The 60,948-nt window shown below is 54.5% G+C and overlaps 2 protein-coding genes across 4 annotated transcripts; one reads left to right on the top strand and one right to left on the bottom strand.

Moving 5' to 3' along the window:
* Window positions 1-259: 259 nt before the first annotated feature.
* On the top strand, window positions 260-32,321 carry AHNAK2 (AHNAK nucleoprotein 2). The gene is made up of 7 exons (XM_030930432.1): window positions 260-366; window positions 11,056-11,114; window positions 11,220-11,318; window positions 12,018-12,119; window positions 13,076-13,226; window positions 13,563-13,747; window positions 13,905-32,321. Exons 4-7 carry the CDS (start codon window positions 12,105-12,107, stop codon window positions 31,509-31,511), a joined length of 17,958 nt encoding a protein of 5,985 aa, XP_030786292.1. The 5' UTR covers window positions 260-366; window positions 11,056-11,114; window positions 11,220-11,318; window positions 12,018-12,104; the 3' UTR covers window positions 31,512-32,321.
* PLD4 (phospholipase D family member 4) lies at window positions 31,782-46,535 on the bottom strand. 3 transcript variants are annotated; one of them, XR_004057281.1, is made up of 12 exons: window positions 46,071-46,217; window positions 43,850-43,939; window positions 43,198-43,391; window positions 42,133-42,316; window positions 41,637-41,757; window positions 40,634-40,761; window positions 39,799-39,999; window positions 38,852-38,991; window positions 38,560-38,725; window positions 38,383-38,479; window positions 37,182-38,012; window positions 31,782-34,727 (listed from the first exon to the last, which is right to left on the bottom strand). XR_004057281.1 is itself a non-coding variant. In XM_010376931.2 (11 exons), exons 1-11 carry the CDS (start codon window positions 46,095-46,097, stop codon window positions 37,888-37,890), a joined length of 1,473 nt encoding a protein of 490 aa, XP_010375233.2. In that variant the 5' UTR covers window positions 46,098-46,535; the 3' UTR covers window positions 37,545-37,887. The 3 variants fall into 3 exon arrangements, 1 of the variants encoding a protein (XP_010375233.2); XR_004057282.1 differs by having other exon boundaries at window positions 31,782-32,486; XM_010376931.2 differs by lacking the exon at window positions 31,782-34,727 and having other exon boundaries at window positions 37,545-38,012; window positions 46,071-46,535.
* Between the last annotated feature and the right edge of the window lie 14,413 nt (window positions 46,536-60,948).

Here is a 60,948-nt window from a genome sequence, read left to right as displayed (position 1 = left end):
TCCTGAGGCCCTGCCTGCTCAGGCCCTGCCCCAAAATAGTCCCGTTCTTGGGGAGGCAGCTTTTCTGGGCCAGGGTGGGTGTCCTCTGTGCCTTTCACTGTGGTACCACCCCCACCTGCCCTGGTGTGCAAGGGACTGGCCTCGGTCCTGGGGTCCCTCCCCAAGGTTCAAGTTTGCACCCACAGGAATGTTAATGGTAGTGTTGAGGCCAGGGCGCTGGGGGCCCGGGGAGTGGGGGAAGGGCACTGGGGAAGGAACCAGGTGCCAAAGCCTGACCAGCTGGGCCTGGCTCAGGCGAGTCACCTCCACATTCTCCTCTGTGAAGTGAAGCTTTGGTGACTGTCAACAACCAGCGTCATGATTCAGGTGATGGGGCCACTTGCAGAGCCTGTTTGGGAGAACCAGAGACGGGGCGGGGCAAAGGCAGCCTCCTCCGCACTCTGGGGCCGAGGCACGGCTTCCTTAGGACCTCGGGCCTGGGAGGAAGTGCTCTTGGTGGGGGACTGGGATACTGGGGGCCTTCCTCTCTCTCCCCACTGGTGTGGGTCCGAGGCCGGTAGCCTGGCTGGGCAGCCTTATCCCAAGGCGGGCAGGATTTCCCCCTTCCTGTTTGTGTTCCTGGGCCGGGTTCCTGCCAGCCCAGTGGCACAGGGGTCCCCATTCCACAGCTGTGTGGTCAGAGGCGGGTCTGCTGCTCCGTGAACCTCTGTGCTCCATCCCCACCACAGGCAGTGCAGGAACAGCTACTCCCAGTGTGGTTGCTGAGGGTGGGACCAGGGACTGTCCCGCGTGGGCCAGTGCCAGGACCAGGCATGAGGGCCAGCAGGAGCAGAACTGGTCACGCCTCCTGCTCCTTCCCCACGCAAGTTCCCAGCACAGGGTGTGCCCAGGGCTTGCTGTCGACACCCTCCCTCACCGGCCCCAACACCCACAAGACTACCCTGGAGAGATCTGAAAGTGCAGCCGGCTGTGCCCAGCTCAGGGGCCCTTGACCGTTGTGCCCACCCCCAGCCCAGCAGACCTGTGCTCCCCTGCCTGGCGAGTCCCTTCTCCAAGGAGTTGCCCTCCTGACCCTTTCTTGGGCCTCACGGGCAGCTGCCGCCCACCCCCAACCTAACCAGGCTCCTGCCTGCCGGGTGGAGTTTTTTGGCTCGGGAGGCTGCGGAGGGAGGAGGAGGCTGCTGGGTTTCTGGGCAGCCTCAGAACACCTGCCCCACCCTGAGTGCTGGGTAGGGCCTGGAACACCTGGTCTCAGAGGCAGTGGAGCCCCTCCCCACTCATGACCCCAACTCCAACCGCTGGCAGGGGAGCGGCTGTGGGCCAGGTGACCCAGGGACCTCCTCTGCCCCCAGCCCTGCTAAGTAAGGGCGGGCTGGGGCAGTTGCCCCAGCTCCACACCTACTGGCTGGGTCCCCTTGGGTAAGTGGCTCCCCTCCCCCAGCCTCAGTTTTCACATCTGTTACCCACCTTGGGGATTGAGGGGCAGGGTCTGGGCAGAACAGGAAGGGAAACTGAGGCCAGAGAGTGGCTTACCTGCGTTGCCCTTGGCTTAGCGGTGCGCAGGCTCTGGCCAGATTCCTGTCCCCTTCCTTGGCACGACCCCGTCCCACGAGTTTGCTGTGGGTCTGGTGTGGCTGTAGCTCCAGGCAGCTCCAGAGCGGCCGGGGTAGCCCCGGCTGGTGGTCCCTTAGGGTTGTGGGGTGCACTGGGGACCCCTGGCAGGGCCACATGGAAGGAGTGGGAGGGGGCAGGTGGGCAAGGAGTGGAGGGTTTGGCAGCCATCTGGAAGGCAGAGCGGTGGGGCTGGCCAAGTTCTGTCTGTGCAGGTTGGGGGTGCGTCCAGGTGGGAGCAGCAAGGGCCCTGTCAGGTGGTGGGGCAGTGTCTGAGTGCCAAGGTGAGTGAGATGGGCCCAGGTGGCCAGGACAGAGCTGTGCAGAAGAGAGACAGGGCCTTGCCTCTTCGCTGCCTGGTTAGGGAGAAGGGGCCTGTGGAAGAGATCGTGTCATGGGGTTGCCAGGGGTACAATTCTTGGGCTGACACCTTGCGCAAGGCTGGTTTGGCAGGGGAAGGAAACGGAGGTTGTGGCTCTGCTGGGGGGTCATGGAGGCCAGGGGTCTGGGCCTGGCCACCTGAGCAGTAGGAAGGTGGCGGGGGTGGGATGATGTGAGGGTGAGTGTTGATGCCTCCTGGCACTGACCCAGCCTTGCCTGCCCTCACCTCCTGCCCTTCTCTTCCCTCACTTGAGAGAACCTCCTCCAGGAGACACCACCCCCGGGCCCTGCCAGGCCTGAGACCAGAGCCAGGGGGACGTGGGCTGTGCGCCATCTTGCAGAAGGGCAAGGAAAGGCCCATGAAGCAGCGAGGGGGTGGTGGGGCCTGTGCAGGCAGAGGTGCTCTTGGGATGAGCAGGCATGGCCCTGGGGGTGCCTCTGGGGGAGCAGTGGCTATGGCCCAGCAACCTACACTCAGGGCAGGCAGGGTGGCCCCTGAATCCACGAGGGAATGAAAGCTCAGAGAGGGCATGAGCTTGCTCAGGGCCACAAAGCACATTGGCCAGAGCTAGACTACTGCCGAGACTGGGCCTCCCTATCTCCCTTCATGGGACAGTCCCCAAGGCCAGGACACCTACCGCAGGGGACAGGGAGCAGCTGGTCCCCGAGGCTAGCACACCACCCCAAAGGATAGCGATATGCTCCTTCCCAATCAGTGTCCTACCAGCAACTGGGTCTGGGGCAGGGTTGGGGGCCTTAGGTCTGAGACCCTCCTTGTCACTGCCAGAGGGAGGCCCTGGAGCCCAGGCCAGGGCGCCAGAGTTGGTGTGAGATTGGTATTGTTTCTTCTTGGAATATTTAGAGTATAATTCGGAGTGGGAGTTGGGCCTGGAGTTCTTTTTGTGGGACGGTTTTAAATAAGGGATTTGATTTTTTTCTTTTTCTTTTTTCTTTTTTTTTTTTTTTTTTTTTTTTTTTTGAGACGGAGTCTCGCTCTGCCACCCAGGCTGGAGTGCAGTGGCCGGATCTCAGCTCACTGCAAGCTCTGCCTCCCGGGTTCACGCCATTCTCCTGCCTCAGCCTCCCAAGTAGCTGGGACTACAGGCGCCCGCCACGTCGCCCGGCTAGTTTTTTGTATTTTTAGTAGAGACGGGGTTTCACCATGTTAGCCAGGATGGTCTCCATCTCCTGACCTCGTGATCCGCCCGTCTCGGCCTCCCAAAGTGCTGGGATTACAGGCTTGAGCCACCGCGCCCGGCCGATTTTTTCTTTTTCTTTTCTTTTTTTTTTTTTTTGAGACAGCGTTTGCTCTGGTTGCCTAGGCTGGAATGCAGTGGTGCGATCTCGGCTCACTGCAACCTCCTCCTCCTGGGTTCAAGCGATTCTCCTGCCTCTGCCTCCGGAGTAGCTGGGATTACAGGCGTCCGCCACCACACCCAGTTAATTTTTGTATTTTTAGTAGAGACGGAGTTTCAACATATTGATTTTTAAATTGTTATAAAACTGCTTGGATTATCCATCGGGGCATCCTATCTTTTGGCCTCCCCGGGCCACATTGGAAGAAGAATTGCCTTGGGTCACACATAAGATACACTAATGATAGCTGATGAGCTAAAAGAAACAATTGCAAAAGAATATCCTAATGTTTTAGGAAGTTTACGAATTTGTGTTACACCACATTCAAAGCTGTCCTGGGCCGCACGTGGCCTGTGGGCCGTGGGCTGGACACGTTTGGTTCTTCTTGTGGGTTTTCTAGGAATATATCCAATTGATCCAAAGTTTCAGATTTATTAGTGTAAAGGTTATAATTATGTTTGATTTTATGTAGAATTCTAAAATTTTTTATGGAGAAAGGATACAAACCGTGGCACACCCAAGTAACTAGTCCTCTGGTTGGGAAGTAGACCCCTACCACCACCAGGAGACCCTGTCGGCCCGCTCCCCGTGGTGACTTCAGCCCTAGTTGGCCTGAGCCTGACTGTGAACTGGATGTGATGGGCTCCCCTGGTATGAGTGCTTTTTATATCTAGCTTCTTTATCTCAACCTTTCGTTTGTGAACTTCATCCATGTTGCACGTAGGTATAGTTTATGCCATACACTGTTCCATTGGACAGATACCTCAGTTTGTTTTTATTCTACTGTTGATGGACATTTGAATCTCTGGTTTCTGGGGGCCACAAATTATACTGAGATGGACGTTCCTGCACCCATCTTTTGAGGGACATACGTGTGCATATTTCTTGGCCCTGCCCCTGGCTATAAGTTGCTGAGCCACAGGGTAAGGCATGTCAGGCTCTGATAGACTCTACCAGGCTGTTTCCAAGTGGTTGTGCCAGCTCACCCCCAACCCACACCAGGACGGAGTTCCGGCTGCCCCAGGCCTTGTCCTCAGGTGGTCCGCCTCGCCTAAATCTCGACTTTGAGATTTCAGCCATTCTCCTGGGAGCATATGGCACCTCGTGGTTTTGTTGGCATTGCGCAGATGACCAGAAATGCTGGCCATCTTTCCACATTCTCATCGGCTGGTTGAACATCCTCTTCTATGAGCTACCTTTCCAGTGTTTTCTTGCCCATGTTTCTATCGGGTTGTCTTTTGGTTTGCAAGAATTCTTTGTGCTTTCTGGGTTGGAGGACTTTGCTTGGTAAATGTATTGCAGCTATCTGTGCCCAGTCTGTGTTTTGGGCAAAGATAGCTGCAACTCTTCGATTTCATTTCCTTTGGATATATAACCCAGTAGTGGGATTGCTAGACCAAATGGTAGTTCTATTTTTTGAGGAACCATCCATAGTGTTTTCTATCATGGCTGTACTAATTTACATTTCATGCCCCTAGTGGTGTTTTTTGATGAACTTAATTCTTTTTTTTTTTTTTTTTTTTTTTGAGACAGTCTCACTCCATCGCCCAGGCTTGAGTACAGTGGAGTGATCTCTGCTCACTGCAAGCTCTGCCTCCCGGGTTCACGCCATTCTCCTGCCTCAGCCTCCCGAGTAGCTGGGACTACAGGCCCCCGCCACCTCGTCTGGCTAGTTTTTTGTATTTTTAGTAGAGATGGGGTTTCACTGTGTTAGCCAGGAAGGTCTCGATCTCCTGACCTCATGATCCACATGCCTTCGCCTCCCAAAGTGCTGGGATTACAGGCGTGAGCCATTGCGCCCGGCCAGAAGTTCTTAATTCTAATATAGACCAATATCTGTCATTTTTTGTGTGTTCTGTTTGAGAATTTTTCCCCTACTCCAAAAGTACTTTCTATTTATTTTCTAGAAATTTTATTGGTAAGCTTTAAGTTTGGATCTATAATCCACATGAAATTAATTTTCTGTGGCTGAGATGGGGCGAAGATTAATGTTTTTCCATATGGATATCCAGTGGATCCCAGGCCATTTATTGAACAGATGATCACAGCTTTATGTATGTGTGTCTGTTTCTGGGATCTCTGTTCTGTTCCGTTGGTCTTGATTTGCATTTCCCTGATGATGGAAAATGTTGAGCATCTTTTCTTGTGCTTATTGAACACTCGCACATCTTCTTTTGTGAAATGTCTGTTCAAATCTTCTGCCCATTTTTAATTGACTGTTTTGTCTTCTATTGAGTTGTACACGGGCTCCATGCAAGTCCTTTGCCAGATACATTCGTTGCCTTTTCATTTTCTGAGGAAAATGAAAGCTCTTAAGGCCAGTGTTTTAAATTATGAGAACTTAAATTTATCAGTTTTCCTTCTACTATCCCTACCTTCTGTATCCTAAGAAAACTTTGCTGCCTTCAAGGTGGTAAATAATTTCTCCTACATTTTCTTCTAGAAGTTTTATAGTTTTCAGTTTTACATTTACCGCTATGATTCATTTTGAATTCATTTTCATGAGTGATGGGATGGAAGGGTCCAGGTTTATTGGTTTCCCAGTAAATACCCAGCTGTTCCAGGACCATTTGGTGAAAAGATTTTGTTTTCTATTGGAATAACTGGGCTGCTTTGACAAGAATTTGGCCGGGCACGCACAGATTGCTGTCAGGAGTGTTCTCACACAGGTTCACACCTGCACTTTGGGAGGCCAAGGCAGGTGGATCACTTGAGGCCAGGAGTTCAAGACCAGCCTGGGCAACATAGTGAAACCTCATCTTTACTAAAAGTACCAAAAAAAAAAAAAAAAAAAAAAAAATTAGCGAGGCAAAATGGGGCATGCCTGTAATCCCAGCTACTTGGGAGGATGAGGCACGAGAAACGCTTGAACCCAGGAGGCAAAAGTTGCAGTGAGCAGAGATTGTGCCACTGCATTCCAGCTTGAGTGACAGAGTGAGATCCTGTCTCAAAACAAAATAAGCGGCCGGGCGCGGTGGCTCAAGCCTGTAATCCCAGCACTTTGGGAGGCCGAGACGGGCGGATCACGAGGTCAGGAGATCGAGCCCATCCTGGCTAACACAGTGAAACCCCGTCTCTACTAAAAAAATACAAAAAACTAGCCAGGCGAGGTGGCGGGCGCCTGTAGTCCCAGCTACTCGGGAGGCTGAGGCAGGAGAATGGCGGGAACCCGGGAGGCGGAGCTTGCAGTGAGCTGAGATCCGGCCACTGCACTCCAGCCTGGGCGACAGAGCGAGACTCCATCTCAAAAAAAAATAATAATAATAAACAAACAAACAAACAAACAAACAAGAATTAATTGGCCATGTAAGTGTGGGGCTGCTCTGGACTCTGTTTTCTGTTCACTGGTTTGTGTTTCTGCCACACTGTCTTGATTCCACTGGGGGTCAGAGAAGAGACCTAGGATGACTGAAGTGATTTTAAATTTGTTGAGGCAGGTTTCTGAGCCAGCATGGGGGCTGTCTCAGTGGCTGTCCCCTGTGCACCTGAGCTCCGTGCCCCGGCTGCTGTCTGGAGTGTCCTCCCGGTGCCAGTTTGGTCTCGTTGGTTGACGGGTGCTTCAGGTGTCTTGTATCTTCCCCTGTTCTACTTTGTAAGGTTATCATTTCCTAAGAGTGTGAAAATATCCTATTGTATAATAATTATGGATTTATTTCTCCTTGCAGTTTTGCCGGTGTTTACTTCAGTGTTTTAAAAAGGAGATCTAGGTGTTTTTTTATTTGTTTTTTGAGATAGGGTCTTGCTCTGTCACCCCGGCTGGAGGGCAGTGGCACGATCTCGGCTCACTGTAGCCTCAACCTCCTGGGCTCAAGTGATCTTCCCACCTCAACCTCCTGAGTAGCTGGGACTACAGATGTGCACCACTATGCGTGGCTAACTTTTTAATATTTTCTAGAGATAAGGTCTCACGGTGTTGCCCAGGCTAGTCTCAAATTCCTGGCCTCAAGTGATCCTCCTTCCTCGGTCTCTTAAAGTGCTGGGATTATGGCGCAAGCCATTGTGCCCAGCCTACTATTCCATCTTAGTTCCACTATTGGTTTATTACCTATACATCTTTTTTTTTAATGGTTGCATTATGGCTTATACTCTGAATATTTAACTTATTGCAGTATAATTTCATGTAAGATTGTCCTACTTCAAGTATAATGTAAGATCTTCACAATAGCAACTTCTGCATTCCATCCCCATTCTGTCATATGCTTTACTTCTATATTTGTAAAATTCTAAGATACATTTCATTTTATTTGTTATTATTTTTTTGGAGACAGAGTCTTGGTCTGTTACTGAGGCTGGAGTGCAGTGGAAGGATCTCAGTTCACTGCAACCTCTGCCTCCTGGGTTCAAGTGATTCTCCTGCCTCTGCTTCTTGAGTAGCTGGGATTACAGACGTGCACCACCATGCCCAGCTAATTTTTGCATTTTTAGTAGAGACAGCGTTTCACCATGTTGACCAGGCTGGTCTCGAACTCCTGGACTTAAGTGATCTACCCTCCTAGGCCTCCCAAAGTGCTGGGATTACAGGTGTGAGCCACCGTGCTGACTTGTTTTTGTTTTATACAGTTAATTACCTTTTTCTTTTACAGTTTCATTGAGGTGTAGTTTAGAAACCATAGAACCCACCCATTGTAAATGTACAATTCAATCATTTTACTAACCTTATAGAGTTGTGCAAACATTACCACAATCCAGTTCTGGAACACCTCCATCACCTTCCAAATTTTCTCAACCCCACTTACAATCAATCTCCCTCCCCACTCCCAGCCCCAGGCAATGCCAGCTTAATTCTGGTAAATTATGGAAACTTTAGTCCAAGGTACACTTGTCCCTCAGCATCCATGGGGGATTGCTGCTAGGAACTCCCTCGGATACCAAAATTCAAGGATGCTCAAGTACCTTCTATAAAGCATTGTAGTATTTGCAAATAACCTACATACATCTTCCCTCCCCAATACTTTAAATCATCTCTAGATTACTTATAATACCTAATGTAATGTAAATGCTATGTAAATAGCTGGTTTACTCTATTGGTGAGGGAATAATGACAAGAAAAAAAGTCTGTACATGTTCAGTATAGATGCAATTTTTGGGAGAACATTTTTGACCCAAGTTTCATTGAACTCGGGACACAGAAACCACTGATATGAAAGGCTAACTGTATCCCCCCCTCCCGCTCCTTTTTGCTATTATTGCCACATATATGCTGCGTCTATATATGTTATAATCCTAACAATATGGTGTTCGAATTGTTGCCTCATATTAGTGCTTCACAGACTGTTGCCTGTCTTCTAAATCCAGCCTCCTTTTTGTTTTACAAGTCAAGTTTTGTTGAAACAGTCATGCTCATTTATTTACATATTATCTATACTCTATAGCTGCTTCTGTATTATAGCTGCAGAGATGCAACAGAGATCATGTGGCCTGTTAAGCTTAAAATATTTACTATATTGCCTTTTTCAAGAAAAGTTTGTCAATCCTTGCTGTATACAATGCTCTGTTTTTGAAAGAAGTTAAGAAATAAAATGAGGACAATATATATTCAGAGTCTTTTATATTTGCCTATATATTTACCATTTTTTGCATCTTCATTTCTTCCTGTGCATTTGACTTACTGTCTGGTATTAGTTCCTTTCAGTCTGAAGAGCTTCTTTAGTGTATCTTGTAAGGCAGATTTGCTAGCAATGAGATGCCCAAGTCTTTGTTCATTTGGGAATGCCTTTATTTTGCCTTTTTTAAAATTTAAATTTTTATTTCTTTGAGACAGAGTCTTGCTCTGCCTGACTGGAGTGAAGTGGTGCAATCACAGCTCACTGCAGCCTCAACCTCTCAGGCTTAAGCTATCCTCCCGCCTCAGCCTTCTGAGCAGCTGGGACTATAGGCATGCACCACCATGACCCGCTAATTTTTAAAAAAATTTTTGGGCTGGACGCGGTAGCTCACGCCTGTAATCCCAGCACTTTGGGAGGCCGAGGCAGGCGGATCATGAGGTCAAGAGTTTGAGATCAGCCTGGCCACCATGGTGAAACCCCATTTCTACTAAAAATACAAAAATTAGCAGGGCATGGTAGCGCGTGCCTGTAGTCCTAGCTACTCAGGAGTCTGAGGCAGAAGAATTACTTGAACCCGGAAGGCGGAGGTTGCAGTGAGTCAAGATCGTGCTACTGCACTTCACCCTGGGTGACAGAGTGAGACTCCATCTCAAAAAAAAAAAAAAATTGTAGAGATGAGATCTTACTATATTGCTCAGGCTGGCCTTGAATTTCTGGGCTTGAGCTATCGTCCCACCTCAGCCTCCCAAAGTGCTGGGATTACAGGCATAAGCCATCATGCCCAGACTATTTTGCCTTTATTTTTGAAGGATAGGTTGCTTAATATCACATTCTTTGTTGACAACATTTTCTTTCAGCCCTTTGAATATATTGCTCCACTTTCTTGTGGCCTCTACGGTTTTGATGTGATTCAGATGTTAGTTGTATTTTTATGCCCTTATTATGTGATAGGTCCCTTTCTCTTGAGCATTTTGACTGTCATGTGTCCAGGTGTGGATCTCTGTGTTTCTCCTGCTTAGGTTTTGTCGAGCTTCTTGGATTCTGCAGATTGTTTTCAGCCACCACTTCTTCAACTCTCTCTTCTGTCTCTTTATCTTATGGTTAATGCTCTGAGGCTCTGTTTTTCTTCAGTCTTCCTCCTGACCCCCTTCTTCAAATTGGTTAATTTATATTAATCTACAAGTTGATAATTCTTCTGGTGTCTCAAATCTATTGGTGAACCCCAGTAGTAAATTTTCAATTCCAGAATTTTTGCTTGCCTTTTAAAAAATAAGTTTTATTACTTTATGAGATTCTTCATTGAGTTATTGTTAACATATTTTCCATTAATTTTTCAAACATGGTTTTTTTTGTGTGTTTTGAACAAACTTTTTTATTTTTCTTTTTGAGATGGAGTTTCACTCTTGTTGCCCAGGCTGGAGTACAATGGTGCAATCTCGGCTCACCGCAACCTCCACCTCCCAGGTTCAAGTGATTTTCCTCCCTCAACCTCCTGAGTAGCTGGGATTACAGGCATGCGCCACCACGCCCAGCTAATTTTGTATTTTTAGTGGAGATGGGGTTTCTCCATGTTGGTCAGGCTGGTCTTGAACTTCCGACCTCAGGTGATATACCTCCTTGGCCTCCCAAAGTCCTGGGATTACAGGTGTGAGCCACCGCGCCCGGCCTGAACAAACTTTTAATAGTTTCTTTGAAGTCTGTATTAAACCCAACATTGATGGACATTTAGAGATACTTTCCATTCACCCCTTTTTTTTCTCGGTATGGATCATACATTCTTGTTTCTTTGCATAAGTTGTAATTTTTTGTTGGCTGCTGGATATTTTAGATAATACATTCTAGCAACTCTGGATTCTGATCCTCCCAGGGTGTGGTCATGCAATAACTAACACCTTGTGTTTGTTTAGTAACTTTCTTGGACTAAATCTGTTCCAACTTGGAATAAGTCCAGTCTCAATTCACTGCCCCCTGACTTGATGCCACAGCTCCTCCAGCCCAATAGCTGTAGATCCTCCCCTGGCCCCTGAATTTGCTCTCAGATCCAGTGTCTAGGACAGGACTATGCCACCTCCACAGTGTACATACACTCCTGGCTCCCTCCCCGGGCCCCGATCTGCTCCCCCAGCCCGCTTATCTCCACTGACAGCCACTCTCTCTGCAGTGTCTGGCCGACAGCTGCAGCCCAGGGAGCCAGATGCAGAAACTGAAGATGACCACTCTGTAAGTGAGAGCGGGAGGAAGTGTGGCCTCCTCATACCCTGCCCCCATTCTCCCTGGGCCCTGGGAGAACTGAGTGGCAAAAGTAACTGGATTCTCTCCTGTCAGGTGACTGAAGGGCCTGCAGATGAGGTCATTCGACCACGGCCACAGGGGTCCTCACCTGTCTACGAATACACGACTGAGGCTGCTGACTTTGGACTCCAGGTGAACCTGCTGGGCAGAGCCCCGCAGGCACCCAGATCTCCTCCTGCATCGCCCTGTGTGGGCAACTCACTCATGACTGTGCAGCCCTGCCGCCCTGCCCTGCTGCCCACTGGGCAGTGCCCACTCAGATGTCCTCTCAGACTACTCTGTGCCCTTGAGTTCCTCCCTGTGCCTGGCCAGGGCACAGTGGGATGGAGGTGCCCTGCAGCTCTTGTGAGCATGCGTGTGGGCTGATGGGGACAGGCCTCGTGTTACTGTGTGTATGTTTCAGGGTCACAGGCTGTGTGCATACCTGAACCTGTGTAACACACTCATGCTGTCTTTGGGGACAGGGCCCCATGGCTACCTCTGGAGACAAGGACTTGGGGAAGGGATCAGAGGAGCCATGTCTATGAAAGGATTCCTTTTTGTACAATTTGAATTTCTTATCTCCCTCCATACAAAACTTCAGTTGCTGTGGGGCTTCCCTGTGGGCGCTGTGGGCTGTAGGCTGGGCCCTGTCGGGAAGCAGGAAGGCCGAGAGTTGCCTTTTCTCTGTGGATGTGCCTGGAGGGACCTGGCTCCCTCTGCACACAGCTGCATGTTGGAGGTTCTGGGCCCCTCTGAAGGGAGGGCTCCTGGTCTGGCACTAGCCTTCCTGTGCCCCTCCCTGTCCCTGAGCTGGAGCAGGTGCCTAACTCCCAACTCTTGTGGCTGCAGGAAGACACTCCCGGCAGGCAAGGTTCCGCTGGGAGACGGAGATCCTGGTGGAAGCGGGATTCAGGGGACTCACGGACGTTTTTCAGGATGAGTCGTCCAGAGGTGGGTACGGAAGGAGCTGAGGGTCACAGAGGTGTGTCCGTCCACAAAGGATCCAGCCAGAGAGTCCGAGGTCAGAGCAGGCGGGGGAGGAGCAAAGAGGCTGGCAGTGTGCCCCGTGCCCTGGGGAGGTGGGGTGTTCTCGTCCCCCTTGTCGGGCCTGGGGAAAGGCAGGGGCTCCAGAAGGCTAAATCTGGTTCTGACCCTCCCCAGTCCTCCCTGGTGTGGAGTTTGATGCATAGCCAAGCTCCCGGCCAGGTAGACCTGGCTGTGCAGATCTCAATTTCCTCCTCTGTACAATGGGGCAGTGCTGGTGTCTGTTGCATATTCAAGTCACGGGGCTGAAAGGGCCAGTCAGCACCCAGGCCATGTAACTATGGAAGGTGCTAGACTCTGCTAGCACCCAGTGATGAGGGGACTCTGCCTCTAAAGCAATTGTTCTTTTTTTTTTTCCTGGACTCCCCAGCAGTCCAAGAGCTCTGCAGGACACAGGCCCCATCCTGTCCCAGGTCTGGCAGTCTGCACCCAATGTCCCGTATTTTCCTTGGCATTGCTGTTCTTCCTTGTCTTGAGCATCAGGTGTCTTGCACACAATTCATACTTCATGTGTTTGTGAAGAATGCACAAAGGAGCTGAAAAGGGAACCTCTGGCCACAGGGAAAGCAGAAGTTGTTCTGCCCTGCTCCTGGTGCCCTGCTGGGCCTGGTGGCATGGACAGGCTGTGCCTAAGTCCTGGCAGGTTGGGGTGGGGACAAGAGTTCTGGAAGCTTCCAGCTGGCGTCCTCCAGAGCTCAGACACAGCTAGCTGAGCCCACCCAGTGGGTGCCCCCCCCCCCGCTCTGAGTTGTTCAGGCTAATGGGAAGGATGGTGGGGTGCCCATCCTCTGGAGACTCAGGCCCCAGCAGGGATGCTTACAGTGGGACTGGCACTTGCTCACCCTGATGTGCTTTTGCTCCAGTCCATGCAGGAGGCAACAGAGGTGACGCTGAAGACAGAGGTGGAGGCGGGAGCCAGTGGCTACAGTGTCACAGGCGGTGGGGACAAGGGGATCTTTGTCAAGCAAGTGCTGAAGGACTCCTCAGCTGCCAAGCTTTTCAACTTGAGAGAAGGTGCCATGGCAGTTCCATCCCTGGGGTCCCCATTCTCCCCACCAGGATGGGAGGGACCTGGAGGGGGGCATTGAGGGGGATAGGAGCCACACCTGGAGCCTAGGACGACCTCCTCACGTCTCTGCTCAGCCGCTTGAGGCTGGGATCACCCACTGCATCTAGTAAAATGGGGGACCCCATCCACCTTCCCTGTGCCTGAGGCACTCAGTGGGGGCTGGTGGGGCAGACTCAGTGGGATCTCCCCATTCATGCCCTTGGGTCCCTCCTCGCCAGCCAAGGCAAGATAGCAGACCCCATCTCATTCACACACGTGGCCCTGGCCCTTTCTTGGTCTAGGAGATCAGCTGCTCAGTGCAACCGTGTTCTTTGACAACATAAAATATGAAGATGCTCTCAAAATCCTTCAGTACTCAGAGCCGTACAGGGTTCAGTTCAAAATCAGACGGCAGCTCCCTGCTCCACAGGATGAAGAGTGGGCTTCCAGCGATGCCCAGCACGGCCCACAGGGCAAAGAGAAGGAGGTGAGACCACCATGCCCGTGGGGCAGGGCCCCAGCTGGCTTCACTACCCTGCTGGCTGAGCCTGGGAGGGGATAGCACTCCCAATCCGTCTGTCCCTGGGCCAGGGTCTCAGGCTTCTTGGACTGCTACCAACAGATTCCCTCTCCCTATGTTTCAGGACACGGATGTCGCTGATGGGTGCAGAGAGACCCCCACGAAAACTCTGGAAGGAGATGGGGACCAAGAGAGACTCATCTCCAAACCCAGGGTGGGGAGAGGCAGGCAGACCCAGAGGGAGAGGCTCTCTTGGCCAAAATTTCAATCCATAAAGAGCAAGCGGGGGCCAGGACCCCAGAGGTCACACAGCTCGTCAGAGGCCCACGAGCCCAGGGACGCACATGACGTGTCCCCTACAAGCACAGACACAGAGGCCCAGCTTGCAGTGGAGCGCCAAGAGCAGAAGGCAGGGCCGGGCAGCCAGAGGAGGCAGAAGTTCCTCAACCTGAGATTCAGGACAGGCTCGGGACAGGGCCCCTCATCAACAGGAGAGCCAGGCGGGGGGTCCCAGAGAGGGGTGGGCCGTGCTGGGGTCCTGGAAGAGTTGGGGCCCTGGGGTGATAGCCTTGAGGACACTGGGGCTGCCACAGGCAGCAGGAGAGAGGAGAGGGCAGAACAGGATCGAGAAGTGACGCAGTTGCCCACAGAGCTGGGTGACCCTAGAGCTTGTGAGGGAACCCCTGAGGAAGGGGGACTCAGGGCAGCCAGGTTCCACAGAAAGACCCTGGAGGGGCAGGCACAGGAGACAGCAGTGGCCCAGAGGAAGCCCAGGGCCCAGCCAACTCCTGCAATGAGCTGGGAGGGTGAAGGTGAGGGACTGCAGAGCCTGGAAATTGGGATCGCCAGACTGTCCTTGAGAGACACAACCGAAGGAGGCACACAGATCGGCCCACCCAAAATTAGGGTGCGAGTACACGATTTAAAGACACCAAAATTTGCATTTTCCACCGAAAAAGAGCCAGAAAGAGAAAGGCGCATTAGTGCCCCACAGCGAGGGAAGAGACAGGACCTGTCCTCAAAAGTGGGTACTGGCCTGAATGTTGAGGAGGTGGAAGGAGCAGGGTGGGAACCAGGCAGGGAGCCAGCCATACACGCAGAAGCACAAGAGGGTGAAGGAGATGGAGAAGGACTACAGAGGACAAGGATCAGCCAGGAACAGGACAAGGTCGGGGAAGACAGAGAAGGACAGATGAGAATGCCCAAGTTCAAGATACCATCCTTAGGATGGTCGCCAAGCAAGCAGGCAAAGACAGGGAGAGAAACAGCCACACAAGACACAGAGCAGGAAAGGGCAGGAGAGGCCATAGCAACAGCCGACAGAAGAGAGCAGGGAGGCACAGAGGCAGGACTAAAAGACAAGGAAGATAGAGACTCAGTGACAAACGAAACAAAATTACAATTAACACATGACCAAAAACCCTTGAAAAAGGAACAAATTCTGAAAGAAAAGGATGTGGCTACCAAAGACAGCAAGTTCAAAATGCCCAAGTTCAAGATGCCGTCCTTCGGGGTGTCAGCCCCAGGCAAGTCCATGGAGGCCACGGTGGACGTGTCTGCCCCGAAGCTGGAGGCCGACATGAGCCTCCCCTCCATGCAGGGTGACCTCAAGACCACTGAGCTCAGCATTCAGCCCCCTTCTGCTGACTTGGAGGTCCAGGCTGTCCAGGTGGACGTGACATTCCCGGAAGGCCACGTGCCCGAAGGAACCGGCCTCAAAGGGCACCTGCCCAAGTTGGAGATACCAAGTTTGAAGATGCCCAAAGTGGACCTCAAAGGCCCTCAGGTGGATATCAAGGGCCCCAAGCTCGACCTGAAAGGCCCTAAGGCGGAGGTGACGGCCCCCGATGTGGAGGTGTCTCTGCCCAGCGTGGAGGTGGACGTCCAGGCCCCAGGAGTCAAACTGGTTGGCGCGCAGCTGGAGGGGGACCTATCCCTGGCCGACAAGGACGTGACCACCAGAGACAGCAAATTCAAAATGCCCAAGTTCAAGATGCCATCCTTCGGGGTATCGGCCCCAGGGAAGTCCATCAAGGCCTCGGTGGACGTGTCTGTGCCAAAGGTGGAGGCCGACGTGAGCCTCCTCTCCATGCAGGGGGACCTCAAGACCACGGACCTCAGCATTCAGTCCCCTTCCGCTGACCTGGAAGTCCAGGCTGTCCAGGTGGATATGAAGCTCCCGGAGGGCCACGTGCCCAAGGGAGCTGGCCGCAAAGGGCACCTGCCCAATGTGGAGATGCCAAGTTTGAAGATGCCCAAAGTGGACCTCAAAGGCCCCCAGGTGGATATCAAGGGGCCCAAGCTGGACCTGAAAGACCCCAAGGCAGAGGTGACGGCCCCCGACGTGGAGGTGTCTCTGCCCAGCCAGGAGGTGGATCACGAGGCCCCGGGAGTCAAGCTGGACGGCGCGCGGCTGGACGGGGCCCTATCCCTGGCTGACAAGGATGTGACTGCCAAAGACAGCAAATTCAAAATGCCCAAGTTCAAGATGCCATCCTTCGGGCTGTCTGCCCCAGGCAAGTCCATGGAGGCCTCGGTGGACATGTCTGTGCCGAAGGTGGAGGCCGATGTGAGCCTCCCCTCCATGCAGGGGGACCTCAAGACCACGGACCTCAGCATTCAGCCCCCATCCGCCGATCTGGAGGTCCAGGCTGGCCAAGTGGACGTTACACTCCCGGAGGGCCACGTGCCCGAGGGAGCCGGCCTCAAAGGGCACCTGCCCAAGGTGCAGATGCCTAGTTTCAAGATGCCCAAAGTGGACCTCAAGGGCCCCCAGGTGGACGTCAAGGGCCCCAAGCTGGACCTGAAAGGCCCCAAGGCGGAGGTGACGGCCGCCCACGTGGAGGTGTCTCTGCCCAGCGTGGGGGTGGACGTCCAGCCCCCGGGAGACAAGCTGGACGGTACCCGGATGGAGGGGGAACTGTCCCTAGCTGACAAGGACGTGACCGCCAAAGACAGAAAGTTAAAAATGCCCAAGTTAAAGATGCCATCGTTCGGGGTGTCGACACCAGGCAAGTCCATGGAGGCCTCGGTGGACGTGTCTGCGCCGAAGGTGGAGGCCGACGTGAGCCTCCCCTCCATGCAGGGGGACCTCAAGACCACGGACCTCAGCATTCAGCCCCCTTCCGCTGAGCTGGAGGTCCAGGCTGTCCAGGTGGATGTGACGCTCCCGGAGGGCCATGTGCCCGAGGGAGCCGGCCTCAAAGGGCACCTGCCCAAGGTGCAGATACCCAGTTTCAAGATGCCCAAAGTGGACGGTAAGGGCCCCCAAGTGTACATCAAGGGCCCCAAGCTGGACCTGAAAGGCCCCAAAGCGGAGGTAACAGCCCCCGACGTGGAGGTGTCTCTGCCCAGCGTGGAGGTGGACATCCAGGCCCCAGGAGCCAAGCTGGACAGCGCACGGCTGGAGGGGGAACTGTCCCTGGCTGACAAGGACGTGACTGCGAAAGACAGCAAGTTCAAAATTCCCAAGTTCAAGATGCCGTCCTTCGGGGTGTCGGCCCCAGCCAAGACCATCGAGGCCTCGGTGGACGTGTCTGTGCCAAAGGTGGAGGCCGACGTGAGCCTCCCCTCCGTGCAGGGGAACCTCGAGACCACGGACCTCAGCATTCAACCCCCTTCCACTGAGCTGGAGGTCCAGGCTGTCCAGGTGGACATGAAGCTCCCAGAGGGCCACGTGCCTGAGGGAGCTGGCCTCAAAGGGCACCTGCCCAAGGTGCAGATGCCCAGTTTCAAGATGCCCAAAGTGGACCTCAAGGGCCCCAAGCTAGACGTGAAAGGCCCCAAGGCGGAGGTGATGACCTCCGACATGGATGTGTCTCTGCCCAGCGTGGAGGTGGACATCCAGGCCCCAGGAGCCAAGCTGGATGGCGCACAGCTGGAGGGGGAACTGTCCCTGGCTGACAAGGACATGACTGCCAAAGACAGCAAGTTCAAAATGCCCAAGTTCAAGATGCCATCTTTCGGGGTGTCGGCCCCAGGCAAGTCCATGGAGGCCGCGGTGGTCGTGTCTACGCCAAAGGTGGAGGCCGACGTGAGCCTCCCCTCCATGCAGGGGGACCTCAAGACCACAGACCTCAGCATTCAGTCCCCATCCGCTGACCTGGAAGTCCAGGCTGTCCAGGTGGACGTGACGCTCCCAGAGGCCCACCTGCCTGGGGGAGCTGGCGTCAAAGGGCACCTGCCCAAGGTGCAGATGCCCAGTTTCAAGAGGCCCAAAGTGGACCTCAAGGGCCCCCAGGTGGATGTCAAGGGCCCCAAGCTGGACCTGAAAGGCCCCAAGGCGGTGGTGACGGCCCCCGACGTGGAGGTGTCTCTGCCCAGCGTGGAGGTGGACATCCAGGCCCCGGGAGCCGAACTGGACCACACGCGGATGGAGGGGGACCTGTCCATAACCGACGAGGATGTGACCACCAAAGACAGCAAGTTCAAAATGCTCAAGTTCAAGATGCCATCCTTCGGGGTGTCAGCCCCAGGCAAGTCCATTGAGGCCACAGTGGACGTGTCTGCCCCAAAGGTGGAGGCCGACGTGAGCCTCCCCTCCATGCAGGGGGACCTCAAGACCACTGACCTCAGCACCGAGCCCTCATCCGCTGAGCTGGAGGTCCAGGCTGTCCAGGTGGACGTGAAGCTCCCGGAGGGCCATGTGCCCAAGGGAGCTGGCCTCAAAGGGCACCTGCCCAAGGTGCAGATGCCCGGTTTCAAGATGCCCAAAGTGGACCTCAAGGGCCCCAAGCTGGACCTGAAAGGCCCCAAGGCGGAGGTGATGACCCCTGAAGTGGAGGTGTCTCTGCCCAGCGTGGAGGTGGACATCCAGGCCCCAGGAGCCAAGCTGGACAGCGCACGGCTGGAGGGGGAACTGTCCCTGGCTGACAAGGACGTGACTGCGAAAGACAGTAAGTTCAAAATGCCCAAGTTCAAGATGCCGTCCTTTGGGGTTTCGGCTGCAGGCAAGTCCATCGAGACCTCGGTGGACGTGTCTGTGCCGAAGGTGGAGGCTGACGTGAGCCTCCTCTCCATGCAGGGAGAACTCAAGACCACGGACAAAAGCATTCAGTCCCCTTCCGCTGAGCTGGAGGTCCAGGCTGTCCAGGTGGACATGACGCTCCCGGAGGCCCACCTGCCCAAGGGAGCCGGCGTCAAAGGGCACCTGCCCAAGGTGCAGATGCCCAGTTTCAAGATGCCCAAAGGGGACCTCAAGGGCCCCCAGGTGGACGTCAAGGGCCCCAAGCTGGACCTGAAAGGCCCCAAGGCGGAGGTGACGGCCCCCGACGTGGAGGTGTCTCTGCCCAGCGTGGAGGTGGAAATCCAGGCCCCAGGAGCCAAGCTGGATGATGCACGGCTGGAGGGGGAACTGTCCCTGGCTGACAAGGACGTGACCACCAAAGACAGCAAGTTCAAAATGCCCAAGTTCAAGATGCCATCCTTCGGGGTGTCGGCCCCAGGCAAGTCCATCGAGGCCTCGATGGACGTTTCTACACCAAAGGTGGAGGCCGAACTGAGCCTCCCCTCCATGCAGGGGGACCTCAAGACCACTGACCTCAGCATTCAGCCCCCTTCCGCCGAGCTGGAGGTCCAGGCTGTCCAGGTGGACGTGAAGCTCCCAGAGGGCCACATCCCCGGGGGAGCTGGCCTCAAAGGGCACCTGCCCAAGGTGCAGATGCCCAGTTTCAAGATTCCCAAAGTGGACCTCAAGGGCCCCAAGCTAGACGTGAAAGGCCCCAAGGCAGAGGTGACGGCCCCCGACGTGGAGGTGTCCCAGCCCAGCGTGGAGGTGGACATCCAGGCCCTGGGAGCCAAGCTGGATGATGCACGACTGGAGGGGGAACTGTCCCTGGCCGACAAGGACGTGACTACCAAACACAGCAAGTTCAAAATGCCCAAGTTCAAGATGCCGTCCTTCGGGGTGTCGGCTCCAGGCAAGTCCATCGAGGCCTCGTTGGACGTGCCTGTGCCGAAGGTGGAGGCCGATGTGAGCCTCCCATCCATGCAGGGGGACCTCGAGACCACTGACCTCAGAATTCAGTCCCCTTCTGCTCACCTGGAGGTCCAGGCTGTCCAGGTGGACGTGACGCTCCCTGAAGGCCGTGTGCCCGAGGGAGCCAGCCTCAAAGGGCACCTACCTGAGATGGAGATGCCCAGCTTGAAGATACCCAAAGTGGATATCAAAGGCCCTCATGTGGATATCAAGGGCCCCAAGCTGGACCTGAATGGCCCCAAGGCAGAGGTGACAGCCCCCGACATGGAGGTGTCTCTGCCCAGCATGGAGGGGGACATCCAGGCCCCAGGAGTCAACCTGGATGACGTGTGGCTGGAGGGGGACCTATCCCTGGCTGACAAGGATGTGACCGCCAAACACAGCAAATTCAAAATGCCCAAGTTCAAGATGCCATCCTTCGGGGTATCAGCCCCAGGCAAGTCCATGGAGGCCTCGGTGGACGTGTCTGCGCCGAAGGTGGAGGCCGACGTGAGCCTCCCCTCCATGCAGGGGGACCTCGAGATCACTGACCTCAGCATTGAGCCCCCATCCGCTGAGCTGGAGGTCCAGGCTGTCCAGGTGGACGTGAAGCTCCCGGAGGGCCACGGGCCCGAGGGAGCCGGCCTCAAAGGGCACCTGCCCAAGGTGCAGATGCCCAGTTTGAAGATGCCCAAAGTGGACCTCAAAGGCCCCCAGGTGGATATCAAGGGGGCCAAGCTGGACCTGAAAGGCACCAAGGTGCAGGTGACAGCCCCCGACGTGGAGGTGTCTCGGCCCAGCGTGGAGGTGGAAATCCAGGCCCCGGGAGCCAAGCTGGATGATGCCCAGCTGGAGGGGGAACTGTCCCTGGCCGACAACGACGTGACCGCCAAACACAGCAAGTTCAAAATGCCCAAGTTCAAGATGCCATCCTTCGGGGTGTCGGCCCCAGGCAAGTCCATCGAGGCCTCGGTGGACGTGTCTGCGCCGAAGGTGGAGGCCGACGTGAGCCTCCCCTCCATGCAGGGGGACATCAAGACTGATGACCTCAGCATTCAGCCCCCATCCGCCGACCTGGAAGTCCAGGCTGTCCAGGTGGACATGACGCTCCCGGAGGGCCACGTGCCTGAGAGAGCCGGCGTCAAAGGGCACCTGCCCAAGGTGCAGATGCCCAGTTTCAAGATGCCCAAAGTGGACCTCAAGGGCCCCCAGGTGGACGTCAAGGGCCCTAAGCTGGACCTGAAAGGCCCCAAGGCGGAGGTGACGGCCCCCGACGTGGAGGTGTCTCTGCCCAGCGTGGAGGTGGACGTCCAGGCCGGGGGAGCCAAGTTGGACCACACGCGGATGGAGGGGGACCTGTCCATAGCTGACAAGGACATGACCGCCAAAGACAGCAAGTTCAAAATTCCCAAGTTCAAGATGCCATCCTTCGGGGTGTCGGCCCCAGGCAAGTCCATCGAGGCCTCGGTGGACGTGTCTGCGCCGAAGGTGGAGGCCGACGTGAGCCTCCCCTCCATGCAGGGGGACATCAAGACTGATGACCTCAGCATTCAGCCCCCATCCGCCGACCTGGAAGTCCAGGCTGTCCAGGTGGACATGACGCTCCCGGAGGGCCACGTGCCTGAGAGAGCCGGCGTCAAAGGGCACCTGCCCAAGGTGCAGATGCCCAGTTTCAAGATGCCCAAAGTGGACCTCAAGGGCCCCCAGGTGGACGTCAAGGGCCCTAAGCTGGACCTGAAAGGCCCCAAGGCGGAGGTGACGGCCCCCGACGTGGAGGTGTCTCTGCCCAGCGTGGAGGTGGACGTCCAGGCCGGGGGAGCCAAGTTGGACCACACGCGGATGGAGGGGGACCTGTCCATAGCTGACAAGGACATGACCGCCAAAGACAGCAAGTTCAAAATTCCCAAGTTCAAGATGCCATCCTTCGGGGTGTCGGCCCCAGGCAAGTCCATCGAGGCCTTGGTGGATGTGTCTGTGCCGAAGGTGGAGGCCGACGTGAGCCTCCCCTCCATGCAGGGGGACCTCGAGACCACAGACCTCAGCATTCAGTCCCCTTCTGCTCACCTGGAAGTCCAGGCTGTCCAGGTGGACATGACGCTCCCGGAGGGCCATCTTCCCGAGGGAGCCGGCGTCAAAGGGCACATGCCCAAGGTGCAGATGCCCAGTTTCAAGATGCCCAAAGTGGACCTCAAGGGCCCCAAGCTGGACCTGAAAGGCCCCAAGGTGGAGGTGATGACCTCCGACATGGATGTGTCTCTGCCCAGCATGGAGGTGGACATCCAGGTCCCAGCAGCCAAGCTGGATGGTGCACGGCTGGAAGGGGAACTGTCCCTGGCTGACAAGGACGTGACTGCGAAAGACAGTAAGTTCAAAATGCCCAAGTTCAAGATGCCGTCCTTTGGGGTGTCGGCCCCAGGCAAGTCCATCGAGGCCTCGGTGGATGTGTCTGCGCCGAAGGTGGAGGCTGACGTGAGCCTCCTCTCCATGCAGGGAGAACTCAAGACCATGGACAAAAGCGTTCAGCCCCCTTCCGCCGAGCTGGAGGTCCAGGCTATCCAGGTGGACTTGACGCTCCCGGAGGCCCACCTGCCTGAGGGAGCTGGCGTCAAAGGGCACCTGCCCAAGGTGGAGATACCCAGTTTGAAGATGCCCAAAGTGGACCTCAAGGGCCCCCAGGTGCACATCAAGGGCCCCAAGCTGGACCCGAAAGGCCCCAAGGCGGAGGTGACGGCCCCCTACATGGAGGTGTCCCGGCCCAGCATGGAGGTGGACATCCAGGCCCCGGTGGCCAAGCTGGACGGTGCCGGGATGGAGGGGGACCTGTCCCTGGCCGACAAAGACGTGGAGGCCAAAGACAGCAAGTTCAAAATGCCCAAGTTCAAGATGCCATCTTTTGGGGTGTCGGCTCCAGGCAAGTCCATCGAGGCCTCGGTGGACGTGTCTGTGCCGAAGGTGGAGGCCGATGTGAGCCTTCCCTCCATGCAGGGGGACCTCAGGACCACGGACCTCAGCATTCAGCCCCCTTCCGCTGACCTGGAGGTCCAGGCTGTCCAGGTGGACGTAACGCTTCCGGAAGGCCACGTGCCCGAGGGAGCCGGCCTCAAAGGGCACCACCCCAAGATGGAGATGCCAAGTTTGAAGATGCCCAAAGTGGACCTCAAAGGCCCCCAGGTGGATATCAAGGGCCCCAAGCTGGACCTGAAAGGCCCCAAGGCGGAGGTGACGGCCCCCGACGTGGAGGTGTCTCTGCCCAGCGTGGAGGTGGACCACCAGACCCCAGGAGTCAAGCTGGATGGCGTGCGGCTGGAGGGGGACCTGTCCCTGGCCGACAAGGACGTAACCGCCAAAGACAGCAAATTCAAAATGCCTAAGTTCAAGATGCCATCGTTCGGGCTGTCTGCCCCAGGCAAGTCCATGGAGGCCTCGGTGGATGTGTCTGCGCCGAAGGTGGAGGCCGACATGAGCCTCTCCTCCATACAGGGGGATGTCAAGACCACGGACATAAGCATTCAGCCCTCTTCTGCCGATCTGGAGGTCCAGGCTGGCCAAGTAGATGTGAGGCTCCCGGAGGCCCACCTGCCCGAGGGAGCCGGCCTCAAAGGGCACTTGTCCAAGGTGCAGATGCCCAGTTTCAAGATGCCCAAAGTGGACCTCAAGGGCCCCCAGGTGCACATCAAGGGACCCAAGCTGGACCTGAAAGGCTCCAAGGCGGAGGTGACGGCTCCCGACGTGGAGGTGTCTCTGCCCAGCGTGGCGGTGGACGTCCAGGCCTCAGCAGCCAAGCTGGACGGCGCGGGGCTGGAGGGGGACCTGTCCCTGGCCGACAAGGACATGACCGCCAAAGACAGCAAGTTCAAAATGCCCAAGTTCAAGATGCCGTCCTTTGGGGTGTCGGCCACAGGCAAGTCCATCGAGGCCTCGGTGGACGTGTCTGTGCCAAAGGTGGAGGCTGACGTGAGCCTCCCCTCCATGCAGGGGGATCTCAAGACCACGGACCTCAGCATTCAGCCCCCTTCCGCTGACCTGGAGGTCCAGGCTGTCCAGGTGGACGTAACGCTTCCGGAAGGCCACGTGCCCAAGGGAGCCGGCCTCAAAGGGCACCTCCCCAAGATGGAGATGCCAAGTTTGAAGATGCCCAAAGTGGACCTCAAAGGCCCCCAGGTGGATATCAGGGGCCCCAAGCTGGACCTGAAAGGCCCCAAGGCGGAGGTGACGGCCCCCGACGTGGAGGTGTCTCTGCCCAGCGTGGAGGTGGACCACCAGACCCCAGGAGTCAAGCTGGATGGCGTGCGGCTGGAGGGGGACCTGTCCCTGGCCGACAAGGACGTAACCGCCAAAGACAGCAAATTCAAAATGCCTAAGTTCAAGATGCCATCGTTCGGGCTGTCTGCCCCAGGCAAGTCCATGGAGGCCTCGGTGGACGTGTCTGCGCCGAAGGTGGAGGCCGACATGAGCCTCTCCTCCATGCAGGGGGACGTCATGACCACGGACATAAGCATTCAGCCCCCTTCTGCCGATCTGGAGGTCCAGGCTGGCCAAGTGGATGTGAGGCTCCCGGAGGCCCACCTGCCCGAGGGAGCCGGCCTCAAAGGGCACCTGTCCAAGGTGCAGATGCCCAGTTTCAAGATGCCCAAAGTGGACCTCAAGGGCCCCCAGGTGCATATCAAGGGACCCAAGCTGGACCTGAAAGGCTCCAAGGCGGAGGTGACGGCTCCCGACGTGGAGGTGTCTCTGCCCAGCGTGGCGGTGGATGTCCAGGCCGCAGTAGCCAAGCTGGACGGCGCGGGGCTGGAGGGGGACCTGTCCCTGGCCGACAAGGACGTGACTGCCAAAGACAGCAAGTTCAAAATGCCCAAGTTCAAGATGCCGTCCTTCGGGGTGTCGGCCACAGGCAAGTCCATCGAGGCCTCAGTGGACGTGTCTGTGCCAAAGGTGGAGGCTGACGTGAGCCTCCCCTCCATGCAGGGGGATCTCAAGACCACGGACCTCAACATTCAGCCCCCTTCCGCTGACCTGGAGGTCCAGGCTGTCCAGGTGGACGTAACGCTTCCGGAAGGCCACGTGCCCGAGGGAACCAGCCTCAAAGGGCACCTCCCCAAGATGGAGATGCCAAGTTTGAAGATGCCCAAAGTGGACCTCAAAGGCCCCCAGGTGGATATCAGGGGCCCCACGCTGGACCTGAAAGGCCCCAAGGCGGAGGTGACGGTCCCCAACGTGGAGGTGTCTCTGCCCAGCGTGGAGGTGGACCACCAGACCCCAGGAGTCAAGCTGGATGGCGTGCGGCTGGAGGGGGACCTGTCCCTGGCCGACAAGGAAGTAACCGCCAAAGACAGCAAATACAAAATGCCTAAGTTCAAGATGCCATCGTTCGGGCTGTCTGCCCCAGGCAAGTCCATGGAGGCTTCGGTGGACGTGTCTGCGCCGAAGGTGGAGGCCGACATGAGCCTCCCCTCTGTGCAGGGGGACATCAAGACCACGGACCTCAGCGTTCAGCCTCCATCCGCCGACCTGGAAGTCCAGGCTGTCCAGGTGGACATGACGTTCCCGGAGGACCACGTGCCCGAGGGAGCCGGCCTCAAGGGGCACCTGCCCAAGGTGCAGATGCCAAGTTTCAAGATGCCCAAAGTGGACCTCAAGGGCCCCCAGGTGCACATCAAGGGACCCAAGCTGGACCTGAAAGGCTCCAAGACAGAGGTGATGGCTCCCGACGTGGAGGTGTCTCTGCCCAGCGTGGACGTGGACGTCCAGGCCGCAGCAGCCAAGCTGGACGGCACGGGGCTGGAGGGGGACCTGTCCCTGGCCGACAAGGACGTGACCGCCAAAGACAGCAAGTTCAAAATGCCCAAGTTCAAGATGCCGTCCTTCGGGGTGTCGGCCCCTGGCAAGTCCATCGAGGCCTCGGTGGACGTGTCTGTGCCAAAGGTGGAGGCTGATGTGAGCCTCCCCTCCATGGGTGACCTCAAGACCACGGACCTCAGCATTCAGCCCCCTTCCGCTGACTTGGAGGTCCAGGCTGTCCAGGTGGACGTAACGCTTCCGGAAGGCCACGTGCCCGAGGGAGCCGGCCTCAAAGGGCACCTCCCCAAGATGGAGATGCCAAGTTTGAAGATGCCCAAAGTGGACCTCAAAGGCCCCCAGGTGAATATCAAGGGCCCCAAGCTGGACCTGAAAGGCCCCAAGGCGGAGGTGACGGCCCCCGACGTGGAGGTGTCTCTGCCCAGCGTGGAGGTGGACCACCAGACCCCAGGAGTCAAGCTGGATGGCGTGCGGCTGGAGGGGGACCTGTCCCTGGCCGACAAGGACGTAACCGCCAAAGACAGCAAATACAAAATGCCTAAGTTCAAGATGCCATCATTCGGGCTGTCTGCCCCAGGCAAGTCCATGGAGGCTTCGGTGGACGTGTCTGCGCCGAAGGTGGAGGCCGACATGAGCCTCCCCTCTGTGCAGGGGGACATCAAGACCACGGACCTCAGCGTTCAGCCTCCATCCGCCGACCTGGAAGTCCAGGCTGTCCAGGTGGACATGACGCTCCTGGAGGGCCAAGTGCCCGAGGGAGCCGGCCTCAAAGGGCACCTGCCCAAGGTGCAGATGCCCAGTTTCAAGATGCCCAAAGTGGACCTCAAGGGCCCCCAGGTGGATGTCAAGGGCCCCAAGCTGGACCTAAAAGGCCCCAAGGCGGAGGTGACAGCCCCCGACGTGGAGGTGTCTCTGCCCAGCGTGGCAGTGGACATCCAGCCCCTTGGAGCCCAGCTGGACCACACGCGGATGGAGGGGGACCTGTCCGTAGCTGACAAGGACTTGACCACCAAACACAGCAAGTTCAAAATGCCCAAGTTCAAGATGCCATCCTTCGGGGTGTCGGCCCCAGGCAAGTCCATCGAGGCCTCGGTGGACGTGTCTGTGCCGAAGGTGGAGGCCGATGTGAGCCTCCCCTCCATGAAGGGGGACCTCGAGACCACTGACCTCAGCATTCAGCCCCCTTCCGCTGACCTGGAGGCCCAGGCTATCCAGGTGGACGTGACATTCCCGGAAGGCCACGTGCCCGAGGGAGCCGGCCTCAAAGGGCACCTCCCCAAGATGGAGATGCCCAGTTTCAAGATGCCCAAAGTGGACCTCAAAGGACCCCAGGTGGATATCAAGGGCCCCACGCTGGACCTGAAAGGCCCCAAGGCAGAGGTAACGGCCCCCAACATGGAGGTGTCTTTGCCCAGCGTGGAGGGGGACCTCCAGGCCCCAGGAATCAAACTGGATGGTGCGCGGCTGGAGGGGGACCTGTCCCTGGCTGACAAGGACGTGACCACCAAAGACAGCAAATTCAAAATGCCCAAGTTCAAGATGCCATCCTTCGGGCTGTCCGCCCCAGGCAAGTCCGTGGAGGCCTCGGTGGACATGTCTGCGCCGAAGGTGGAGGCCGACGTGAGCCTCCCCTCCATGCAGGGGGACCTCAAGACCACGGACCTCAGCATTCAGCCCCCATCCGCTGAGCTGGAGGTCCAGGCTGTCCAGGTGGATGTGAAGCTCCCGGAGGGCCACGTGCCCGAGGGAGCCGGCCTCAAAGGGCACCTGCCCAAGGTGCAGATGCCCAGTTCCAAGATGCCCAAAGTGGACCTCAAGGGCCCCAAGCTGGACCTGAAAAGCCCCAAGGTGGAGGTGACGGCCCCCGACGTGGAGGTGTCGGCCCCCGTCGTGGAGGTGTCTCTGCCCAGCGTGGAGGTGGACATCCAGGCCCCAGGAGCCAAGCTGGACGGTGCACGGCTGGAGGGGGAACTGTCCCTGGCTGACAAGGACGTGACCGCCAAAGACAGCAAGTTCAAAATGCCCAAGTTCAAGATGCGGTCGTTCGGGGTGTCGGCCCCAGCGAAGTCCGTTGAGGCCTCGGTGGACGTGTCTGTGCCAAAGGTGGAGGCCGACGTGAGCCTCCCCTCCGTGCAGGGTGACCTCAAGACCAGTGACCTCAGCTTTCAGCCCCCTTCCACCAACCTGGAGGTCCAGGCTGGCCAGGTGGACGTGAAGCTTCTGGAGGGCCACGTGCCTGAGGGAGCCAGCCTCAAAGGGCACCTGCCCAAGGGGCAGATGCCCAGTTTCAAGGGCCCCCAGGTGGACGTCAAGGGCCGCAAGCTGGACCTGAAAGGCCTCAAGGCGGAAGTGATGGTCCCCGATGTGGAGGTGTCTCTGCCCAGCATGGAGGTGGACGTCCAGGCCCCAGGAGCCATGTTTCACGGCGTGGGGCTAGAGGGGGACCTGTCCCTGGTCCACGAGGATTTAGCTGCAAAAGACAGCAAGTTTCAAGTGCAAAAACTGAGCACGTCTGGTGCTGAATGGTCGTCAAAGAAAGTTTCCATGTCGTCCTCTGCAATCAAAGGAAATGTTACATTCCGTGAGAAGACTTCAGCATTTCCCATTGTGGAGTCTGTTGTTCGTGAAGGTGATCTTCATGATCCATCATGCGACAGTAACCTGGGGCTTGCTGTTGGAGAAGCTGGAGTGGATTCGAAGTTTAAGAAACTGCATTTTAAAGTGCCCAAAGTTTCATTTTCTTCTGCCAAAACTCCTAAAGATAGTTTAGTCTCAGGTGCAGAATCTAGCGTAGGTCTTTCGACGATTCCCTTATCATCTTCAGAATCCTCAAGTTGTGAATTACAACAGGTTTCAGGCGGTTCAGAGCCATCCACGCAGATGCCTAAGCTTGGTTTGACTGGGTTTCCATCATCCAGGCTTGATCTCACTGGTCCTCACTTCGAATCTTCTATTCTCTCTCCCTGTGAGGGTGTTACACTGACAAAATACCAGGTGACCGTTCCCAGAGCTGCCTTGGCCCCTGAGCTTGCTCTGGAAATTCCTTCTGGGTCTCAGGCTGAGTTTCCTCTTCCCAAGACAGAGTGCTCTGCTGACCCACAGCCTCCAGAGGGAGTTCCAGTATCTGGAACGGAGAGTCACTCTGGTCCACCGAAGTCCATGATTCCTGTTTCTCTTGGTCAGGTGTCTTTTCCTAAATTCTATAAACCAAAGTTTGTGTTTTCAGTTCCCCAAATGTCAGTTCCTGAGGGAGACTTACATGCAGCAGTGGGTGCCCCAGTCATGTCTCCTCTTAGCCCTGGAGAGGGAGTGCAGTGCCCCTTGCCAAGCACCCATCTGCCATCCCCAGGCACCTCTGTGTCCCAGGACCCAGAAGAGCTTGTGGCCTCCTTGCAGACATCAGTAGCGGCCCCCGGAGAAGCCTCTTCTGAAGATGCTGACCACGAAGGGAAAGGGAGTCCCTTCAAAATGCCTAAGATTAAGCTTCCATCATTTAGGTGGTCCCCGAAGAAGGAAGCAGGGCCAAAGGTGGACCCAGAATGCAGTGTGGAGGACTCAAAACTCAGCCTGGTTTTAGACAAGGATGAAGTGGCCCCGCAGTCTGCCATGCACATGGATCTGCCTCCTGAGAGGGATGGAGAGAAGGGAAGGAGCACAAAGCCTGGCTTCGCCATGCCAAAACTTACACTTCCCAAAATGAAGGCTTCTAAGAGTGGGGTCAGCCTGCCACAGAGAGACATGGATCCTTCTCTTTCTAGTGTCACAGCAGGGGGTAGCTTTCAAGACACAGAAAAGGCCAGCAGTGACGGTGGTGGGGGAGGACTTGGTGCAACAGCAAGTGCCACAGAAGGTGAGGGTGTGAACCTCCCCTGTCCACAGGTCCGCATTCCCAGTTTGGGCTTTGCCAAACCTGATCTCAGATCCTCCAAGGCCAAGGGGGAGGTGAGCCAGTCTGAAGCTGACCTGCCTCTTCCCAAACATGATCTATCTACCGAAGATGACAGCAGAGGATGTGGGCTCGGGGATGTCCCAGCAAGCCAGCCTTGTGGGGAGGGGATCGCTCCCACACCTGAAGACCCCCTCCAGCCATCCTGTAGAAAACCAGATGCTGAAGTCCCCACAGTGGAAAGCCCAGAGGAGGAAGCCACGCCCAGGGACTCGCAGGAAAGCTGGTTTAAAATGCCCAAGTTCCGCATGCCCAGCCTTAGGCGCTCTTCCAGGGACAGAGGCGGGGCTGGAAAGCTGGAAGTGGCTCAGACACAGGCACCGGCAGCAACAGGGGATGAAGCAGCAGCTAGAGTCAAAGAGTTCCTTGTTTCTGGGTCAAACATAGAGGCAAGTATGTCCCTACAGCTCCCAGAGGCAGATGCAGAAGTGACAGCTTCTGAGAGCAAATCATCCACAGATGTTCTAAGGTGTGATCTTGACAGCACAGGCTTGAAGCTGCACCTTTCCACTGCTGGGGTGACTGGGGATGAGCTTTCCACTTCTGAGGTCGGGATCCATCCAACCAAAGGACCTCTCCCTCTTCAGATGCCTGGCATGAGGCTTCCAGAAACCCAGGTTCTTCCAGGAGAAATAGATGAGACTCCTCTTTCCAAGCCAGGACATGACCTTGCCAGCATGGAGGATAAAACAGAGACATGGTCATCCCAGCCTGAAGGTCCACTTAAACTGAAAGCTTCAAGTACTGATATGCCATCCCAGATTTCTGTGGTTAACATGGATCAACTGTGGGAAGATTCTGTACTAACTGTCAAATTCCCCAAATTAAAGGTACCGAGGTTCTCCTTCCCTGCCCCCAGCTCAGAGGATGACGTGTTCATCCCCACTGTGAGGGAAGTGCAGTGTCCAGAGGCAAATATTGACATAGCCCTTTGTAAGGAAAGTCCAGGGCTCTGGGGAGCCAGCATCCTGAAGGCAGGTGCTGGGGTCCCCAGGGAGCAGCCTGTGGAGCTTAACCTGCCTTTGGAAGCTTCCCCAATTTCAAAGGTCAGAGTGCATATTCAGGGTGCTCAGGTTGAAAGTCAAGAAGTCACTATACACAGCATAGTGACACCAGAGTTTGTAGATCTCTCAGCACCCAGGGCTTTTTCCACTCAGATTGTGCGGGAATCAGAGATCCCTGCATCAGAGATTCAAACACCTTCATATGGATTTTCCTTATTAAAGGTGAAAATCCCAGAGCCCCACACACAGGCTAGAGTGTGCACAACAGTGACTCAACACTCTGGGACTCAGGAGGGCGCAGAAGGGCCTCCCACACAAGCCGCCCCAGGAGTAGACTCCATTTCTGGAGATCTCCAGCCTGACACTGGAGAACCATTTGAGATGATCTCTTCCAGCATCAATGTACTGGGACAGCAAACACTCACATTTGAACTTCCTTCTGGCCACCAGCTTGCAGACAGCTGTTCAGATGAGGAGCCAGTAGAAATTCTTGAGTTTCCCCCTGATGATAGCCAAGAGGCAACCACACCACTGGTGGATGAAGGCAGGGCTCCAAAAGAGAAACCAGAAAGTAAAAAATCTGGTCTGCTCTGGTTTTGGCTTCCAAATATTGGGTTTTCCTCTTCTGTTGATGAGACAGGTGTCGATTCCAAAAATGACATCCAGAGATCTGCTCCCATTCAAACACAGCCTGAGGCACAACAAGAGGTAGAACTGCCTAAAAAACAGGAGAAGACAGGCTGGTTCCGATTTCCCAAATTAGGATTCTCCTCATCTCCTACCAAGAAAAGCAAAAGCACTGAAGATGAGGCAGAGCTGGAAGAACAAAAACTTCAAGAAGAAACAATCACCTTTTTTGATGCCCGAGAAAGTTTCTCCCCTGAAGAGAAGGAAGAGGGTGAACTGGTCGGGCCTGTGAGCACTGGGCTGGACTCCAGAGTGACGGTGACATCCGCAGCAAGAACAGAGTTAATCCTGCTAGAGCAGGACAAAAAAGCTGATGATGTAGGCAAAGACTCAGTCCTGTGACCAAATGAAGGCTGAGAGGTATCGCTCATCAGCACAAGAGAGATGCAAAAAACTAAGTTGGAAAGTAAAGGCTACACACACATATGGAGCACCCCATCCCACAGCACATTACATCCACCTCACTTCACAGAACTGAGAACAGAGCAGAAATGACCAGAACACCTTTGTCACCATCACACAGCCCTCCTAAAATGGAACCAAAGCTTTGGATGCAAAGAAGGCACCCTGACTTCCCACAAGACACCAGAATTCACACGGTACTCAGAGGCGTTGCTGGGAAAGTTTGTTGGTCTTTATTAGATAAATTTCAAGAAACCTGTCCATAATACCCAACAGAACATGAGTGTTTCTTTGAGGAAAGGGTTCTAATGTCCGTGGTGTATGAGTAGTTTTTGGTATAACTTCTTTCCTGCTGCTGCTGCTTCCTGGCAAACATAGTTTTCCTATTTCAGGCAGAGTGCGGTATATTCCAGGAGACACTGTTTCCTTCTCTCTTAGCTTACTTCTTTGTTGAATGCTCACTAATGGCAAGCTTCAAGATGTTTTGTGTGACAGTACACACGTGCTAGGCAGAAGGGTGATGGCAGCCAGTGGCTGGCAGCCGGGCCAGCAGAAGCCAGGACATCTGTGAGTTACCATTCTCATCTATCCATGTCCACTTGCTTGCCAGCATCCACCAGTGCCTTGTCAGCGTGCACGGTCCCACACTGTGGCCCCTGAGTCTCCTAATGTACACGCTGCAGCCAGAATGCAGATGGAGCTGGCTTGGCTGTTCCCTGGATGGGCAATAAAGAAAGTGCTGCATCCCATGGTGAAGGCTGCTGAGGTCTTCTGTCTACGGGTGGAAGTTTACCAGTGCTTTCCTCCCACACAGTCTGGTCTTTACTAAGTAGCTCTAGAGAACAGTCAAGGAGGAACATTAGAGTGGTTGCCTATGTATCATCCATTTGTCCAGGTCCTCCTCTGAGCTAGAGGCTGTGAGGAAGACAAGGAAGATAGGGCTGAGTTCACAGTGTGGCAGGGACACTGTGAATCCTGGTCTCTCAACCCTCCCTTCCTCCCTCCAGCTGGAGGCAGTGTGGGATGGGAGATAGAGTGCAGAGTGGGGACAGCACAGAAAGGTGTCCTTGGCCATTTTGAGTGGCCCATCATCGGAAGCTTCCTTTATCACAGAGGCTCTCTTGGGCAGCCCACAGGAAGCAAATCCATGTGGGGTAGTGGAGTGAGGTTCAAGGGTTCCCTATAGTCTTTCAGTGGTCAGATCTCTTCCCAGCTGCCCTCAGATGCCCCTGCTGGGTTCATGGGTATGCAGTGTTCAAGGGGCCAGTTGGAACTTGCCCCCAGCTCCCTCCTGGCTTGGGTGGGCTCCTGGTGAGTAGCGCTCATGGACCCCTGGGGAGGTGGCTGCTCTTATGGCTGTGGGCATGGGAGCAAGAGCTGGGCTGTAGCCAATCTGGAGGACGACAGTGCCTGAAGGGTGAAGGCCACTCTGAGGCTACCACTCCTTGTGCTGCCCTGAGAGGTTCCAGAGGGGTGACAGCTATGGGGTGCAGGAGCCTGGGCAGGGGACAGGCTGGGTTCTTTCCCCATGCCACCATGGGCATATGTTCCTTGTGCTGAGTTTGGGAGGCCCATGGGTGTCATCCAAGTTAGGGGACATAGAAGCCTCTAGAAAGTGAACTGACACAGGTCCCCTGGGGGCTCACAAGCAGGGGAAGGGGGAAGGGAAATTTGGTGGGCACTCATCCCACAGTTAAGCAAGGCTGTCACCCACTCCCTTCCCAGGGCTTCCTGCCTCCTCTACTCCAACTTGTGTGTGCCAGACAAGCTAGGTGAGTGCAGCCCAGGGAGCACTGCAGAGGGAGGAGTCTGCCTGGCTCCATGGGGCTTTTGTCCCTCTCTGATCCCAGAGTCAAGGCCTGGGATAGTGGGGACCTTGGTGCTAGAGGCCAGAGAGATAGCTGTCCCAGCACGTGAGAAGTGGCTGAGCAGCAGGGGCCCCCACAGGGTTCTCACATGGCCTTGGTTCTCTGTGTATGAGTTATCTATGCTGCATAAGAACATCACTCACTACAAATTAGCAACTTAAAACAACACACATTTATGATCTTCCAGTTTCTGTAGATCGGGAGCCTAAGTGTGGCTTTGTTGGGTTCTCTGCTGAAGGTCCCATTAGGCGTCAATCAAGGTGTCAGCTGGGGCTATGGTCTCCCCTTCAGGCATGACCAGGAAAGAAGCCACTTCTGAAGCTCACATTTAAGCTTCAGTGTTTAAGTTGAGTGTTGCTAGCCACACTCAGCTCCTGTGGATGGGATGACTGAGGGCCCCAGTTTCTTGCTAGTTGGGGGCTGGAGGCAACCCCAGTACCCTGCCACATGGGCCTCTTCACAGGACAGCTCATAGCCTAGCAGCTCACTTTATTAAAGCTAGCAAGGGATAGACTGCTATCACAGAAATGACACCCCATTACCTCTGTGTATTCTCTTGGTTACAACAAGGCACAGGTCATGCACACACTCAAGGTAAGATCACACAAGGGCATGCATAGCAGGAGGCGGGGATCATGGGAGTCATTCTAGAGTCTGCTATATTCCAGAAGGGGCCACATTGTGTTACCCTCCTGGGGTCTCTCAAGCCTTGTCAAGCTGGATTTCCTTGGGAATAGGAGTCTGCTTTGAAGTAAGCCTCTGACAGTGCCACTGAAGTGTGACTGCCAGACCCCAGGTGTATGGAGAGAGGCCTTTCACTGGATGAGGGCCACAAGCCAGTTGTCCAAATCACAACCTGGAGCACAGAGCCCTCCTAGAACACAGTCGGCAGGCCAAGTGCTCTGAGACACATTCAGGTATAAGGCCAAGAACCAGGGAGCAAACCCACACATGCAACCCTGGAGGGCAGAGCTTAGTCTGGGATGATATCAGATTCTGAGCCAGGTGTTGCCACACAGCTTTTTGGCCGATGGTTGCTGAGGAGATTTGGAGCATGGATGAAGGATAGGAAGCCACAGGGAGCAGCCACTGTAACTGCCAGAGCTTGGCTTGGACAAGTGCAGCTCACATACAAAGCAGCTCCCAGAGGCTCCTGAGGCCTTGCAGGGTTGTGTGGATCCTCATCCTCCTGCAGCATCTGCAGCAAACTTTTCACAAGCTTGGGCAGGGAGGCAGGATGGCTGTAGGAGACTTTCTGCACAGACAGAATGCTGAGGTCTAAGGCGTCCTTTAGATGGGGAAAGTATGAGGTCACCAATCGAACAGAAAAGTAACTTGTACTGTACCTTAGATGAACTTTGCTAGGTTTCCCCAAAGCAAAGAGGGAAGAGGAAGATAGGGCTGAGTTCACAGTGTGGCAGGGACACAAAAATAGGAAGGAAAAAGGTAGAGAAAGGTAGGAAAAGTAGAGAAGTACAGAAGGGTAGGAAAGTGGTGCCCCAAGACTGGGAGAGCATTCGGGGGACCCTGGGGTCCATTCAGCTCCAGTGCTCCTTCATGTCGCTGCACCCTCCCTGAACTCCAGCCTAGCGTGGCCCCGTGGACCTCCACCAGGGGAGGGTACCCTGTGGTCTTGGTCAGGAACCATCAGGTGAGACAAGCCAGGGTGCTTTGAGAAGCCTTCTGGCCCAGCATTCATAGCAGAAGAGTGGGAACAGAGTGGCCAGACCGGGGTTCGAATCCTGCATCTGCAGCACAGGTGCCCAGGTGGCTCCCAGGATAGAGTGAGTTCCAGTGGAGCTGCATCCAAGTCCTGGTCTCAGATTGGAGTCACCTTCCTGCCCTCCAGCTCAAATGCTGGTCCTCTCAGCCCCATGCACCAATCCTGGGCCCTGCATCCCCAGGACAGTCCCGCCCCCACATTCTTGGACCCGCCCTGCACAACAGCCCACAAACCACACAGCCTTGCGCACCCCTACCCTGGCAGGCCTGTCTCCCCAGCCCTCACGCGGGACCTGTACTCTTGGCCCTGGGTTCCCTCCCTCTTACCCTCCCCGTCAGGGGGGACCCTCCCAGCCACTCTCCTGATCCCCTCAGCCGCGGGTCCCCTCCCGACTTCCCCATCCCTCAGCCCCGGGTCGCCTCGCGTCCCCCCGGTCCCCTCAGCCGCCAGTCCCCTCCCACCCTCCCCGTCCCCTCAGCCCCGAGTCCCCTCTCGCCCTCCCCTTCCCCCAGCCCCAGGTCCCCTCCCCACCTCCCCGTCCCCCAACCCCGGGTCCCCTCCCCACCTCCCCGTCCCCCAACCCCGGGTCCCCTCCCGCCCTCCCCGTCCCCTCAGCCCCGCTCCCCTCCCGCCTTCCCCATCCCCTCAGCCCCGGGTCCCCTCTCGCCCTCTGTGTCCCTTGAGCCGCGGGTCCCCTCCCGCTCTCCGCGTTCCCTCAGCCCCGCTCCCCTCCCGCCCTCCCCGTCCCCTCAGCCCCGCTCCCCTCCCGCCCTCCCCGTCCCCTCAGCCCCGCTCCCCTCCCGCCCTCCCCGTCCCCTCAGCCCCGCTCCCCTCCCGCCCTCCCCGTCCCCTCAGCCCCGCTCCCCTCCCGCCCTCCCCGTCCCCTCAGCCCCGCTCCCCTCCCGCCCTCCCCGTCCCCTCAGCCCCGCTCCCCTCCCGCCCTCCCCGTCCCCTCAGCCCCGCTCCCCTCCCGCCCTCCCCGTCCCCTCAGCCGCGGGTCCCCTCCCGCCCTCCCCATCCCCTCAGCCGCGGGTCCCCTCCCGCTCTCTGCGTCCCCTCAGCCCCGCTCCCCTCCCGCCCTCCCCATCCCCTCAGCCGCGGGTCCCCTCCCGCCTTCCCCATCCCCTCAGCCCCGCTCCCCTCCCGCCCTCCCCATCCCCTCAGCCGCGGGTCCCCTCCCGCCCTCCCCATCCCCTCAGCCGCGGGTCCCCTCCCGCTCTCTGCGTCCCCTCAGCCCCGCTCCCCTCCCGCCCTCCCCATCCCCTCAGCCCCGCTCCCCTCCCGCCCTCCCCATCCCCTCAGCCGCGGGTCCCCTCCCGCTCTCTGCGTCCCCTCAGCCGCGGGTCCCCTCCCGCCTTCCCCATCCCCTCAGCCCCGCTCCCCTCCCGCCCTCCCCATCCCCTCAGCCGCGGATCCCCTCCCGCTCTCTGCGTCCCCTCAGCCGCGGGTCCCCTCCCGCCCTCCCCGTCCCCTCAGCCGCGGGTCCCCTCCCGCTCTCCGCGTCCCCTCAGCCGCGGGTCCCCTCCCGCCTTCCCCATCCCCTCAGCCCCGCTCCCCTCCCGCCCTCCCCATCCCCTCAGCCCCGCTCCCCTCCCGCCCTCCCCATCCCCTCAGCCGCGGGTCCCCTCCCGCCCTCCCCATCCCCTCAGCCGCGGGTCCCCTCCCGCTCTCTGCGTCCCCTCAGCCCCGCTCCCCTCCCGCCCTCCCCATCCCCTCAGCCCCGCTCCCCTCCCGCCCTCCCCATCCCCTCAGCCGCGGGTCCCCTCCCGCTCTCTGCGTCCCCTCAGCCGCGGGTCCCCTCCCGCCTTCCCCATCCCCTCAGCCCCGCTCCCCTCCCGCCCTCCCCGTCCCCTCAGCCGCGGGTCCCCTCCCGCTCTCTGCGTCCCCTCAGCCCCGCTCCCCTCCCGCCCTCCCCGTCCCCTCAGCCCCGGGTCCCCTCTCGCCCTCTGTGCCCCTTGAGCCGCGGGTCCCCTCCCGCTCTCCGCGTTCCCTCAGCCCCGCTCCCCTCCCGCGCCGCACCTGTCGGGCGCCGTAGGAGCCGCCCCCTGGCGGTGGGTGCGCGGCGCTGCGCCTTGGTCTGCGCTCCCTCCGCGGGAGTCCCGGGCTTGGGCTCCGCGGCTCTCGCTCCCCACGGCAGCCGCTGGGCGGGAATTTGGGTTCCGGAGCGCGGCAACTCGGCGCGGGGTGGGAGATCGAGGGTTCGCTCCGTCCGGGGAGCCCGTCTGGTTCCCGTCCCGCCCCGGGTTCTCGCGGAGCCCGGACTAGCTGAGGCGCTGCCACGGCAGTCGCGCGGCGCGGCTTCGCAGGGGCGGGCGCGTAGAGGCGGGCCCTTGGCAAAAAGATGAAGGGCCGCCAGCGCTGGGACTCACACGGAGGCACTGGGAAGCCACGAGCGTTTTTTAGGCCTGGCCTGTGGGCCAGGAGTCAGGGTAGCGGCCTCCTGGAGGGCTCCCTGGAGGAGGCGGGGCTTAGGGGGCCGGACTGGGAAATCAGAGAGCTGGCGGGCGGTGCGCGGCGCCCGGCGGTCGCGGGCGGCTCCTGGCGCAGAGCCGACCCGGGCTGCTTGCAGGAGGAAGCGGCTGAAGCCCAGGCCGGGTCGGAGGGGAGGGCGGGTGCGGGGCGGGGTCGCCGAGAGAAAAAGGGGCCCCCTCAGCCCTGCCAAACGCAGTCCTGGCCCGGAGCCTGTCCGTCCAGGCCGACGGCGTAGCGCGAGCTCCAGTCCCGCTCAAAGAGCTGCCGCAGCTGCTCCTGCACCGTGGTCCCCCGCGGGCTGCGCGCCGGGGCTCTGGGTGAGCACCAGGCCCACCCCCGCCGTGCTGCTGAAGTAATCCTCCGACCAGTTGGAGGTGCCTGTGGGGAGGACGGAGGGGACGCTGGGGCGCCAGGCCCGGCTGCGGGTTTGGGGACGGTTGGCAGCTGGCCCCTCCAGTCATCAGACCCCAGCCGGGAAGCCCCTCGCTTAGGTGCGGGAGGGACAGCTGGTCGCGGAGGAACTCCAGCCTCATCCCGCGGCGCCAGGCGTCCTGACTCGGTGTTCTGGGGCCCTGTGGGGCCAGGTGACCGGCGGGTGGCCCGGTTCCCGGAACTCCATGGAGACCCTGTCCGCCTTCAGCAGCAGCCCCTCTGTCCTGAGGTGTCCACGCCGGTCACAAAGCCACTGCCTCCCTCGCCCGTGCCTGGCCACCCTGGGGCCCGCCCGCCGTGAGCTGCTGGCGCTCACCTATGTAGGCTGCCTTCTCCGTGACCATGAACTTGCTGTGGTTCACCCTGCTGAACGGGATGTTGGAATGATTCCCCACCGGCACGATGAAGACTTTCTTAGGGGAGCAGAGGCAGCGCGTCAGGAAGGGCGGGAGGAGGGCGCCTTCCCCACGCCCGGCTGGGAGCGCGCCCTCACCACGTCCACAGAGACGTTGGCCGCGGGGTTGCTGAGCGCCTGCAGGGACCGCAGGTAGGGGAACATGGTGGGGTCCGTGTTGAGTCCGCAGCCGACCAGCAGGCGCACGCGCACGCCCTTGCCGAAGGCTGCCGCCCGCAGCGCGTTGTCCAGCACCGGCCAGTACCTTGGGGTGGAGAGAGGCCGGGCTCTGCTTACAAGCCCTGGGCCCGGCAGGGGTCCCAGCAGGAGGGGACGTGCCCAGGAGCTGCCCATCAGCAGAGCAGGCTGCCCGCCTCCCGCTCAGACCTACCTGCGGGGGTGGCTGAAGCGCGTGGTAGGGAAATACTCCATCACGGAGGCATAGATGAACTCCTGGGCGCTCCCCATCACCGCCAACAGCGCCTCCAGGTCAGGGGTGCGGCCCTGGGGACAGAGTGCCGGCGGCGATGCCTGTGACGGGAGAGGGGTGTCTGAAGGCTCTGCCAGCGCAGCCCATTCTGGACTTGTGACCCCACCATGCACCACCCAGGAGGCCCCATGTGGTGGTGGAGGGATGGGGCCCAGGTGCCTGGAAACCTGACAAAAAAAGGGGTCGGTTCAACAGGGGTCCTGGGGACTGGCTGAGGCCTCGCAGAGCGCGGGGAAGCAGCTGGACCACCCTGGGCTCCAGGCTGGATTGATCTCCCAAAAACAGTTCCTGGTCATGGGGACGCTTCTCCAATCCCTTCAGGGTGCCAACCCCCCCCCCCGCCGCCCCATCTAGGGAGGTTTCCCTTGTTCTGATACAGCCTCTACTGCAGACCAGTCCCTGGGCTGGCTGGGGGGCCGTCCACCCCCACTCCCGTCGGCTGATAAAGGAGGATCTGCCCACCCCTCACTCTTCCCTTCCTTCCCCACAGAGCAAGTGGGGTTCCCCTCCCTCTCCAGTGCCCAGCTAAGCCCCTTGGCCTCTTCCAGGAGTCTGGAGACTCCCAGGGCCCCAGGGCCTCCCATCACCTCCTACGCAGCCTGTTTCCCAGGGATGGTGCTGACCAGCTGTCCTCCTGGAGCTAAGCCTGCCTCCAGGCACAGCCCAGAGCCTGCTGATGGCAGCCTGCTGCTCACCCCAGGGCCACAGTCCCACCCATGGTGCTGGCTGCCTGAAGACCCAGCTGATGCTGCTGGTGTCTGCAGGGCCAGCCTAGAGGGCTCCCTGTGGGTCTGGCCAGCCAGGGGAGAACAGGGGCCTCTAATGGGCTCCTTCTCAACCCGCCTTACTGAGAAGTAGGCAGTGGTGGGCAGCCCATCAAAGAGGCCCTGGAAGGGCTGGAAACGGTTGATATGAGATGAGAAGTTCTGAGGCCAGGTTTTGGGGAGGACAGCCTTGGGCACCCCCAGGACCCAGTAGGTCTGGAAGGTCTTCTCCAGGTCTTGGGCCAGGTGGCTGCAGTTATAGATGACAGCGCCAAGCTCCTTCACCTGCAGGGACCAAAGTCAGGCGCTGTGGGAGAAAAACCGCTCTGTGGGGCCTCCACCCCACTCCACCCAGGCCAGGGGTCCTGGGCCAGGCACAGCCCTTGCCCCACGGGGCCCCACTTGTGGGAAGCATTGCCTGTAGGAACCTATGAGTGTGCTGGTGGGAGGAGTACCCAGCCAGGTCCCTGTGGTTTTGAACATTGTATTGCCACGATCAAAGCAATACATGTTTATTACAAAAACAATAGAAAATGCATCCAGGCACTAAGAATGGGATCATTCTTAATACCACTGTCAAGTGATAACCAGGCTTGCCTTTGCCATGACCATTCTGACACATTTTTCATGCATTGCTTTTCCTAAAAAGGCGTGTGTTTTGTAATCTGCATGTTTCCCTGGATAATGTGACTTGAACATCTTTCCTTGTCATTTAATGTGATTCCACAGCATGAGTTCAGTGACTGTGTAGAATTCCATCATTTATTAGACCAGTCTCCAGTTGTTTCTGCCATGGTGACATTGTAAACAGTACTACACGACTTTCTCCAGATGCACTGAGATGTCAGGCCAAGTCCCCCAGAGTTCAGGAGGGGAAGAGCTTCAGGCGGGCCTCCTATGTTAGGGCCCTGGCACTCACCTGCGTCAGGGACCGCCAGTCCATGTTGGCACTGCCCATGTATATGTGCCGTCCATCCACAACCCAGAATTTGGAGTGCAAAACGCCCCTGGTGAGCCGCCCCATGGGCACCCGTCGTACCTGGGCACCTGGTGGAGAGTTCAGGCAATGGGATGGACTAGGTCTTGCTAAATGCCAGCTTCATGGTGAGCCTGACCCCAAGCTTATGACAGTGGGGTTGACTCGGATGTCCCCACAACAGTCCTACTAAGCTGCTGCTATCCTCATCCCCATTTTTTTTTTTTTTTTTTTTTTTTTTTTGAGATGGAGTCTCGCTCTGCCGCCCAGGCTGGAGTGCTGTGGCCGGATCTCAGCTCACTGCAAGCTCTGCCTCCCGGGTTCACGCCATTCTCCTGCCTCAGCCTCCCGAGTAGCTGGGACTACAGGCGCCCACCACCTCGCCCGGCTAAGTTTTTTTGTATTTTTTAGTAGAGACGGGGTTTCACCGTGTTAGCCAAGATGGTCTCGATCTCTTGACCTCATGATCCGCCCGTCTCGGCCTCCCAAAGTGCTGGGATTACAGGCTTGAGCCACCGCACCCGGCCCCTCATCCCCATTTTATAGGTGAGGACACTGAGGGATAGACTGGCCCAGGATCCCTCTGGGCAGCTCAGCTCCAGAGCCTGCCTTTGTGGTGACTGCCCAAGGCCTCTTGCTCCCCAGCCAGAGGTCCCAGCCTGAGCCTCCAGCCAGGGGTCAGAGCTGTGGGGCTCAGCAGGGCTCCGAGGCCACCCATGCTCTGCCCTGTGGAAAATGGCACTTTTGGTTCCTTGGAACCAGCCCTATGCCCAGGTGAAGCTGACTCAAAGGACCTCGGAGCCCTGGGTCCTGCCCTCCTGGGGTGTCCTAGGGAAGCCCAGGACACCTTTCCCACCCCCACCCCTTTTCCTTGTCCTATGGTGCCAGCCAGACAGCTCATGCCTGACGCTAGGGCAGTGGGGCCCAGCATGGTGCAGGTACCCACCTCGGGCAGCCAGGACCTGCAGGTCGGTGGACTTCCTGGCCAGTGTTGGGCTGCTGGTGGCCACAGCCAAGGAAACGTTCCTGCCCAGCAGCTGCTGCAGCTTCTGCAGAAGGGCCTCTCCCTGCAGGGCCCGGCCAGCCATGAGCGCTGCCCTCAGGCTGCCCGCTCCTCCGCACCCCCACTAGGACCCATGCCCTCCTCAGGAGGCCCACCTGTGACTGCCCACAGCTCAAGGTCAGGTCAAGTATATGGATGACCCTTGGTTGAGAGCCAGACTGCACCAGGCACAGTCTGAGTGTTTAGTCACCCAGAGGCCCAGCTCCTTGACACGTCTGCCCTTAGAGCCCCCAAGGGAGTGGCCTAATCCCTGCTCCATGCTAGACCCTACCACCGAGTTGAGCCCCCAGGCCTGGTGCCCAAGACCCCTGCATAGATGGGCAGCCTGACTTGCTGTGTTTCCAGCACCAGGATGCGGTGGGGTCAGGGCGGGGCGCACCAGCTGGGAAGATGAGTCGTTGACCCCAATGTCGGGCCCTGTGAGGGACCAGTAGTATGAAGCCACATGGACGCTCTCCTGGGCAGTGTCCAGCAGCTGCAGCCAGGCCTGGCCCAGAGGCTGGGCGGAGGTGCTGCCGGCTGCAGATGGCAGGTCCTGGGGGATGCTTTCCACAAGGACAAGCCTGTGGAGAGAGCCACACTGGGCTCAGTATGGGTGCGGGAGCCCCCAACCCGCGTCACATCACCTGCCCCATCCGGCTGCCAAGCCAGAGCAACTGTTGCTCAGGTGGCCCCCGGGATGAGCTCAGGCCAAGTATGCAGGGTAAGGGTTTAAGGTATAGGCAACAAAACAGACTGGGCAGGGTGGGCCTGAGCCCAGCATGCTGCTGGGGTGGAACACCCAGGAGCACGTTGGGAAGGAGCCTGAGAGGGGCTGCCTGGTCCAGAGCAGGTTAGACCGGGGGGTCCTGGCCCCACCCAACCCTGCGGCACTGCCCACAGGGAGCAGCTGCTCCTGAAGCCGGGAAGAGTAGAGCAGAGCGGTGGAGTCTGGAGTCTGGGGTGCCCTCCTGGTGTGGAAGCCCTTGGTGGCGGCCAGAGCTGGCCTGGAAGGGAAAGGCTGGGCCGGGGGCAGGTGAGATCCCATTTCCAGGGAATGTGTGCAAGATGGCCCAACAGGTTCCTCCAGGGCAGTCCTGGGATTCCAGGACCCCAACCGCAGGGAAAGAAGGGTGGGAGGGAAGGCTGAGGGGCGGGAGGGGACAGTGACACTACCCCCCAGGAGTGGAAAGACTGAGGGGTGAGCCTCAGCACAGGCAGTGTTTTCCAGCCTGTCAGATCCCCCGGGTGGCAGCCTTTGTTTGCTGCAAAAAGCACCACACGCCTGCCCCGTCCCCAGCCCCCACACCAGCTCATATGGTTGTGGCCCTCCCTGGTGACCTGCACCTTCCTAGAGGAGCTGGTAGAGGGCCGCCCTTATCTCATGGGCAGATCCAAGGGCAGAAACACAGGCAGCAGCCCCAAACGGAGACCTGCCCCCGCAGGCCTCCATGGGCTCACTTACTGGCAGGAGTCCCTCTGCTTCCCGGCCTCCGCTTCCAGGGGCTCCAAAGCTGGGCTGGAACCATGCCCCCAGGACCTGGGCACGTCCTTGGGCTGCACCTGGTCCCAGGTGGGAGGATGGGGCACTTGCCACAGGAGGTAGGTAAGAGCCATGGAGCCCAGCCACAGCATAGCCAGCGCTCCCAGGACCTGCAACTGGATGGGGCAGCACCCTCAGGGTCACCAGGACAGGTGGGGGATTGACTTCTGGCTGGGCCACCATGGCCCCTCCAGTGCTGAGACAGAGACCATCTTGACTTCCCTGGGCCTGTGCTGCTGCTGGGGTGGGACTAGGGTGGACAAGGGAGAGGGGAAGGTGATACAGAGAAGGGCCCCAGCCCAGGGTGGTGGCGGGGGTCGGGGGGCCTGCAGCCCACTCTGCAATGCTGTGGCTCGTGATAACTGGCTGTCCCCAGCACCTCCAGCGGGGGGATAAAAGGAAGGTCTGGAGCAGCCCAGGGAGGCTTGCCTTGCCCACCGGTCAGGGCACCTCTGCTCCCCTCCTTGAGGGTGGAGGCCCCCTCAAGGCTGCTTGTGTCCTCTCCACTCTGGCTCACAGCTTCTGAAAGGCCACTGATCCCAGCCACCTCCTCCCTGGGGCCCCCCAGTCCTACCGTGCCAGCCTCTCTGTCCCACAGGCGGCGGGGCGGCATGGAGCACGGCCACATGGGGGTTACTGCTGCTCTCCGAAGAGGCTTCAGCATCTGCACAGGGCAGCCTGGCATCACCAGCAGCTCCAGCCCCGCCCAGAACTGCCCCTCAGTGCCTGGGCAGCTGGGCACTGGAGACACCCCTGCACAGCACCCACATAAGCCCCCAGAAGCCCCCCACTCATGCCCGAGGTCACACCCTGGATGTTGGGGGTATGCTTTCCACAAGGACAAGCCGTGTGGGTGTTGGAGCCCGCAGCCTGCCACATGTCACCTGCCCTGTCCCCCTGGCCAAGCCGGAGGGACTGCTGCTAAGGCGGTCCCCAGGGCTGAGTCTGGGCCGAGCGTGCGGGGCAGGGTGGGCATCTGTGCCTGGCCACATGCCCCAGCTTTCTGTGTCTCCCCGTTCAGGGTCTCCCACTCAGCGATGCTCAGTGAGTATCTAGGTATTTGTGTCTCAGTTCCCTGTTTCAACCACGACTGAAACTGTCTGAAAGCCCCATTTCTGCTTTTGTTGCTTGGTCCTCTTATTGCTGGCCTATAAATAACTGCTTCCCTCCTGGGCTGGGCTCCTGTCTTGGTCCCACGACAGCCCCTCCTGAGAGCCACAGGTCAGAGGGGTCAACTGGGCAGCACCCTGGCTGGAGAGGCTAGACGTGGAGAGGGCAGAGATGGCGACGGAGTGAGACCCCTGCACTGCTGGGGGAGGGGGTTGTCCTCTGCTACAGGGACTCGCCTTGTCTCCTCAGAGCAGTCACCCCATAAGGAGCTGGGAGCCAGGCCATCTGGGCCCCGTGGCATGTGGGCTCCCACCCCCAATCCCACCCCCAAAGCAAGCAGTCAGGCTGCCCCAGGTGCCACGATGAGGAAGGGTGCCTCACAAATACACAGGCGCCCTTCCCGGGTGCAGGGAGGGGTCTGTGCCCAGCATGGACACCTGGCTGGCCAGCCTCTGACTGAGACATCCACCAGGGCAGGAGCTGGCTGGGCCCTGGCCAGGATGGGGAGGTCTCCAAGGTTTGGGGCCTGGGCCTGGGCAGTGCTGAGTGCCTGTGTCTGCAGCCAGGCTGGGCGCTGGGACCCAGAGGCTCTGTGGGTTGGCTGTCCACCCGGGAGCAGCCAGCTCGGCCTCCAGGCCACTGGGGTTCGTCTAGGCTGTCCTCCCACGGGTCAGAGATGAGGCCTTTGAGAACCTGACCTGCCTCAGCATGGGGTGGGAACGCCATAGGAGTCAGGCCTGGGCTGCGTCTGCCCTAGAGACCAAGCGTTATGGGAGATTGGGAAGGAGCATAAACCAAGTGTGGGGATGGGGACTCAGGCCAAGTCACTGAGGCTCAACCCCCCACACCGGGGTGTCCTGCAGAGGTGGGTCGGGTGCCGCCCCCACCCCAGAGCTGAACTCTGGGGGGTGCTCCCCCCACCACGCAGAGGGGACCTCAGGGTGCCTACCATGTCCCCACTGTCCCCAGGGATTCAGGGCCCAGCATCTGGCCTTTGCCCTCCCCCACTAACTCTCAGAGAGAAAACATGGAATCCTGAGCTGTGGCTGGGCAATGAGAGGAAACATGGAATCCTGGGCTGTGGCTGGGCAACAAGGTGCCAGGGCTGTCCTTGGACAGCTGCTCCCCACCCTCCCTGCCCTCACCAGAGAGGGCCTTGCTCCCTTAAATGCTCCAGGCAGACGGGCAGCTCAGAGCACAGAGGCCCTGCCTCTTGCAGGCCCCATCTCAGACTTACAGCCCGTCCAAGGCCCCTCCCAGGACTACAGACCCCAGAGTGCCTCATCACCTCCTCTTGCAATGGAACCTGGGAGGCCCGCAAGCCAGGTTGGCTGGAGCTGAGAAAACCCTGCAGAGTAGGGCTCTAGCCCCCTAGTCCCATGGTAGATAGCGTAAGACCCTGCAGGCATCAGAGGTCATGGCTGAAGGTGCCAGATTTTCTGCCCTGCAGGGCATTAGGCACGGCTGCCAGTCCCAGGCGGAGGTAGAGGGCCCAGCTGTCACCTGGCTGGGTATCACCCAGCTGCACGGATTGGGGAAGGAGCCAGTCATCTACAGGACTAGCTGGAGGCTGCGTGACTCTCTGGACCTGGGGTTGCTGGGAGGCTGAGGCCACAGGGAGGCAGACAGCAGCCCTTTCCCCAGGCCTGGCTTTTCTCATCTGCCCTGGCCTCATTGGTACATACCTCTGGGGGTCCTGCCTTGGTGTCCATCCTGATTCCAGCCGCAGACTGCAGGCCCTCTGCTCACGGGGCAGGCTTGGTGCTGCCTGTGCTCCACACCAGCCTCCTCCTCTCTGCAGCTCGCTGCTTCCCCTTCCAGCTACTTCCTCTTTGTCCTGAGAGGCCCCCTCTCAGCCGAGACAGAGACAGACGGCTGGAGCTGGGTGGGCGGGCTAGAGGGTGGGGCTGAGAACCTTCACCTCCAGGAAAAATCTACACCCCACTCCCTCGAGGTAGAGGCCCTCCAGTTACAGGCCTACGAATCAGAGTCAAGCTCAGCTACAGGCCACAGAGACCTAAGGAACAGTGGCTTCAGCAAGGTCGTTCATTACTTTCGAACACTAAGCAGGTCCAGGAGCTGGCAGGCTAGAGATAGCCTTGCTAGAGATGATGGCATTGCTCCACTGCCACTGGGAGCCCAGCCCCTCCAGTTTTCAGATCCCAGTCCCTAGGATCCCTGCCTTCATGGCCTCACAATGGCTGCTGGAGCTCAGCCATTGCCTCTGTGTTCTTAGCAGAGAATAAGGGACATCTCAGAGGAGACTTCCTGGAAGTCCCACAGGGCACTTCCACTTATCTGTGATCGGGAACTTGATCTAGAACTTGGTCACGTGGCTACACTTAGCTGCAAGGGAGGCTGAGCAGTGGAGGTAACTAGGGTCTTTATCCTGGAGAACGAAGCTGGGGCCGCTCGCTGGCATATCTGAAAAGGTAGGCTTGGCTAGAGGCTCCCAGCAAGGGGCTCTGCCTCCCACTCCCTACCCCTGACTGGGGTCCCTGAGTAGGGTCTGGAACCTTGAGAACACCCCTACTTTTCAGTGCGGTCTGGGTGTCCACCCTGGCTCCTCCTTGTAAGGCCTATGTAGGGCAGGGGTCCAGGGTGCTGGCCTCAGGGTGCCTGCAGGACACCTGTCAGCAGGGTGTAGTTCCCAAGGGTGGGGCCTGTCAGCTGCACCCCTGGGGCCAGTTTGGGTGCACCAGGAAGTGAATGGGGAAGGGCTCCAGCCTCCCCCAGCCCCTCCCAGATGGCCCTTCACCTTCTTGCTGCTCCAATTTGGCCTTGGGGTCAGTCCTTACCTCCCGGCCATGGTTGGGGAGCCTCTGCTCTCTGCTGGGTTGCTGGATGCCTGAATGCAGCTGTGCCCCAGGCATGCCCCCGAGGGTTGGGTCCTCCAGGGACTCTGGGTGGGGGTTATTCTGGGTATGGGGAGGGGCAGCCAGGTGGACCCTGCTGTGACATTTGCAGGGCTGGGGCATGAGGATGAAGGGAGGCTGCCTTCCCCGCCCTCAAGCTAAAGGCAGTTAAACAGAAAAGATTCTCTTCTGTCTTTTTTTTTTTTTTTTTCCTTTGAGAGAAGTTTTGCTCTTGTACCCCAGGTTTGAGTGCAATGGTTTTATCTCGGCTCACTACAAACTCCACCTCTCGGGTTCCAACGATTCTCCTACCTCTGCCTCCCGAGTAGCTGGGATTAAGGTGCCTGCCACCATGCCCGGCTAATTTTTGTATTTTTTAGTAGGGACAGGATTTCACCATGTTGGTCAGGCTGGTCTCGAACTCCTGACCTCAGATGATCTGCCCGCCTTGGCATCCCAAAATGCTGGGATTACAGGCATAAGCCACCGCACTCAGTCTCTTCTGTCTTGACAGCAATGGTGTGTGAGGGCCTGGAAGGCCAGGCACAGGTGGAGGACCCCAGGGCTCCTTGGAGTGCTCTCAGAAGTCCTTGCAGGAGGGCCAGCCCCAGCCAGCCCCTCTCTGATTTTCCCACCTCGTGAGGGGCCTCAATGAGCCCACATGCTACACCCAGCCCGTGGGTCCAAGCTCATCTGCAGCCCCAGAAAACCACCTCGTCACCGCCCCTGGCTGCCCCTCAGGCCAGCAGGACTGGGTACAGCTCCGGCAGCTCCACCTTGGGAGGATGGATCCAGGCTTGGGGACATTTAAGCAGGGAGTCCTGGGCCTTGGGCTCAGGGTTCGGCGGACTGTCCTCTTGGCCCCTCAGGCTGCTTACTCTGGAAGAAAGATTGAGGCTGGAAGGGGCCTCTAGACTCAGAGCCCAGGGCAGGCCCCTCAGTGGCTCCGAGGCTGGCTGTGTGGCCAGGACCCACCTGAGGGCAGCTCCTTGCTGGCTCTGCTCCCTCCGCTGCAGGCCCCGCCCTGAGGTCTAGGGCCCTTGGGTCCCATGGGGTGCGGGGAGGGACTTTGGGGATTTCCCATGAAGCAAAACACTTTTTCTTTAATTTCCTTTGTTATTTCAAAACTTATCTTTGTGGGAAAATATGACTCATTATTTGTCAGCAGAGCTAAGGTGTTTTTTCTTTTTACCCCAAATAAGTACAGACTGTCAGAGCAGGCTTGTGGGAGCACTTAAACCCCGCCATGAGCGCATCAGACATGCCTCACCTCATGGAGCGGATGTCCTGATAAGCCCATCATAAATGGAAGCTGAAAATAGTCTAAGTTGATAATGAAGAAAAAAAGAGAGACAACCCAAATAACCAAAACCAGAAACAAAAAAGAGACATTACAACTGATATTACAGAACTACCAAAGATCACCAGAGACTGCCTGAGAAATTAGACTCTCACAGACTGGAAACCTGGAGGAAGTGGAGACATCCCTGGGCACACGCAGCCTGCCGAGACTGAATCAGGAAGAAACAGAAAACCCGAACAGATCAGTAAGGAGTAATGAGATTGGAACAGTAATAAAAATCTCCCAACAACAACATCTGGCCTACAGACCAGATGGCTTTACTACTAAATTCTACCAAACTTACAAAAAAGAACTAATACCATTTCTCCTTAAACTGTTCCAAAAAAACTGAAGAGGAGGAAATTCTCTCTAACCCACTCTATGAGGCCAGCATTACCCTGATACTCGAACCAGGCAAGAACACAACAACAAAAAAGAAAACTACAGGTCAATATTCCTGATGAATAGATACACAAAAATCCTCAACAAAATACTAGCAAATTGAATCTGATAGCACATTAAAAGATAATACATTATGACTAAGTGGGATTTATCCTGGGGATGCAAGGATAGTTCAACATATACAAATCAATACATGCAATATGTCAAATCCACAGATTGAAGGACAAAAACCGTATGATCATCTCAATAGATGCAGAGAAAGCATGTGATAAAATTCAGCACCCTGCTTCATGATAAAAACTCCCAGCAGGCTGGGCAAGGTGACTCACGCCTGCAATCCCAGAGTTTTGGGAGGCCAAGTGGGAGAATCTCTCCAGACCAGGAGTTTGAGACCAGCCTGCACAATACAGTGAGACCCTGTTGCTAAAAAAATGTTTTTAAATGTGACCAGGTGCAGTAGCTCATAATCCCAGCACTTTGGAAGGCTGAGGTGGGCAGATCACTTGAGGCCAGGAGTTTGAGACCAGCCTGGCCAACGTGATGAAACCCCATCTCTACTAAAAATACAAAAATTAGGCCGGGCGCGGTGGCTCAAGCCTGTAATCCCAGCACTTTGGGAGGCCGAGACGGGCGGATCACGAGGTCAGGAGATCGAGACCATCCTGGCTAATATGGTGAAACCCCGTCTCTACTAAAAAATACAAAAAACTAGCCGGGCGAGGTGGCGGGCGCCTGTAGTCCCAGCTACTCGGGAGGCTGAAGCAGGAGAATGGTGTAAACCCGGGGGGTGGAGCTTGCAGTGAGCCGAGATCTGGCCACTGCACTCCAGCCTGGGCGACAGAGCGAGACTCCGTCTCAAAAAAAAAAAAAAAAAAAAAAAAAAAAAAAATTAGCTGGGTGTGGTGGTGCATGCCTGTACTCCCAGGTACTCGGGAGACTGATGCAGGAGAATCACTTGAACCGGGGAGGCAGAGATTGCAGTGAGTCAATATGATGCCACTGCACTCCAGTCTGGGTGACAGAGTATGACACTCTTTAAAAAATAAATAGGCCGGGCACAGTGCCTCATGCCTGTAATCCCAGCACTTTGGGAGGCCAAGGCAACCGGATCACTTGAGGTCAGGAGTTTGAGAACAGCCTGGCCAATATGGCGAAACCCTATCTCTACTAAAAATACAAACAATTAGCTGGGCCTGGTGGCAGGTGCCTGTAATCCCAGTGACTCGGGAGGCTGAGGCAGGAGAATCACTTGAACCCAGGAGGCAGAGGTTGCAGTGAACCGAGATCGTGCCATTGCAATCCTCCAGCTTGGGCAACAAAAGCGAAACTCAGTCTCGGAAAAAAAAAATCAGGCAAAAGATCTGAACAGACATTTCTCAGAAGACATACAAATGGCCAACAGGCATATGAGAAAAATCTCAGTATCACTAGTTACCAGGGAAATGCAAATCAAGACCACAATGAGATAACATCTCGCCCCAGTTAGAACTGGTGTTATCAAGAAGACAAAAAATAAATGCTGGCAAGGATGCCAAGAAAAGGGAACTCTTATGCTCTGTTGGTGGGAATGTAAATTAGCAAAGCCATTATGGGGAACTGTATGGAAGTTTCTCAAAAAACTAAAAATAGAACTACCATATGATCCAGCAATCCTACTACTGAGTATTTATCCAAAGGAAAGGAAATCAGTATATCAAAGGGATCCTTGCACTCCCATGCTTGTTGCAGCGCTACTCACATTAGCCAAGATATGGAATCAACCTGTCTATCAAAGGATGAATGGATAAAGAAAATGTGATATATACATATGTACACATATATATACATATATACACATATATATACATATATACACATATATATACATATATACACATATATATACATATATACACATATATATACATATGTACACATATATACATATATACACATATATATACATATATACATATATATACATATATATACATATATACACATATATATACATATATACACATATATACATATATACACATATATATACATATATACACATATATATACATATGTACACATATATATACATATATACACATATATATACATATATACACATATATATACATATATACACATATATATACATATATACACATATATATACATATATACACATATATATACATATATACACATATATATACATATATACACATATATATATACACACACACAATGGAATACTGTTTTGTCATAAAAAGTATGAAATCCTGTCATTTGCAGCAACATGGATGGAACTGGAGGTCACTATGTTAAGAGAAATAAGCCAAGTACAGAAAGACAAACATCACATGTTCTCACTCACATGTGGGAGCGAAAAAAGTTGATCTCTGGAGGTAGAGAATAGAACGATAGATCCCAGAGCCTAGGAAGGGTGCGTGGGTGTGTGAGAAACAAACTCACCCATCCACACCCAAAGAATGGACTTGGAGACCCGGAGAAGAGCCAAAGTGAGACTTTTAATGACGGTCTTGCAAGATTGGGTGTCTGGTGGGCTGGCACACCCAGCACAGTTTCAACAAGCAATCTATCCCCTAGTGCGCAGGTCCCTCCCCCGGTTCCTCATAGGCTGAGTACTATGGGGTCACGACCTTCCTGGATGTCACCTATTGGTTGTTGGGCAGGGGCTTTAGGTGTTTTCTTTAGGGTTGTCTTGCTGCATTTTGTTGCAGCCCACAATGCATTGCAATCCTAGTTAGCTAAGGGGCTCTTCAAGTATTTGACTTATGACCTAAGTAGCTGGGCAGGCTGATAAGAACAGACAAAGTGAGCTCTTTTACAGGCTAGTAAACTTTTATCTTAGACCAAACTTCTTTGGTTTGGGTGAGGGCAACTTAAGTAGGTGTGGGGGACAGGGGCGACAAGCAGGTGTTGGCTATCCAACCAGGGGCCTCGTATATCCTGTTTTTTCTGTAGCTTGCTGACCTAAGCCAATTTAAGGCACTTTGTCTTGAAAATGGACCACTGTATACATTATTTCCTTCCGGTGGAGGGGAAGGACAAAAAGAGGTTGCTTAATGAGTACAAATACACGGTAAGATGGAAGGAATAAGTCTAATGTTTGATAGCAGAGTAGGGTAGCTATAGTTAACAACAATGTATTGTTTATTTCAAAATAGCTGGAAGAGAGGACTTGGAATGTTCCCAACACATAGAAATGACAAATACTTGAAGTGATGGATACCCTAAATACTGAGTTAATCATTACGCATCCTATGCATGTAATAAAATCTTACATGTACCCCTTGAATATGTACAAAAATTATGTATCAATTAAGAATATATCATGTCAAAAATGCAGGCTAGGTGAGGTGGCTCACGCCTGTAATCCCAACAGTTTGGGAGGCTGAGGTGGGCAGATCACTTGAACCCAGGACCTCAAGACCAGCCTGGGCAATATGGCAAAACCCTGTGTCTACAAAAATTACAAAACTTAGCTGGGCATATTGGCGCATGCCTGTGGTCCCACCTACTCCGTAGGCTGAGGCACAAGAATCCCTTGAATCCGGGAGGCGGAGGTTGCAGCGAGCCAAGATTGCATCACTGAACTCCAGCCTGGGGTTTCACCATGTTTGTCAGGCTGGTCTCGAACTCCTGACATTGTGATCTGCCCTTCTCGGCCTCTCAAAGTGCTGGGATTACAGGTGTGAGCCACGGCACCTGGCCAACTTACAGACATTTCTGAAAAGAAGATATGCAAAGACTGGGCTTGGTAGCTCACGCCTGTAATCCCAGCACTTTGGGAGGCCAAGGTGGATGGATCACCTGGGGTCAGGAGTTTGAGACTAGCCTGACCAATATGGTGTAACTTTGTCTCTACGAAAAATACAAAAATTAACCGGACATGGTGGCAGGTGCCTGTAGGCCCAGCTATTCAGGAGGCTGAGGCAGGAGAATCGCTTGAACCCGGGAGGTGGAGGTTGCAGTGAGCTGAGATGGCACCACTGCACTGCACTCCAGCCTGGGCAACAGAGTGAGACTACGTCTCAAAAAACAAAACAAACAAACAAACAAACAAAAAGAAACGTGGCCAACAGGCATATGGTTTCACCCTAGAGTTGGGCAAAATCACCTAACACAAAGCCCACTTTGTAATAAAGTGTTAATACCTTGTGTAATTTATTGAATACTACACTGAAAATGAAAAACAGAATGGTGGTTGGGTGCTCAAAGCATGGTTTCTACTGAAGGTGTATCACTTTTGCACCATCACAAAGTTGAAAAATCGTTAAGTCGAATTGTCCTAAGATGGGACCATCTGTACTTGAATCGTGGGGAGTGCAGCTTTCACGAAAGGAAACGTCCATTGACGCGGCACACTTCATTGTCTTATTTAAGAAACTGCCACAGCCACTCCAGCTTTCAGCAAGCACCACCCTGATCAGTCAGCAGCACTGAGGCGAGACCTCCGCTGGCAAAAAGATTACAACTCCCTGAAGGCTCAGATGATTATTAGCATTTTTTAGCAATAAGATATTTTAAAATTAAGGTACATACTTTTTTTCAACTTAATGGTATTGTACACTTACTAGACTACAGTAAAGTGTAAAGATAACTTTTGTATGCACTGGAAAACTAAAACATTTATGTGACATTGCGGCAGCCTGGAATTGAGTCGGCAATACTTGCAACATATGTGTAGTTCCTGCTGGCGAGGCAGGATAAAAGCTTGAGTCTTTCTGTCTAATTACCAATTTTCAGGGTAAGGAGTTTGTGCAATGGGCTGTCTCTGATGATGGCAGATGAGTTTTGTTTGCTTTTTGCTTTAGTTTTTCTTTCTTTGACTTTTTGATGTATCATTATGGACTCATAGATTATTACATATTTAATGCGCTTTGATCCAGTTCAGTCATCATATGGGAGCTCTTTCATCATTTTTGCTGGAAAATTTAAAAGTAAGGGGCTGAAGTAAATGATATTTTACCTCTAAGTACTTGAGTATGCATTTCTGAATAAAGAAGGAAAGCTTCCTGCATAATCACAGTACCATTACCCCACTAACAAAATCCATCATTCTGGCCACTCTTCTTTTTTCATGATTCCAATAATCTATGCATCTTAATTCAGCTGCTTTCTGCCACAACGAGATGTTCCAGCCTTATCTTATTACACATTTCCTGCACCAGACCTGGACTCAGCTACTTACTGAGGAGTCCATGGATCTTTAAAGTGGGGAAATGGCATTTAGAAACCCAGGTTAAATGATGAGTTCCTCTTGATAGTTCCAATTCAAATTTAACATTAACAGTCTTCCTTAGGCTGGGAACAGTGGCTCACGCCTGTAATCCCAGCACTTTGGAGGCCAAGGTGGGTAGAAAGCTTGAGCTCAGGAATTTGAGAGCAGCCTGGGAAACATAGCAGAACCTCATTTCTACAAAAAATACAAAAAATTAGCCTGGCGTGGTGGTGCACGTCTGTAGTCCCACCTATGTGGGAGTTTGAGGTAGGAGGATTGCTTGAGCCCTGGAGGTCTAGGCTGCAGTGAGTTGAGATCACACCACTGCACTCCAGCCTTGGTGACACAGCAGAGACCCTGTCTCAAAAAAAAAAAAAAAAAAAAAAAAGAGTTTTTCTTAATTTCTTTGGTTTTGTACTTGCATTTCATTTCTCTTATATGGAAAATTTTGGCTCCTAACGACTTTAATGTAATTACTAGCTTTAGCTTACCCTGTATTTAACATGCTTTCAAGATAACAATCTCAATATCTCTATAGCCAATAATACTAGTGAGAGAAATTTAAGATTTGTTTGCATTTTTTCCTTTTGCTATTATCTAAGGGTGCAAAGTCAAGCACTCTGCTCTAATGGCCCCCATTGTTTTTTTCACATTGAGGTGTTGTATACACCTGAACCGACTGTTTTGAAAGACTGGAGGCAGGGATCTATTTCACTTCTCTTCCTTGTGGGTATTTAGGACTATTCCCTCTTCCTCCAACAGATGTGTCGGGCCAGCTCTGGCAAACTCAAGTCGCCACATGTGCGGGTCTTTGTCCTGGTTCTGTTTCCCATTCCATCGATCTGTTTATCTCTGTGCTGTGCTGTTCTATATTCATTATCATGTTTTTGTCCTGAGATGTGGGGTCTGATAAGCAAGTCTCTCCCTTCTTCAGAAGCACCATGTGCTGTTGGGGCAACTATTGAGATGACAATATGGTTTTTCTCCTTTAATATGTGAATGGAGTGACTTAGAAATTTTCTAAAATTAAATTAACCTTGGATTCCTGGAATAATCCCAACTGAACCAAAATATCATACACAGTTTGATCCTTGGACAACACAGGTTTGACTTGCATGGGTCCACTTACATGCAAACTTTTTTCCGCCTCTGCCTTTCCTAACATAGCAAGACCAAGCCCTCCTCGTCCTCCTCCTCTTCAGCCTACTCATTGTGAACACAATGAGAATGGAGACTTTTAGGATGATCCACTTCCACTTGATGACGTGTAAATATATTTTCTCTTTCTTATGATTTTCTTAATAATATTTTCTTTCTTCTAGTTTACTTTATCGTAAGAATACACCATATAATACAGATAACGTATAAAATATGTGTTAATCAACTGTTGATGTTATCTGTAAGGCTTCTGGTCAACAGTCGGCTATTAGTCATCCAATTTGGCGGGAATCAAAAGTTATACATGGATGTTTGATGGTGTGTTGGGGGTGCAGTGGTCAGCGGTACTTTTTCCACATTTTGAGATTGGATAGGGCAATATTTTGTGCAGGATTTTTCATCTGTGCCCAAGAGTGCGCTTTTTCTTCCTCGGTACACACTAGTTCTGTCTTTGTGTTAGATTGTGAGAGAGTCCTACAGTGAACTGGGTCACGTGCCCACTTTTCCCTACATTTTGAAGTTTGTAAAAATGGGATAAAATATTCTTTTTAATTTTGGCAGAACATGTAAAACTATCTTAGATTTTTGGCATCTTTGTGGGAAGATTTTAGCTTCTTAATTTCTTTTAGGATTATAGGACTCTTCGTGCTGTTTCTCTATCAATCAAACTTGGCAAATAACAGTTTTCTAGAAATGGTCCATTTTGTGTAATTTTCCAAGTTGCCCTGCTAGGAGATTGCTCATGTCACCCTCGGCTGCATTGTAGAGCACCCTCCTTTCATTTCTCAGTAGGGTTTGTGCCTCTTGCCGGTCTTTCCCTTCAGAGATCTTGTGGCCGTTTTATTAATTTTTTCAATAAATCAAATTTATATATGTTAGTTCTCTTTTTAGTTCTAATTTAGTTTTAGGTATTTTTAGTTCTAATTTTGTTTTGTTTTTCATTTATTTATGTTTTACCTTTATCTTCATCCTTCTACTTTCTTAGTATATTCCTATTGTCAGTTTTAGACTTCCTTCAGTTGGATGCTTAACATTTTTGTTTGTTTGTTTGTTTTTGAGATGGAGTCTCGCTCTGTGGCCCAGGCTGGAGTGTAGTGGCACGATCTTGGCTCACTGCAGCCTTTGCCTCCTGGGTTCAAGCAATTCTCCTGTCTCGGCCTCCCAAGTAGTTGGGATTACAGGTGCCCGCCACCATGCCCGGCTAATTGTTGTGTTTTAGTAGAGACGGGATTTCACCATGTTGGCCAGACTGGTGTCGAACTCCTGACTTCAGGTGATCCGCCCACCTCGGCCTCCCAAAGTGCTGGGATTACAGGCGTGAGACACCGTGCCCGGCTGGATGCTTAACTTTTTAATGTTCAGTTGCTCTTCTTTACTAATGTAAGTGTGTAAGGAATAAATTATCATTTAGTTCTAAATATTTCACACTTTCTTCACTCATGAATGATTTAGAAATCTGATGTAAGGTTTCCAATGTATTTTAACACTCTTCCTCAGTGAGCGATTGAGAGTTGAATTATGTTTGGCTTAGAAAGCGAAGTCGTATGACACTGGGATTTGAAGTGCGTTGAGCCCGGCCTTACGTCCAAGCGTGTGCTCATTGCTGTAAGTGCTCCACACGCACCTGAGCAAAATGTGCCCTCTCCAAAGGTCACGTCTAGCTATGGCTTTAAATCCAGCTCGCAAATTGTGCTGTTGGACTCTTATTCACCTTTTATTAATGTTTTGTCTGCTTGACCTGGCAGTCACTGAGAGAGTTGTGTTGAAATTTTCTTTTTTGATAGAATTATCAATTTCTACTTGCAGTCTTGTTGATTTTTTCCCCATACTTACGGCTGTTTTCAGGTACATACATGTTTTGAATCTTTATATCCTCTGAACAATACTATTCATCATTATATACTGGCCTTCTTTTCAATAATTATGGTTTTTGTCTTAAAATTTTTTTTTGAAAATCAATTTAGCACCGGTCATGGTGGCTCACGCCTGTAATCCCAGCACTTTGGGAGGCCAAGGCAGGTGGATCACCTGAGGTTGGGAGTTCGAGGCCAGCCTGACCAACACGGAGAAACCCCCATCTCTACTAAAAATACAAAATTAGCCAAGTGTGGTGCTGCATGCTTGTAATCCCAGCTACTTGGGAGGCTGAGGCAGGAGAATTTCTTGAACCCGGGAGGCAGAGGTTGCGGAGAGCCAAGATTGCACCATTGCACTCCAGCCTGGGCAACAAGAGCAAAACTCCATCTCAAAAAAAAGAAAAAGAAAAAAAAAGAAAAAGAGAGAATATTAGTTTAGCCACACCAGCTTTATTTTTATTGATACTTGCCTGACCATAGCACTTGTAATATTATTATTTTAAACTCCATAAATTAAATGTTTGTAATGATGATATATTTATCTAACTATAATAATTATATATTTGTCTAACTAGATATTATTTATCTAGTGAGAGTGTGTTTAGAATTATCCACTCTTAATGATTTCCTTTTTAAAATTTATTTATTTATTTATTTATTTTGAGACAGAGTCTCACTCTGTAGCCCAAGCTGGAGTACAGTGGTGCAGTCTGGCTCATTGTAATCTCTGCCTCCTGGGCTCAAGCAATTCTCATGCCTCAGCCTCCTGAGTAGCTGGGACTACAGGCACACACCACCACGCCTAGCTAATTTTTTGTATTTTAGTAGGGGTGGGGCTTCACCATGTTGCCCAGGGCGGTCTTGAACTCCTGAGCTGAGGTGATCCACCCGCTTTGGGCTCCCAAAGTGCTGGGATTACAGGTGTAAGTCACCATGCCCAGACACTTTTAGCAATTTCTTTATTCACTATTCCTTCTTTTATTTCAGCCTCTCCTTCTGTGATCATTGTCCTTCGTCCTGAAATATATCCTTTAAAAGCTACTTGTTTTTTTTTTTTTTTTTTTTTTTTTTTGAGACAGAGTCTAGCTCTGTCACCCAGGCTGGAGTGCAGTGGCCGGATCTCAGCTCACTGCAAGCTCCGCCTCCCGGGTTTACGCCATTCTCCTGCCTCAGCCTCCCGAGTAGCTGGGACTATAGGCGCCCGCCACCTCGCCCGGCTAGTTTTTTGTATTTTTTTTTAGTAGAGACGGGGTTTCACCGTGTTAGCCAGGATGGTCTCGATCTCCTGACCTCATGATCCACCCGTCTTGGCCTCCCAAAGTGCTGGGATTACAGGCTTGAGCCACCGCGCCTGGCCTAAAAGCTACTTGAATAGTAGTTTAGCTGGGTATAAAATTTGGGGTTCTCAATTGTCTTCCTTGAGTTGAGGTGTGTTGGTAAACTCTTAGTTGTTATGTAACATAAAAATATTTCTAATTTTCCTTTATTATTGAAAGATCATTTTTCTGGGTATAGAATTACAGATTGACAGTTCTTTTCTCTGGAAACTTTGAGGTCTTTAGGGTCCCATTGTTGTTAAGAAAACCACCACCATTTTTTTTTGTTTTGGAGACAGAGTCTCACTCTGTCACCCAGGCTGGAGTGCAAATGGCATGATCTTGGCTCATTGCAACTTCCACCTCCCAGGTTCAGGTGATTCTTCCATCTCAGCCTCCCAAATAGCTGGGATTACAGGTGCACACTACCACACCCAGCTAATTTTTGTATTTTTACTAGAGACGGGGTTTTGCCATGTTGGCCAGGCTGGTCTCAAACTCCTGACCTCAGGTGATCCACCCACCTCTGCCTCCCAAAGTGCTGGGATTACAGGTGTGAGCCACCATGCCTGGCCAACACCATTCTTTTGTAGAGAATCTTTCTTTACTATTGTGGCTGTTTTAAACAAATTTTATTATCTACAGTATTCCTCAATGTTACTGTGACGTAACTATGTAGTTTTACTTTCATTTATTCTGTTTGGCATACCTTATGTTTTTGTATCTGCCGTGAATACATGTTATATTCATTTCTGGGGTTGCTGTAGTGAAGTATCACAAACTGAGTAGTTTATGCAACAGAAACGTATTGTCTCACAGTTCCAGAGGCTGGAAGCCCAAACTCAAGGTGTCAGCAAGGTTAATCCCTTCTGAGGCTGCGAGGGAGGATCCTGTGCCTCTCTCATTAATTCTGATAGCCCCAGGTGTTCTTTAGCTTATAGATGAAATTCTCCCTGTGTCTTCATGCCTTCCGTCTGTACATGTCTGTCTCTGCATCCAAATTTCCCCTTTCCATAAGGTATCAGTCACACTGGATTAGGGTTGTCAATAAAAAGAGTCAAATTCTGTAAAATATTTGAAGAGATTTATTCTGAGCCAAATATGAGTGACTAATGGCCTGTGACACAGCCCCAGCAAATCCTGAGACATGTTTCCAAGGTGGTTGGGCTACAGCTTGGTTTTATACATTTTAGGGAGGCATAAGACATCAATCAATACATGTAAGATGTACATTGGTTTGGTCTGGAAAGGTGGGACAACTTGAAGTGGGGGCTTCCAGGTCAGAGATGGATTCAAGGATTTTCTGGTTGCCAGTTGGTTGAAAGAGTTATCTAGGCCAGGCTCACGCCTATAATCCCAGCACTTTTGGAGGCCAAGATGGGAGGAACACCTGAGGTTAGGAGTTCGAGACCAGCCTGGCCAACATGATGAAACCCTGTTTCTACTAAAAATACAAAAATTAGCCAGGCATGGTGGCACATGCCTGTAATCCCACCTACTCCAGAGGCTGAGGTGGGAGAATTGCTGGAACCTGGGAGGTGGAGGTTGCAGTGGGCCGAGATCATACCACTGCACTCCAGACTGGGCAACAGAGCAAGACTCAGTCTCAAAAAAAAGAAAAAAAAGAGTTATCTAAAGACCTGGAATCAATAGAAGGGAGTGTCTAGGTTAAGATAACAGGTTGTAGAGACCAAGGTTCTTACTATGCAGATGAAGCCTTCCAGGTAGCTGACTTCAGAGAGAATGGATTGCAGATGTTTCTTATCAGACTTCAAGAGTCTGTTCTATCAGTCTTAATTTTAATCTTTCTGTTTGAATGTTAATGCTGGTTACTGTGCCAGAATTCCAACGGGAAGAGGGTATAATGAAGCATCTGACCCCTAATTTCCGTCATGGCCTGAGCTAGTCTTTTAGGTTAACTTTGGAATGCCCTTGGCTGAGGGGAGGATCCATCAGTCAGTTGGGAGCTTAGATTTTTATTTTTGGTTTATAGGATCTACCCCAATTACTTCATCTTACCTTGATCATCTGTAAACGCCCTATTTCCAAATAAGGCCACATTCACAGGTACTGGGTATCAGGACTTCAACACCTCTTGAGAGACAACTTAACCCGTGGCATGTATCTTTCCCAATTCTGGAAAATTCTGGCATGATCTCTTTGAATATTTCCTCTATCTCATCCTTGCTACTCACTCATTCAGAATCTCCGGATAGATGTATGTTATATGTTGCCACGTAGTCTTCTATGCCTATTAACACGTCTTTCACATGTTCTATTCCCTCCATGTTCCTGTGTATTGCATTATGGGTAATTTCTTCTCATCTTTCTTATAGTTGACTAATTCTTGTTTTAACTGTGTCTAATCTGCTGTTTAACTCTTTCATTGAGGTTTTGAAAGATCTTTATTTTC

This window comes from Rhinopithecus roxellana, chromosome 5, assembly GCF_007565055.1.
Source record: "Rhinopithecus roxellana isolate Shanxi Qingling chromosome 5, ASM756505v1, whole genome shotgun sequence".
Classification (NCBI taxonomy): Eukaryota; Metazoa; Chordata; class Mammalia; order Primates; family Cercopithecidae; genus Rhinopithecus; species Rhinopithecus roxellana.
The sequence above is the reverse complement of the archived record's forward strand: the minus strand, read 5'-3'. Positions and strand labels throughout refer to the sequence as shown.

What these genes read in the sequence shown, in the direction of transcription:
- PLD4 (XM_010376931.2), bottom strand. Translation starts at nt 46,097, where the DNA reads ATGGACACCAAGGCAGGACCCCCAGAG. An exon ending in CCAAGGCAGGACCCCCAGAG is followed by an intron (nt 43,940 to 46,070) that starts GTATGTACCAAT and finishes TGCCCTGTGCAG; the next exon opens with ATGCTGAAGCCTCTTCGGAG. An exon ending in ACGACTCATCTTCCCAGCTG is followed by an intron (nt 41,758 to 42,132) that starts GTGCGCCCCGCC and finishes CGGGCCCTGCAG; the next exon opens with GGAGAGGCCCTTCTGCAGAA.
- AHNAK2 (XM_030930432.1), top strand. An exon ending in GCTTTTCAACTTGAGAGAAG is followed by an intron (nt 13,227 to 13,562) that starts GTGCCATGGCAG and finishes TTCTTGGTCTAG; the next exon opens with GAGATCAGCTGCTCAGTGCA. An exon ending in CACAGGGCAAAGAGAAGGAG is followed by an intron (nt 13,748 to 13,904) that starts GTGAGACCACCA and finishes CCTATGTTTCAG; the next exon opens with GACACGGATGTCGCTGATGG.